General features: G+C 39.9%; 3 protein-coding genes across 7 annotated transcripts; all 3 read left to right on the top strand.

The window, feature by feature from the left end:
- Window positions 1-1,948: 1,948 nt before the first annotated feature.
- adora1b (adenosine A1 receptor b) lies at window positions 1,949-6,031 on the top strand. The gene is given in 2 exon segments (XM_034087723.2): window positions 1,949-3,151; window positions 4,702-6,031. Coding segments are annotated over 2 exon segments (1,119 nt in total). The 5' UTR covers window positions 1,949-2,803; the 3' UTR covers window positions 5,473-6,031.
- Window positions 6,032-16,611: 10,580 nt separating this feature from the next.
- mmp9 (matrix metallopeptidase 9) lies at window positions 16,612-21,404 on the top strand. Its single transcript, XM_034087643.2, has 13 exons — window positions 16,612-16,868; window positions 17,140-17,378; window positions 18,054-18,202; window positions 18,297-18,425; window positions 18,541-18,714; window positions 18,837-19,010; window positions 19,104-19,277; window positions 19,360-19,515; window positions 19,601-19,811; window positions 19,902-20,041; window positions 20,131-20,281; window positions 20,494-20,597; window positions 20,720-21,404. Exons 1-13 carry the CDS (start codon window positions 16,731-16,733, stop codon window positions 20,842-20,844), a joined length of 2,064 nt encoding a protein of 687 aa, XP_033943534.1. The 5' UTR covers window positions 16,612-16,730; the 3' UTR covers window positions 20,845-21,404.
- A 920-nt stretch (window positions 21,405-22,324) lies between these two features.
- znf335 (zinc finger protein 335) lies at window positions 22,325-46,543 on the top strand. 5 transcript variants are annotated; one of them, XM_034087148.1, is made up of 28 exons: window positions 22,325-22,441; window positions 23,786-23,979; window positions 24,108-24,384; window positions 24,490-24,567; window positions 27,922-28,989; window positions 29,111-29,293; window positions 29,415-29,579; window positions 29,678-29,933; window positions 30,027-30,204; window positions 30,294-30,406; window positions 30,505-30,523; window positions 30,620-30,736; window positions 31,239-31,315; window positions 31,463-31,623; window positions 33,237-33,460; window positions 33,580-33,679; window positions 33,778-33,866; window positions 33,948-34,204; window positions 36,597-36,708; window positions 36,804-37,001; window positions 37,314-37,456; window positions 37,602-37,741; window positions 37,873-37,970; window positions 38,225-38,311; window positions 38,418-38,501; window positions 38,583-38,663; window positions 45,343-45,448; window positions 45,844-46,543. In XM_034087148.1, the coding sequence occupies exons 2-28, from the start codon at window positions 23,788-23,790 to the stop codon at window positions 45,957-45,959; spliced, it is 4,719 nt and encodes a 1,572-aa protein (XP_033943039.1). In that variant the 5' UTR covers window positions 22,325-22,441; window positions 23,786-23,787; the 3' UTR covers window positions 45,960-46,543. The 5 variants fall into 5 exon arrangements, with proteins under 5 accessions (XP_033943039.1, XP_033943036.1, XP_033943038.1 ...); XM_034087145.1 differs by lacking the exon at window positions 22,325-22,441 and adding an exon at window positions 22,583-22,868; XM_034087147.1 differs by lacking the exon at window positions 22,325-22,441 and adding an exon at window positions 22,583-22,868 and having other exon boundaries at window positions 38,604-38,663.
- The last annotated feature ends 17,326 nt before the right edge of the window (window positions 46,544-63,869 follow it).

The following is a 63,869-nucleotide window of genomic DNA, read 5'->3' on the forward strand; positions in this document are numbered from 1 at the left end:
ACTTTCAGCTCGACACTTCATTCCAACTTTCAAATGATCACAAGACCTTCAGCTATTCAAACTTGACTTTTCTTTTTGATATCTTTGAACCTTTTTGAGATATTGAATTTAGTTTGGAGCTTGGTAGAGAGGCCTTTTCAGATGTTAACATTAGAGTGGATGGAGCAGCTGTTAAGTCTAGAGTGCTTTGATCTCAAAACAGAGTGGAGCAGTGCTTGAAATTCTCCCCCAAAAATGTTTTAAACTTGCCATAATTCCCAAACCCTACACTCCTCAGACATATTTTTTGATGAAAAACGTAGGAAAACCTCTCCTAGGCTAGAAAATAAAACAAAATGCCTCTTGAGGGCATGAAGAGAGAAAGAGTCCAGCTAGCTCCCAATTGATTCCCATGTTAAATTGTTCCGGATCTTTCTTCAGAGCAGAGAGAAGTACACTTTAGACAAACTGCTCCCATCTCCACATTTTACACACAAAACCCAAAAAACCCCACATATTTCAATTCATTGGGGTTCCCTGATGCTCACGGTCTGGTTATTTTTTTATAAAAGCCGTAGTTTTTGAACAGGTCGCAACATTGTCAGATATAATCCCCGATGCATTCTTATGGGACTCAGTGCTGCAGTTGGTTGTCATGGTGTTGCTGGGCAGATTGGAGCCAGACAGACAGACACACACACACACACACACACACACACACACACACACACACACACACACACACACACACACACACACACACACACACACACACACACACACACACACATGAGTGACATCATCAGAGCAGACCCATGGAAACCTTTGATCTCTGGGTTTACGCAGGTGTTTGTAAACATTCAATCACTACTACTTACATTTAATATCTTTATTTAACTCCTTCAGCCTAATTTCAGCTGCAGGAACCATTCACACACACTCTCTCTCTCACACACATACCCACACACTCTCAAACACACACTCTCAAACACACACACTCTCAAACACACACACACAAACACACACTCTCAGACACACACACACAAACACACGCTCTCAGACACACAAACACACACTCTCAGACACACACACACACACACACACACACACACACACACACACACACACACACACACACACATCCGATTCATTTGATATTGATTGTCTGCCAATAACGTAAATGTCAAGTTTTCTTTTTACAGTGTACTTATATCTGTACATTTCTATTCAGTTTGCTTCAAGAAGTGGCTTCAACAGACAGACATGCAGGCCAGATTGGGAAAGGCTGGACGCTATGGGAAACATTATGGACATGAACAAAGAAAAACAAAAAACACTTTCTTTGTTGCCTTTTTCTTACATAGTGTTACTGTTTTTGTTACCATTTAAATATTGAATTCTATGTATTACTTTTATTTTAAATCAAATGCACCTGTTTTAGATAATATATTTATTTTGATGTATAGGTTGATTTGCAGGTTGGTTGTTATTTGTATAATTATTGTATTGTTACTGTGTATTTTATTATATTAAGTAGTTATTTATTCAATTAAAACACTGTTATGAACACTATAAAATGTCTTTATTTTGGTAGATAACAGAATACATGACTCAATTAATCTTTGTAATATATTTATGTTCTCTAGTTTAAATAATCATGCTGGTCACCTGGAATCCCGGTAAGCTAGCATGGTATATTTAATACTATTATTAAACATTGCTGGATCGATGGATGCTGATGACCAGCCCAGCATACCAGCATACTATACTGGTGGTATGCTGTTTTTTTTTAGCTGGCCAGGATGGCTGGTGCACCAGCTAAATCAGCCATCCTGGCCAGCAAAGTGTCCAAAACCCCTCTAAACCAGCCAACCATTCCAGCCCAATATCTACTGGCTGGGTAGCGCGTTATCTGCGTTACTCTGTGGCAGCTGTGGCAGGTCCCTGCTGCCTCACCTCCTATCAAAACAATGGAAAACCGAGCAAGGCTATTAGCATTTTAAAGGGCGTGGGAGAGGAGTGCGTGGCATAAAAAAAGAAAATGAGGGTGAGTTCAAATCACCTCTGCAATACCTGACTTCCTTGGGACGGTCCCGCGCAAGGAGGTAGCATTTATTTATTTCTGCATGGAAAATTAAGCAGGCGCACCCGCCAAAGGATGTTTATGGACACCGAGTCAAACCAAGATGATGCATCTCATAGAAACAAAGACGGCACATCTGAATGGAACACAACAAAGGCGATAAACCACACAGCTATATTTGGCACCTGCATTATTATTATTATCTTACTGAATGCACAGCGAGGGGGAGAGATAGAGGCAGCACTCGCCTGCGCACGAGCTAAAACTGTGCGCGCTTCGAGCCAGAAGACAGCTGCTTATTTGCCTTGTTCAAACCTGCATTGTTACATTAAAAACGTGTGCTGATGAAGGTGAAGCGCTCTCTTGGATAAGTCGGAGTGCCTGGGGAGGATGCTGCAGGGTCTCAGCAGGAGCAGGTGCGTTCACCCAAGTGGAGGAGCAGACCACAGAGCAGGAGCGACGCACAGCCACCGGACATCACCTGCTCCATAGGAAAGCCCTTTGTTTTTGACGGACTGATGGTTAACGCGCTTTTTTATCTCAAAATAATTCGATTTCCCCCTCCAACTTCGACCTGGTAACCAGGAGATTGTGGGCACATTTAAACTGGTGGACGCACAGCTCATTTGGGATATATTGTTATGAGAAAATAATAACAGTCAAGGACCGCTGTGGGCTTCTCGTAAGACTGCTTCACTGAAATCAATCTTCTTCTTATCAAGGACAGAATCATCTGCAAGGATGCCCGGGGCACTTTTTTCAACGCAGTCCCTCTACATAGGAATGGAGGTGATGATTGCACTGGCGTCCGTAATCGGGAATGTGATGGTGGTTTGGGCGGTGAAAATTAATAAATCGTTGCGAGATACCACGTTTTGTTTCATCGTCTCCCTGGCTCTGGCGGATATTGCAGTGGGAGCCCTCGTCATCCCTTTGGCCATCACTATCAGCATCGGTCTCCAAACTCACTTTTACAGCTGCCTGCTCGTGGCGTGCACGGTGCTGGTCCTGACGCAAAGTTCAATCCTGGCCCTGCTGGCTATTGCAATTGACCGCTATCTCAGGGTCAAGATCCCCACCAGGTAATGAGTTTTAACAACCCACACAAAGGAGAGGCACATGTTATTCTCACTATCTGTGCCACGTGGATATAGCAGGGATGGTGATAAGAATGGTGTTTATGATGATATTGTATAAGTCACAGCCCCAGTGCTTTGCTGCTGGGAATCAATTTTCTCAAGGGTCTTACTTTCACTTCATGGTTTTCATCCATCCTGTCAATCCCTTTATATGCAAATAGATTTGATTCACAATTACTTACATGGCAGCTAATAAGGGCATATCTGATCAATATTTACAGCGTGAATTAGTCCCTGGAGATGATGATATGTGTGGACAAGTAGCACAGCGACAAGATTACATTCAGGGGTGGGGTTGTATACAGGAGAAATGTGCTTTCTGTGTTTATGGAGGGCAGAAAAAAGGCTGGGTTTGCTGTCAACTATTCAATATCCCTGTTTTGTATTTGATGCCACCAGTGATTTATATACTGCCAGACTGAAACAAAAGGGATGTGGTGTTGAAAGGCTGTAAAGTTAAACTTAGTATAAGAGGGGAATGTATTGTTGGAGAATATTGTCTGTGCCTCAAACTTTAATCCGCTGTCTAAGACTCCACTAAGTCTTCCAGGTTTATGATAGCATTTATCAAGGAATTTAAGTGTATTACTAAGTCCTTTAAAACCTTCCAGACTTGATTGTTTCTGCCACAACTACTTTCACACCAATGCGCCCTTGCGTTATTTAAATCAGATATTCTAGGACTTTCTACTGCCAAACCCATCCTACAACTATTTGTTATCAAGAGGGAGAATATTCCATCCCCTACACACTCTCTGCTGTTAGATTAGTATTTTATCCCTTCTGAGCAGGTTCAATGTGAATAATGATCTCTCTGTCGTTCTTCAGACACTTAACACATTCATCCCTGATCGACACTAATCCAACACATGCTCTGGGCTACATTGTGGGGTTTTGTTTTGATTCAGACTCCACTTCAGCAAAGGTCAGGTTATTCTAATGCTAATATTGTTACAACCACCAAGACAGACATTGTTAATATCAACCATTAGTAATTCCAAGGGGAGCAACATAAGCTGGCTGCCTCTGGACAAGTATCAGTACCTCTTTGTCATTGTTCAGAGGACAGCAATGATAAGATTTGACAGCCTCTTCACCCTTTACCTTCTTCTACCCCCTGATTCCTACCACAAACACTTCAAACAGTAAAAAGCCAAACCTGTGAAGCCTGTTGTAACATCAGCTTGTGTCCACCGTAATAATAAAGTAGAGAACTATGATTCAGTTTTGCCCTAAACAAAATAAGCATGAGAAGTAGCAGTACTGCAAAGGGCAAAGTCAACTGATAAGGGTTTGCACACACAGTCTTGTTCAAGTGGAAATGTGTGCTACATCCATGTGCTTGTGGTTTGAATGATAATTCCTCCTTTGGAATCACACCTTTTGTCAGCCCAAGGGAACTGACATAATGAGAAATTAAGTACAAAAGAAAGCATGAATGTCCTGACAGCGCAGTGAGAGAAAGTGCTGACGTGATACTGTGTTGTTAAAGGTACAAAGCGGGTGGTGACAACTCAGCGAGCGGGGGTGGCGGTGGTGATATGCTGGACGGTGGCTTTCATCGTGGGGCTCACGCCTATGTTAGGCTGGAACAACCTGAAGCACCTTCAGCAGAACGGCTCCATCAGCTCTGACCTCATCATCACCTGCCAGTTCGAAAACGTCATCAGCATGGACTACATGGTCTATTTCAACTTTTTCGGCTGGGTGCTGCCTCCGCTGCTGCTCATGCTGGGCATCTACGCAGAGATCTTCTACGTTATCCACAAGCAACTTAACAATAAGAAGTTCACCACCAGTCACAGCGACCCCAACAAGTACTATGACAAGGAGCTGAAGCTTGCTAAATCGCTGGCTCTGGTTCTTTTTCTCTTTGCTGTTAGCTGGCTCCCCCTCCACATCATCAACTGCATCACACTCTTCTGCCCTGAATGCGAGAAGCCCATAGTCCTCCTCTACATCGCCATCCTGCTCACCCACGGAAACTCTGCTGTCAACCCAATCATCTACGCCTTCCGTATTAAGAAGTTCCGCACAGCCTTCAGGAAAATCTGGCAACAGTACTTCTGCTGCAAAGATACACCAGCCCTGGAGATTCAGCCCAGCGACAGGAAAGAGATGCCCAATCCAGAGCCACAGCAAGCGACTCCACCTCAGAAGGGAATCCTAACATCTGATCCATCACAACAGGAGCAGCAGCAGGAACAGAGGAACGAACCTCCCCAGCAACCTAGAGAACACCCGCCCTTACTGGAGCAGAACACAGTCTAGCCTGAGGATCTAATCAGAAGCTGAAAAGTTTTGATCACTGCACAAGTGTTGGTTCTCTCCTCATTTGAATGTAGTCTAATGAGGAGCCTGAAGTGCTACAATGCTTTAGTGGCTGAAGTGACTTGGATCATAAATCCAAGGCACTGGAAGACCATTTATCTTTACTCAGGATGAGTGGATTTACTGACGGTTTGGTCAGAGCACAACAAAAAGCTATTTATTAACTTGCAATAATGGAAGTCTTTTGGACATTGACTGTCTATCTTAGTAACAGACTGAAGATTTTAAGCTTTAACTTTTGTTCATTAGGGTCAAGGAGTGGACATTACAAAATGTGCAATTTAAGTTATTGTGGTTGGTCAGAATTGGTTTACCAAATGTGTTAACCTGCTGTTAAAAGAAAGTTAATACGCTCAAAAGAGCAGATTCATCATATTGTGTGTATGTTGAAACTGGCAGTGGCTGAAGAATATGAATGTAAATATGAGACTCAGCAGCACAGCTTTGACTGCTCATCTCTTCTTCTGGGTCTTAATAGCACAACGGTGTGAGAGTGTGTGTGTGTTGTGTGTGTGTGTGTGTGTGTGTGTGGTGTGTGTGTGTGTGTGGTGGGTGTGTGTGTGTGTGTGTGTGTGTGTGTGGTGTGTGTGGTGTGTGTGTGTGTGTGTGTGTGTGTGTGTGTGTGTGTGTGTGTGTGTGTGTGTGTGTGTGTGTGTTGTGTGTGTGTGTGTGTGTGTGTGTGTGTGTGTGTGTGGTGTGTGTGTGTGTGTGTGTGTGTGTGTGTGTGTGTGTGTGTGTGTGTGTGTTGGCTGATTGAAGGGTTTTGTAATCCCTTAACTCTTCTCCACTGGAGCCCTCTGTGGTCCCAGCAGCACTGATCCATTACTAAAGAGATGGACAGGGATAAGAAACAAGCAGTTGGAGGGAATTTAACCTTTCAGAAGCGGCATGGAGGAGACTCGCAGCCGCAGGACGACGACCACTCATGGGGGAAAAGACAAGATGGACTTAAAGCTCTTGTTTATCCAGCTCCATACCAGCTGGTAGTGGAAGATGTGTTTTCCCTTTTTTCCCCGCTACATTGACTGATGATTATCACGACTTACCACTAAGAACAGTAGCTTCCATGGCCTTACTCAGTATTTCAATTAGTAAAGACTTGAAGATTGAAGATTGTGAGTATCTTAATTACACTGTATGTTTAACATTTTGCATAATGCCAAACTGGGGCATCTGTAGATTAGTCATATAACAATGTTCAATGCCACTGACATAAAAACATTGTATGAGAATGTAAGTAATTCTGTTTCGTCTCTTGTAAAGACTCAGAGCTCTGGCCAAGTCAGTTTACTGATGTTTTCTTAAGTGGGTGACAATCTTTTATGTAAGTTTAAGATATTCCCTACTGCAATTTGGACAAGCGTCTCTGGGGAATGAGCAAGCAGTGAACATTCTGAAGTTCAGATGGGCAAAGAAAACAGATAACTCAATGCAATACACGCCATCTGTATCTTGATTTTCCTACAAAGTGTAAAGGCCAGGTGGGTGGACTGTACAGAGCACACATTTTAAGGGAAGAAAGGATGAATAAATATGTAATATGATAATGTGCTTTACAGTTCATGCTTTTTACAATTATGTTTTTATTCAAATGGAATAGTGAAATATACATATGTGTGATATTTGTATTTCATGGCTTAATGAATGATTCCACAGTCCAGCCCTGTCTCTATGATATCAGGGTGTCAGTGATTTGGGTGTCGTAGATGAATGTAGAATTTCATTTACTCAACAAAAAAAACATTGTCAACATTGCCAATTTAGTCATTTCTAAATAACATTTTTAGCAGAAAAAGGGTTGCACAGTTCAGAAAAAGGTGCACTACTGCACTCATACAATAATTTTAAAGTGGCTACAATCAATGTGTGGGTGTTGTAACAACTTTCAAACTAGCAATGGATGACATGGCAATTTGTATGTGAGAGGGGTCATTACAAATGATGAACCCTCCCGAATCTAAAGTTCCTTTTAGCTCTGCTGGGGTTTATAGCGCCTTTCAGCTCAATTGGTTTGTTTTCCAGCCTGCAACCTAAGTGCTTTTTTGTCCCTCTCATCTTTGTCTGTGAGAGCAGCCTGCTTTTACTACAAAAGTAACAAGCTGGTAATACAATTTTAGATATATTCAGATAAGGCCAGACCTAAACAGACCATCTAAAAAGAGTGAATATTAGTGTTCTTCATGTGGCCACAAACACAACTCCAAATGAATGCTGCATATCAGCTAGTTGTCTAAATAAAAAGCTGTATTTGGCATATTATGTTAGAAGAAGGTAAGATATTAGTGGGTTTTTTTACAGCTTGTTTCCACTTTCAAAAGAAAAAGGAAATAGGTTTAACGTTAGGGGATAATAACCGTTGTCATTTTGTTCCTTCCTCACATAAAGTCAACCCTTCCTGCATGCTATCTCAGAAAACATTGAATTAAAAGCACCCACCCACCCACCCAGTGCATTTATTCAGGTTTAAAAAACAGTTTGTTAAAGAATGATAAGTTTGTTACATTGCTAGTACCTTGCTGCAGCTTGGCGGTGATGTCACAATTCTCATTACAGCTGCAATAATGCAGCGAGTGGCTCTTAGATAACAGTCGAGAGTTGTCGCAGCTCTGACAACCCATTTCTCCTCTCAGTATTGGAGTTCCTTTGATACCTGGCCCCCTAATCCTGAAGACTGCCCACTCTTGCTGTGTCTGCAACGTCTTCATCTCGCACTTTGCCAACTGATTCACTTCGGTCTTCTCTTTCAGAAAAAGCTTGTCTAAAATCCATAAAGCAGAAAATACAACACACATGTCATGTGCAAACTTTCATCAGATGAGCAGAAAGCTTATTAATCAATAGTCTGGTTCAATATTAGGACTGTTTTACATACAGTATAACACTAATCCAGCCTTGGAGGCTATTCGTATCATGTGTGCCTGGTTTCCTGGGCAAAGATGCTGAGTTTCAGGGAAGGATTGAATATCAAGTTGAAGGACATTTCAGATAAGAACTACAAATAAGAGGAGGGAAAAAAATACTGGAGCTTAGTATTTCCGATAGAACAGCAGAGGTGACCTTACCCTGCAGCGACCTACTGTCCTTGTGGGGGCTAACCGCAGATCCTTATAGGGAGGAAGAGGGGCTGCTCTTTCCTACTTTCCATATTCACATTCTGCAGTAAAACCAGGTTTAGGGTGTAGCAACCTTGTATTCTATGTTGTGACATATTTGCTATACTATTTTTCATTAGATTCAATACATTATGTGTTGCACATTTGCAGGGGGAATTCTACATTGTGGAATTGTGGTAAAGGTGCCTTTGGAAATGTTTGCATTCTAAAATTGGAATATTGGTATATCAAGAGGGCAGTGACCTTCAGTGTATCTGGTCTTATGGATAAATAATAGAATGGTTTGTTTCAACCATTTTTTATGTTAGTATTTAGCGCCTTATATTAGCTATGGATCTATCTGACATTGACCTTCCGATCCTGTACCTTCAGGGCAGGCTTAGGGGAGAATGCATCGCATGATATTTATGTCCCAGTAAAAGGCTTTTTCATAAAACATGGAGAAGCGGTTTGATTTACCTGGGCTCTGATCAGCCATCATGAATAAGCAAGTGTGTTGTGCCTCTGGTGCTGCTGCACAACAGGAAACAAGGCGTCTTGTCAGAACATTTTATTTACCATTGCAACATCTGTTTTTGGTAACAGCTGTAAAACACTTTGAGCTTTGAAGGGTGAAGGAAAGGATAGCACATGCATAAAGAAGCAGCACTACAGTGTGATGTCAGTAAACCACAGAACAAGATCCGCCATCATGCACTTGTATGTTGGTATTCTTCTGCACGTGTGATTTCACAGGAAAACCAATCAGTCACAAAAACAAGGCCACCAATTCTCTTGCTGAGGGAGCATCTGTGTCAGACTCATCTGTGTTATGATACAGAAATGTGGGAACATCAATTCCTAGTTGGCATCGCAGCTAATGAGAGGCTACATCCAAACTGATGTGACTAAAAATGGGAAGATGTTAAAGAAAAATGTGTGGATGCAAATTTGCAGCAGATGGAAAACTTGCATGAAGTAACAACTGAACACAGCATATTAAGATGTCATATGTTTAATATAAACAACTGCTATATTACACAGGTAGAGAATATGTTATGATCTTTAGCTGTGTATTTAACCTAAAGGTGCCGAGACAGAAAAAAATGTGCGATCAATTGTCTTTTACAGTCCTTCAGAATCGGTTTCATCCCACTCACTGAACCTCTGACAAACAGCTATGATAAGGGCTCACAGCATCTGTAAAAACCCTTCAATAAAACAGCATTAGGGTTCCACAAATAAAACAAACTGATTTCCCTCAAAAATGAATTATTCACCAAACAGTCTTACAAAATTAGGACAACATCAATTTTTGATCCTTTTGTCTATAATATATGTGCCTCAGGAGGTGGTTTGAGAACCAGCCTTGAAGCAAGGTTTTGAAATGTAGGGGGTTCAAATTGACTCCATTGTGAACCTACACTAAAAAGAGGAAGCAAAAAATACAAGGATTGAAAAATAAGATTTTATGGAGCAGATCACGCAACAATTTGTTTATGCTTTGTATAGTAGCATGATTCCCCTCTATTGGTTTAAGGTGTTCCCTGGCTGTGAAAGGTTGATGATTCATCTTTCCCTTCTCTGTTTCTAAAATGTGTTGTTTGTCATTGACAGTCCTTATGCCAGACTGCCACCTGCTGGTGAAGAGTCTTTTGGTTTGTTTGATTAAAACTGAGCAGTGGCAGTGCTCACAGTAGAGTTCTAAGGTCACATCTGGTTCCTTCATTAAGCTTCTCCACAGGTCCTGATGGTCCCTTTCAGTGTCATAGACCTTTATTTAAAATCTTCTGATGGCAGCTTCAAAGACGTGCTAAGCTGGTTAATATACTCAAGACACTAGAGTTAGCCCATTGAGCGGGGATAGGAGAGCCAAAACAAACCCCTCATTGCATCCTCTCTGCACATTGGATGCAATACACAATTCAGGCACATTGTGCTCAGAAATAATATCAACAAGATCAGACATTTCAATAATTGTTTCTCTAAACTTGCCTTGCCTTTCTATAATGAACTTAAAAATAATGATCTACAAGATAAGTACACTACTTTTACTTCGAGATTTTATTCAGGTTATGTAAGGTGCAAATGCTATGCTTGAGATAACAGTATACCAGATGAATAGCAGTCCACTTTAGGGACAGGCACAGTCATCAGCAAAAACATAACCACAAACTGTAATGTCAGGGTTCAAGTTGTCTTGCTGCATTTCAGGAAAATTACACAACAATCTGGGTTTTTGTCCTGGAGGGAAATGTTGCATTTATCTGAGGTCACGCAAGATTAAACTCTGGCAAACCCACATATGGTCACAGAGAGCTCAAACCCAGAAAACACACATCAAAAGGTGTGAATACTGCCCGCCTCAACAAGTCTGAAGCAAAGTGTGCAGATGCAGCTAAAGTCCTGAGCCTGACTCACTTCCCGCCTGCTATCAGCTGCTTGTCCTTTATCAACAAGGGAATTTCCAGTGCTTTTTCCCTTCTTTTTTTTCACACAGTGGTTTTAAAAACCTGTGGAATAGACTTCACCATATATGAATACAAAGTGCCCATCTACAACAGCACTTTTTTGTTTTGTTTCACAGGCCCTCAGTTCGTTGTGGTAGATTTGAAAACAACTCTTAAAAAAGTTATGGAGGCGTTGCTCCATGTGCAGTTAAACCAGCAATAATAATATTTGATGCAATCAGAGCTCCCATCGTGGTCATTGCTGTCACTCCCTGTGGCTGTGCTTTGGATGGCAGGAGATGGAACTCTCATAAAGGCCACTGCTTATGACTGGCAGTAATGAGCTTTTAATGGTGGTGGTGAAAGATGCTGTTCATAAAGTCAACACAACTCCGCCTGCCTGGACTTGCTCTACAGTTGCAGTCCACGCCTCGCCAGACGCAGTCTACCCTCATGCATGGCTCACAGCCAGCCCCGCCTGCTTCTTTATAGTGATATTATTTAAGTACAACTTAAAATTACACCTCCCTGGGGCGGCCTAGTGGTCTTATGGGGGTTAAAGCGCCAACCAAGAACCACATTGTCCCCGGATCTCTGTTGCATTTCATCCCCCATCTCACACTCTTCACTACTGCTACTATCAGACCGAGATAGAGAATGCCAAACATTTGTGTGTATGTGTACATCCCTCAATTACTTCTGTCATGTTCATTTCTCACACAGGTGAACCATGTACACAACTATGATGATATGTTTGGTTCCCATAAAGCCACAAGTTACTCAACAAAGAATGTGACAATCACGTATGTATCCATACAAAGTCATTGCAAAACACCAGTACAAATGCTTCCAGGACTCTCTGTCACACCCTGTTCACTCATCACTACTGAAGTGTCCCAATCCTGTACAGTGCCTAAGTGGAAGCAGAGAAAATGTGCATTTTTAGTCTTTGGTTACCACTAAAGATTCACTGCCAGAGCAATGGGAACTAAAACAGTGATAAGCATGACGTGCATTTTTAAACAGCTTTGATGAACTTGACTTGGCACTTGGCTTCGATCCCTGGCAGCGTTGTGGAACTTTATTTCCGCACATACAGATTGAGAAAAGTCGCTTTTGTATTAATGTGAGCCAGATGAAGTCTTGACACTGATATCAAGATATAAGCACAACTATAGTTTGCATTTATTGTTTGTTTATTTTATCACAGTATCTGCAAGTCATCTCGGAGTGACATACTATAACATATCCCATATGTTGTTTGGTACTTCCTGGGCTGAATGTGACGAGGATGACACATCAATACGAGTCAGACGTGTGACTCAAGTTATTTAGATCAAGTCTCAAGCAAGTTTCAAATAGTCCTTAGTTAAGCCCTTTCCCCTGACCTGGAGTTGTCTTTATTGAAATAAAAAAAAAAAAAAAATGCCTTTATAAAATTGCATTTATGATATATATTACCCATGGACCATCAAGTGGCATCTCCAGGTGCTTGACTGACATAGTAGTCGGTCAGTCACAACAATGCCATCCCAATTAACAATGCATATGCACTACATGTTGTGTAATGTCGACATAGCCAACATTCAACATTCTTATATTTGTAATATTTGAACTGAAAACCTAAAATTAACTCAGTCAACTCATGCGTGTAATCCTGTCTCAAGCCAAGAGTCTATAGCTTCCTTCCAAGTCCCTAATTTTCTGTCAAGTCAAGTTGAAAGACATCAAAACAGCGAATCGTGTCAACTTGATTTCAAGTCATAATGACCCGAGTCAATATATGAGGATTGTTATTATCTTATTACTATTTCTGTCCTGTTAGCATCTGAAAGTTCTTTACAGCATCTAGAAATGATGAAATTATGTATTTGGTAAGACTCTGAGTAGGAATCCATATTTTTTTTCTCACAATCTTTACGTCATATATTGATTGTTACACTGAAAAAGTGTTTGCACAGTAAGCAAGACATAATCCCTGAGGTGACTAATAGTCTCGATTTTGATAAAGAGTATTGTAAAGCAGAACTAACCCTCTGGGAGACATGAGTCAAAGCTCCTACAGTCCCGTTCATATGACTGTACACAACTTTTGGCATCTGTTTAAAGTTTCTTCATGGAATTATTTCTGTCCATATTATCATGCTGACTTATGATGACTCATTACAGACAAGATGTTATATGAGTGACACTTGAGGGCTTGGAGGGCACAACATGGTTCCGCCCTGGCTATTGCTTGTTTTGATCGGTTTTGTTTGTCGTGCTCTCTTTGTGAGCCAATTTCACCCACAAGCATGCATAGTATCTCAGCAAATTAGAAAGGGGTACAATATTCAGAGACAATACACTAGACATGCTGTTCATAAGTGTTTTAGTTTTCGCTGTTACATAATAAAGTGAGCAACATAGAACGATCAAGAATAAAACGAAAGAAACATAGAGGCAAACCCAAAATAAACTGTTGAGAGAGGTTAGTGGGTTATAAAAACAAAGCAATTCCCAGAATAAACTGCAAGACCCAGCAAACTTGCGGGGGTGGGTAAAGTACCTGGACGTGGTGATGGGGCAACACTCCCCCCCACATCAAACACTGTGACGGCCCTGTATGTTGCACAGTCTCTATGTCCCACCGCAAAGTCAACAAACCAGTCCCCTTAAAAAAAAAAGGCAGCTGAATGAGGAAGCTGGCCAAGGAACCACATCAACTGTGGCAGACAGGAAGTGATTTTTGTATTTATAACGGCCTGCTAGAAACATACCGTAAGACAGTTTGCTTTAACAAGGCAGAGTAGAAACTAAACAGACCAAGTCACAATTAAGAACACAATTAAGACAATGTTTCAGAACTAGCTACAGTGCTAAAGAAAATGTGGGCATAAAACAGTCTGAGTTTAGGAAAAACACTGTGCTTCAGTTTTCACCCTGAGCTAATACTGACCTTAAAGTGCTATATCTGGCACATGCAATATTGAGGATCTTGTCATTTTCTGCGGCTCTGTCTTTTAACAACTCCAGAAAAAATAGAGAGGTGACGACTTGTTGTTATTGGTTATGTTGTTGTATAATAAATCTAATCACAAAGATGCCGTCAATGTGAGCTGAGAGGGTCTTGTTGCTCTGCTGTGATATTATCCAGCTCTCTGATGACGCAGTTGGCTGATTTGTGGTGGTGTGTGCCAACAGGCTGTGCTGTGATTGAGGGCAATGTTGGGATGTATGCCATACAAAAATGTGTGTATTTTTCGTGGTTCTGAGCCAGACGGCTTTTGGAGGCAAAGTGGCAAAAGCAAATGAAATGTGGCATTTGTTTAAAATACATGGAGCCATTTTCATTAAGCCTTTGACGCCATGTAAAATCAGTGGCAGATGTTTTCTCGTGTTGCCTGGGGATTCACTGAGGAGCCACATATAAACAGAAATAACCATATGATTGTGTCTGAATGACCATAAAAACTGCATCAAATGAAAGAGGGCTTGTGTATTTAAAGCTGAATAGAGCTGCTTTAGTCTGAATGAGAAGTAATCCATGTGGCCAAAAATATATGTAAAAAAGTGTTATGTAACTACACTGCAGCTGCATTCTGTATTTTATGTGTTAACCAAATGTCTGTTATAAAAATAAATGCCTACTGAAATCAAAGGACATTTTCCAGTTAAAGCACAGTTAGTGAATAATGTGCATTTAAAGTGAGAATTTGAAAAGGGCAACAAGTATAATAAGAAGAAGGAAATTGAGAATGTTGTATCCCCCTCAACAAACAATGTGTTTTGATCTATTAAAATATTGAGAGATGCATATTATAAATACTGGGAACAGACACAATAGATTCAAACCCCAACTTTTTACACATCTATACAAAAGATATATGCTTTTTCATGTCTGCTGCTCTCTGTGGGAAAATCAAACCAAACAACAGGAGAGGATATGACTATATGTTTTAGATGGTCAGAAATACTCTTGAATTGGGGGGGTGCATGACGCAAGTGTTAAAATGTATGAAGCATTATCCACATCAGGAAACCATAGATTCAAATATGAGGAAGGATGCCCTCCTCATAAAACCACAACACATTACATCTCCTCTTATGAGGAAGTTGATAGGTAAGCAATTTCCTTGACCATAATAGGCAAGTAATTAGTGAATCTGTGTGGATGTGCACTTTTATTCTTTTCATCAAATGAATGAGGTCCCAAGTGCTGCATATATGTTTGTATTATTTAGAAACAACTATTCAACATGGGCTTAAACAGGGCTATTGTGGCACAACTCGTCAGTTTGGAAGAGTTGTTTATTTTCCTGCATCTGAAAATTCAGCAGAGCAACTGAGTAAACATGTATGTACAGGAAGAAAGGATGTCAGCACTGTGCCCACTGAAAAAAAGCCCCTCATCTGAAGCTTTGGCCATTCAAGAGGAAAACAAGTGAATCATGATATGCTGGAAGAGACATATCTTTACCCAAAACACACTCACATACCTCAAAATATCAACATTTACTTGCTACAGTATTTCACACAGTTGGTACTCTTGAGGTTACATATTAGCCAATGCAGAAGTTGCGCTCGAGTATAATGTAATAGTGCATGAGAAAAACAGAAATAAGATCCGCTTTGGAGAGAAAATACTGGAAGTACTTATGGCCAAATGACACATTGCTAATGAATTGTGTCATCTTGGGGATGAAGCCGGTAAAGATGTTTCATCAGCAATGATATACAGTGATGATGAAGCAGGTAAAATCTGGCCAACAACAACATTGCAATACTGCAAATAATCACACTTTGGGTTTGTTAACCTCCTAAATCGTCTGCATAGTAAACATTTTATTAAATGTTTAAGATCTCAAAAATGTAAACAATATATTATCTGTAAAATTGACTTTAGGCATTTAACATTTGATACAGTATCCAATTATAGATAAAGAGGAAACACCTCTATGAAAAGAGTGGAACAAACTTTTTTTATATCATTACTTTGATCAAGTGTCTGGCTGGGTCCCATGATGAGGGTGTTGTATTCATGTAAAAATACATTAACATGTCCAGAAGAGCATTTGGCATTGTTAAAGGATGGAAATGTCAACATGCGTTCATCATCTAAATGTTGTTGTTGTTTTCTCCTTAAGTTATTTCCTGATTTTCTTTATTTTAGCTGGAATACCAGAAATTGTATACAATTATTTGTTATATATTGTTGGTCATTTGTGTTGTTGTTTTTTAGACACTTTACTTTATAAATGTAATATCAATGCAATCATAAACAATTTCCATATTTGGTCTTATCCACCATTGTCATTGTTCACTCCTTCTAGCTTAAAAAAAACAACCACCTAATAGCTTCTAGGTTATACTAAATGTGGATATTTTGGAAATTCCCCATGCCTATTCAACATGCTGTCTGTCAAGATGTAAGTGGGAGGGTTGAGGTTAGTAGTAGGCGGGGGCGAGGTAAAGTGACTAAGGAGTTAAGTAGGATAAAAACCATGTCCACAACCAAGGGCACATAGCAGAGTCAACAAGCGCCACCAGTCAGAAGAAAGACGGAAGCCAACACAGGAGACACACTGCTGATCAACTTTTTAACTTGTTCACTGCAAGGCTCTTAGTGTTTACATTTTTTGGAACATTTTTGCAGCAATCTACAGCAGATCTCATCATGAGGTGCTGTGCTTTAGCTGTGTGTTTATTTTTGGGGATAAGCATACAGGAGGGATGGAGCCTTCCCCTCAAGTCCGTCTTTGTCACCTTCCCAGGAGACATCATCAACAACATGACTGATTCGGAGTTGGCAAAAGTGAGTAGCAGATGGTTCATTTTGTCATGATGGACTATTCTTCCCCAAACAGTGTGGGGAAGCAATTACCTGAACAGAGAACTCTAACACAATGTTAATGACAATAAATATATATTCTTCTGAATTCAAACTATACGAGTAAAAGTTATATAATATGTCACAAACACACTTTTTCTAAACTAAAGTTAACTTTCTTATAAGAAACCAATGTATCCTGTTCATTAAATTGTATGACCATCCCTCTATACTCATTTATTTGTTCTCCTGCCAGGGTTATCTGAAAAAGTTTGGCTACATGGACACGCTGACACGCAGTGGCTTCCAGTCCATGGTGTCCACTTCCAAGGCTTTGAAGAGGATGCAGAGGCAGATGGGGATGGAGGAGACTGGAGAGCTGGATAAATCCACCCTGGAAGCCATGAAGCGGCCACGCTGCGGGGTTCCTGATGTGGCCAACTACAAAACATTTGAAGGAGACCTCAAATGGGACCATCAAGAGGTCACCTATAGGTGAGTAGAGATAAATAATCTGTTAGTTGACTTTATAAACTAAAATCGTTATGAAGATGTAAAAAAACACACAATGAGAATACTTTGTTACAAATAAATGTCCTGTATTAAAAAACAATTATAAAATGAAAGTAAGTATTAGCATCAAATTATGTTTAAACTATTAAAAGTAAATGTGCTGATTATGCAGAATGGCCCATTTCAGTCAATATATATTGTATATTTGTATTGTAATTATGAATGCATGAATGGTCATCACTTTAATGTTGCAGCTGTAAAATCGTGGCTAGTTTGAATTAATTTAGAAACTTCTGGGTAGCTTAATCTATAGTAACTTCATCTTAATGTATAAGTTGTTTTTGTTTTTATATTAATGATCTGGAGCTGTAGACTAAGTCGCACCTAAAGTTGTCAAAATAAATGAAAAAAGTACTACATAGTGGAGTAGTATAAAATAGTATAAAATGAAAAGTATAGTATATAAAATAGTATAAAATGAAAAGTAAAGTACAAATACCTGAAATGTGTACAGTAAATGTACTAAGTTACATTCTACTAGTATTTACAAGGCACAACATACAAGAGTATCTTTGATGAGATACATCACCGAGTATCTTCACTTGCATTGTTTACCAGATGTCTGACAGCAGCTTGTAATTCTGCATTTCTCCACAGGATCCTTAGCTATACCCCGGACATGGCGACGTCTCTGGTTGACGACGCCTTTGCCAGAGCCTTCAAGGTGTGGAGTGATGTGACCCCTCTGACTTTTACCCGCCTCTTTGATGGGACAGCTGACATCATGATTTCATTTGGAAAAATCGGTATGTGTTTATGCGGCGGTCTTTTAATGGCATTTACTTTACTAAAGACAATTCTATAATCAAATACTGATGTAAAATGTATTATTCTACTCAGACCACGGAGACCCTTACCCATTTGATGGTAAGGATGGACTTCTGGCCCACGCTTACCCCCCTGGTGAGGGTGTGCAGGGTGACGCCCACTTTGACGATGATGAGTACTGGACCCTGGGAGAAGGACCAGGTAATCAGAAATACCAACAGATATTCCTCTACCCCAACATTTATTATGAAGATGTCTCCCCCCAGTGTTCAATGTATACATTGCTTACATGTATTACTGTTTTCTGTCACATAAGCTGTGAAGACTCTCTATGGGAATGCTGATGGTGCCATGTGCCACTTCCCTTTCACTTTCGAGGGCAAATCCTACACCACATGTACCTCTGATGGGCGTTCGGACGACCTGCCATGGTGCTCCACCACAGCCGACTACGGCAGAGACAAGAAATTTGGCTTCTGCCCAAGTGAACGTAAGATTGACAGTTTATTCTGCAATGGGAGTGATAGGGCAGAGGTCAACCAGATATAAGGAGTTTCTTTAGTGTCATGCTGATGCGCTTCATCCCACTTACTCTTATTTTCATCCCGACAGTCCTGTACACATTTGGAGGAAACGCAGACGGAGAAAAGTGTGTCTTCCCCTTTGTCTTTCTGGACAAAGAATATGACAGCTGTACCACAGAGGGCCGCGATGATGGCTATCGCTGGTGTGCCACCACAAGCAACTTTGACACTGACGTGAAATATGGGTTCTGTCCCAGTCGTGGTGAGTTACTAAAACCACAATCCATAAATGCTGTCGAGTACCAACACAATGTCTTGTTTTCTTACTCTTGCTGTTAATTCTTTGTTTGGACAGAGACCGCTGTAATTGGTGGAAATTCTGAGGGAGAGTCCTGCCACTTCCCCTTTGTGTTCCTGGGTAAAGAGTATGACTCCTGCACTAGTGAGGGACGAGGAGACGGCAAGTTGTGGTGCGGTACCACTGACAGCTATGATGACGACAAGAAATGGGGTTTCTGTCCTGACCAAGGTGAGTCACATGAATATAAGACAAACAAAGTAGATTAGATAAAATTGCCTTTTGCTAATATTCCTTACTGTATGTCCTCCAGGTTACAGTCTGTTCCTGGTGGCAGCCCATGAGTTTGGTCATGCCCTCGGCCTGGAACATTCCAACATCAGAGAGGCTCTCATGTACCCCATGTACAGCTTCGTGGAAGACTTCTCCCTACATGAGGATGACATTGAAGGCATTCAATATCTCTATGGTAAGGTCATTATGAACTGCGTAATCATGCAAAATCACATGCAAGTTTGCAATTTCTCACATTCAGCATCATTTCATTTTTTCAGGACGCAAAGATGGCCCTGATCCCACTCCACCTCAACCCAACACCCCCCCCACTACCGCCTACCCAGACCCTGATGACACTGATAAACCCACTGACCCCACCACCACCACCACTACCGCTACACCTGTGGATCCAACCAAAGATGCCTGCAAGATGACCAAATTCGACACCATCACTGTGATTAATGGAGAGCTACACTTCTTCAATGACGGGTAAGCTAACCAGCCTCTTCTTCTATGTAAAAGAATAAAAACAGGAAGTGTCAGTGTTGATGTTTTTTTATTGCATGTGTTGATCAACAGACTATACTGGAGGATGTCCAGCGGGAGAGATGGAGGGCTCAAGGGACCATTTTCTATTTCCGAGACGTGGCCCGCTCTGCCAGCAGTCATCGACTCTGCGTTTGAAAACACTCTGGCCAGGAAACTGTACTTCTTCTCAGGTGAAGCTTCATGCTGTTTATAAGAGACATTAATTGCAAAAGACAAAAGTGCAAGACAATTTTTTGTTATTATCATCTTCTTTCTATAGGGACACGATTCTGGGTGTACACAGGGAAGAGTGTTCTGGGTCCCCGCAGCATTGAGAAGCTTGGCCTCCCGAACACTGTTCAGAAGGTGGAGGGAGCACTGCAGAGGGGCAAAGGCAAAGTGCTGCTCTTCAGTGGGGAGAACTACTGGAGGTGAGTTTAAAGTGTGCCTGACATCAGGATGGGAAGCATGTCTGTCACTTTTGGCTCAAATGAAACCATCTGCTCGTTTTGACAATTATAAGTGTTGGAGCAAAGTAAAAGGCCAGAATACGCTTTTTTAATAACATAACAAAAGTCTGAGAGTTAAACCAGCTGATTGTTTTTGACTTGTTTAATGACATTCTCTGCTATGATCAACACAGGCTTGATGTGAAAGCCCAGAAAATCGACAAAGGGTACCCCAGATACACAGATGCCGTCTTTGGTGGCGTCCCCAATGATGCTCATGATGTGTTCCAGTACAACGGTAAGTTCAAATAGTAATGACTGAGCTCAACAAAAATCATTATCATATAACAGTCGATTGTTGCATGTTAAAAATCATCATGTTGTGTTCTAGTCATTCAAATCCCAATATTTCTGCTACAGGACACATGTACTTTTGCCGGGACCGCTTCTACTGGCGTATGAACTCCCGCAGGCAGGTGGATCGCGTTGGCTACGTGAAATATGACCTTCTCCAGTGCACAGATGCTTCACACACTCGCTACTGAGGAGATGAAGGAAACAGGGATGAGCTGGAAATCGTCTTTATTGTGGTAGCACCTACTTCTCTTGCCTGTGCAGGTGTCAGGGAGAATGTGATGCAGTATAGCGTCTGTTCTATGATGTGTGTACTTTCGGGTATGTAAATAATTGGCCACCTTGGCTAATTCTAAAACATACAGCAATGGCCCAAAAAAGAGAAAAAAAATTTGTTTGGCACTGCCTTATTATCTTACTCAGATAATCTGTGAACTGGTTGGTTGACTCATAACAACTAAATTAATGTTGAAGGTTATCTGGATTCCAGATGTACTTAATAATTTCTTTATGTCTGACAGTTTCAGACCATAAACAGTATTAGAATATTTTTGGTATTTATAGCAATATCTAATATGATGTTTGTGTCCTAACGCTTGTTTGTATTGTATAAATATATGTGAGCATTTTTGAAAATGGCTTCAAAGCCAATTACTTGCACTGGAAGACAATGTATGTCTCCTTCACTGAAATTATTTATGAGACTGATATGTTTTGTACTTTCAAAGCAATAAACATTCTGTGAGAATAACACACTTGTCTGTCTTAATCATTCACCAAACCATGATTTACTGACAATGCTTTCTCATGCTCAGACGCTATATTATTCTACAATTGGAATCCACAGTCCCACAACAGCAAAAACACAAAATGTGTTGAGCCACGACCTGATATGTAATTGTATTACTTTATGCTGTATTATCTGTAGCAGTCTCCTGATAGGTGTTTTTGTAGAAATCAACACTAACAACCCGTGACATTAAGAAACACATTTAGGCATCATAAGGAAATTAGGATAATGACTCCACTCTCAATAGTCAATTCATTCAACATGTTATCAGGCCATATGGCAGTACTATAAAGTTTAACAAATAAAATAACATAAAAGGTAGGGAATTTATTTTTATTTAAAAAAATATCCTGTAGCATATTAACAATTTCAGCACATTTCTTATTGGATATACTCATTGTTTATACATTGGATATACTCATACTAGTTTGAGTATATCCAATGTATAAACAATAATAAATGTGCTGAAATTGTTAATATGCTACAGGATATTTTGTATGGACCTCGATAGCTTAATGCATGAGGAATCTAAAAGGAATAAAATGACAGTCAGCAGAACTGTATGTTTTCATTTTGTAATGGTATAGCCAGAGGGAATATTAAACATCTTAGGTCCATCAGTTTGTAGCTTAACAGCGGCCCTACGTGTTTGCATCTATGGTTTGCATATTACTCCGCATTCATATGCGCAATTGTCCTTCCTCAAAAAACAATAGTCCACTAAGGGAATATAAACATCACATCTACCAAATATTTCAGACATAAAATAATCAATCAATCAATACACCTGTTTTTTAAAACAGACAAATAAATTAACCTTTCGTCAAACAACAAGATCATTTTCAACAAAAATAATAAATAAGATCCGGTTGCACGGACAGGAAGCTAGGCGAGTCTCATGGCGCCCGACTAGAATGAAGCAACAATTATCGGTTACTATTTTCTGTCCTAGTAAGCGCATCTACACTAAAGGATACGCTTCTACTCGAACATAAACGGTAAGAATAAAGCGTGATTATTCTGGAGCCGGAGGAGGAAAATATTTTCATTTTCTTCAGGGAGAGTATTAGGGCGGTCTGCCGCGGCTGAGGCCCTCGAGGTCCCCAGTACAGCCTTCAGATGCCTGAGTGTAAAACGGGGCTGCCTGCTGGAAAATGGCGACACGGAGCAGGCAGGGTGAAGGGCAGCTGGGCCCGATTAAAATGGCTAACACACGCTCTTTAAGACGCTGTTACACTCATTTAGGGTGACACCGACTACGCCGACTTGTTTAGACCAGTGACATAATCTACAAACAACAGCGTTATTATATTAAAACACTCACACTCTCATTGGGTGACAATGATATCTGTTTTACAGCTTCATCGAGCAAGAAAACGAGCTGACAACGATGCTAAAGGCTAATGCTAGCTGCTCTTGTTAATCGTGAGCTAACAAACGTTCAGTCCTGTTGACGTTAGGTTTCTAAATAACTTGTCAGCTGATGTCACCGAACAAGTCACAACAGACCAGACCACATTTGAACTGTACACACTCAAAATAGAGACCTTTAATCACTCCACAGAGAGTGAAAACACTTGATACAGCCATAATGTTGACAGACGTGTAAGCATTAGCCTAGGTGAATGCTAACGGTCCTTGTTTTCCTAACAGTTTGTTACACTATTCACAAAGTAATAAAACAACTCAATAAGCCTTATTTTTAGCACCCTAACACTTTCTATACATTTCGCATTGTATCCCACCATCACCACTAAACCATTAGATGTAGTGAAAATATAGTTTGAGAAAAATTACAAGTGTACACTTATGTGTTCTTAATACAAAAATGTTTGTTATGTACACCCCCTGGATAGAAAACATGCCCAGTTAGCTATTTTAAACTGTTTCCCTCTGCATTCCGTTTGGTACAAAGTCATTTAAATTCCTACAAACCCATCATTGGTTTCACATTCAATATAAAAGTCTTCATAAGGATACACTAAATGCAAACACTACATTCAAAGTGACTGCAAAACCATACCTCAAAAACTCTGGTTCACTTGAAGTTGTTCATCTGAAAGACTCAATGACAGCTATAAAAAAACATACAAAATACCTTGAGAAAGACACATTTGTGTTTTTCTTTAGTTACCAGTTAAGAGAGTATGAAATAAAAAAAAGTTCTCCGTCTAAAATAAAAATCTTCCATAAGAGCTTTCTTATAAAGATTAGTCATGAAACAAATCAGGAGTTATGTTATGTCATAATTTATTAACACAGTGAAGTAGCAACACACCCCAAGGCATTAAAGGCTACATAAACTTAAAAGTTGATATTGAGTTTATGTTTTATTTTTGAAGTCATGGATTCAGAGGAGAATGAGGTGGAGAGCAGCAGCGATGCGGGTCCTTCGGGGATGGAGGAGCCGTCTGAAAGCGGCATGGGAGTGGAGTCATCAGAGGCCATGTCTGCAGACAGCAGTGATGCTGCTGCCTCTCATGCACAGGCCCCTGAGTCCGACTGCCATGTTGGACAGAGCTCAGAGGGACTTATGGTAAGCTTTTTAATTAAAATATGATTATGTGTGGTAGAAACCCACAGTCCAACAAAACCAGATACCAGTTAGGCTTTGTGTTATAAATGTCTTTACATTGGTATCACGTTTTTTCTCTCCTTGTCAAGGTGTTCGCCCCAGAAACCAGCTCCAGTACAGACGCCAGAGTTTCATCAGTCCATCTCCCAGACTCCTCCTCAGTGGCTCAGTCCACCAGCGTGTCCAGCGTCTCCACAGTGACTCAGTCGGTGATGGTGTCTGATTCAGCCCAAGTGCTGGTCCACTCCAGTGCTACATCTGAAGGATCCATGATGGTTTCTGACTCCACTGCTTCTACCTCGTCAGATCTCGGGTCTGCCATTGACAAGATCATAGAGTCCACCATCGGCCCTGACATCATGAATGGTATTTCCTCTGACACTCTGCTTTCTGATTTACCATTGCCTGAGCAGCTTTAAGGTTGTATTCAGTATAATAATGTAGCAGATATCTGATGCTGTTTTCTGTCAGGTTGCATAGCTGTGACCAGTGCAGAAGATGGAGGTGCAGAAACAACCCGATATTTGATATTACAAGGACCAGATGACGGTATGTGTGATGTTGTTACTGCTTACTCATCAGCCCATTAAAAACACTTTTAAAGTTCATGAAACAATTAGCACCATCTTTACATATACAAATCAGTCATCATCAACCTTTAGAGCAGATTGCAGATTTGTTTCTCTCTATACCACCTTTTTATTAACCAAAATGTATAATTGTCCTCTAACAAGTGACTATTTATTTTAAAATCCCCTTAAAGGAATACTTCACACTCAAAATGTTTTTCCTCAACAGTGAACATCAACCATTTCTCTACACTTTGCTTAAAGGTGCTGTTTAAAAAAACATGTATGTTTATGTTGGCAAATATCTCCTGCAAGGCAAGAACATTTAAGTATTGGGTTAAACATATATATATATATATTTGTTATGATTTGTGTCCTCAAGGTAGTGTAATATGTTGCTGCAAACTTCCATCCCTTTTGTATTCATCCCATTTCAAGCCTTTACGTGTCTCGCACACTGAAGCATGTATCAGGTGACCCGTGAAGTCCCTTAAAGGGAAATGGAAACACTTTTCAAACTGCTTTCCATGCGACAATATTACCATTAGGAAATTTATTTATCTAGTCTATTTCCAATGTAAACGATCGAGATACGCGAATTTACTTTTTGAAATACGTGCCTAATGACCATGGGCGCTTCCATTGCTCCGGGACTTTTCCAGTGACGTCACTGACTGGGTACGGCTTCCTGGGCCAAAGCTCAATAACAAACAACATGGCGTGCAATGCACCAGTAGTTTACATTACAAGAAAACGGTCGTCGTCAGGAGTTTATTGTATTTCCCCAGGCTGCACAAATGGATTTTATACAAAGAAGGAAGAAGTACATTTCCATAGGCTGCCACTAAAGGATGAGAAGCTGCTCAAAGTCCAGTCTGGATGCCTGGTTCAATACAAAACATTGGATTTGAAGCCAGGATCTGTTCCCACAATATTCGATTTCTCAACGTATGCAGTCGGGAACACCGACCGTCCCAGCACGTCGGCCGCGCAAGACAATGACAGTGTCAACAAACGTGAAGTTCGAGCCACCAAACGAGTTGCTTCAGCTGCCGAGAGAGGTACATATTGCAGCACTACCAGATTACTAGCTCACACATGTATTTACTGACACAGTGTGACCTTATTAATTAACGCAATCGCGTCCAAACTAAATGGTAGCTATTATTATGACGCACAATAGAGAATTGGGGGTGTTCTATAGCTCAACTAATTAAACTGGCATACACACGCTCATCTGTCGAAAACAGCCCTAAAAAGGCTAGTATTGCTATTGATGGATGGTATTGCAGGACCCAGAGCACACGGAGCACAGAGCGGACAGCAGATAACGGAATTGCAGTTTTATTGCTTATAGATTATCAGAACATTTCAAAGGGGACACAGCCCCATTGGATATTAACCTATGGATTAACTACATCATCGTTTTTATCGTTGTAATGCCATTGAAGACCAGTTTAGACCAGACAATGAGGAAGGTAAGCCGTTAGCCTGGCGTATGTTAGTACCTAGCGCCACTTGTTTTGATGTACGTTTTTGTGGATAACCTCGCGAGTTTGTATCTTTCAGTGTTGAGGTGGGCACCGTTAGATTCTGTGTCTCCTTGCGATCATAAACGATGTGTTGGATGTGCGGCTAGGATAAGTAATAAGGGAGCTAGGAGTGATTTTCGGTGCAGTAATAGGTTAGCATTTTCGCTCGGGGCTAATTCAGAGGCTCACTGTTAGCATTGTGTTTTTTTAATTTTTTTATTCCGGATCGTATGCCACTCTATTCGACCGAATCGGTTCATAAGCATAGGCCATGGGATGCCTGGTAACTGTAGATGCTTCCACATCAATGTCATCTCCCGACGAATAGTCAAATTCATTGTTCAAAACGTTGATCTCATTGCAAAATTCCTCCATCGCTGCCATATCTGCTACGTTGTGTTGACTTCCGGTGGAGCGAAAACACAGCCAGTGACGTCACCATTTGGGACTCCCCTAATGGCGGCGGCCTGGTCCCACCCGGCCGGCGGATAATTAATTTTCTTTTGGCGAGTAATATCATATACAATAAATATTACGATCAATATCCATTGTAAAATGAATAAACTACTGTATTATAACTGTAATTGGTGTTTCCTTTCCCCTTTAAAGGTCCCATGACATGGCCATTTCTACTGATCATAATTCCATTGTTGAGGTCTACTAGAATATATTTACATTGTTCAATGTTCCAAAATCACATTGGTTTCTCAAACAGCATGTATGTGTATTCACTCTCTGTCCTAAACGGCTTGTTGGAGCTCCTGCCCCCCCCCCCCTCCCTATGAGCCCACTGTGCTCTGATGAGTCCACCTCCGTTACAGCGGAACATCAGTGTTTATGTGTTACAATGGCGTTAGCAGCCAAAAAATGACACCAGTAATGACAAACGGATGAGAATGCTGCGTGGGTGCCGTGTTGGTGGGACGTTGGCTCGCTGCTCCGCCCTTTGAGGATCGAGGAGTGGACAGTGTGAGCTGTATTACTGGTGTCGTTTCCTGGTTGCTGTGTGGGGTCTGCGAGACAGCAAGACACCGAGAAACACACCTGAACTCAGCCTGAGTTTCGCGGTGTCATGCTGAGTTCAGGCTGAGTAATGTGGAGCCGCAGCTGAGAAAAGGTGTGTGTGTGTGTGTGTGTGTGTGTGTGTGTGTGTGTGTGTGTGTGTGTGTGTGTGTGTGTGTGTGTGTGTGTGTGTGTGTGTGTGTGTGTGTGTGTGTGTGTGTGTGTGTGTGTGTGTGTGTGTGTGTGTGTGTGTGTGTGTGTGTGTGTGTGTGTGTGTGTGTGTGTGTGTGTGTGTGTGTGTGTGTGTGTGTGTGTGTGTGTGTGTGTGTGTGTGTGTGTGTGTGTGTGTGTGTGTGTGTGTGTGTGTGTGTGTGTGTGTGTGTGTGTGTGTGTGTGGCTCCACGGATTAGTCCATTTGGACCTGGGTATGGTCACGTCACTATACTCAGGAAGAAAAAAATGAAACAGTTTTACTCGCTACAGGGTGTACTTTGAAAGTTTGTGACTCTGCAGACCGTTTACATGCAGAAAAAGCTACATAACACACAAGGGGATGGGTAATAACCAGAAAAGCATGACATGGGACCTTTAAGGTTCAGGGCTTAAGCCTTAAAGCCTTAGCAGGGTCATTGTGATCGAACACAGATACAAATTGTAACTCTGTGGATGAAGTATACCTTTAAATGAATGACACACATATGAGTATCCTTTTTTAAAGTGTGTACAATCCATGCATATGTTCGCAATAGGAGCTCCTATGGTAGCCCAAATGTCATCTTCGTTCCTCTCTGATCGTATAGCCATAGAAGCTCTTGCTGAAGGACCCACCTCCACCTGTCTGGACCAGGGAGACCTGCGGCGCCACCATGACCCTGATCAGCCGGGCCCCTCGGGTTACCCAGAGGACAGCAGCAGTCAGCCCGACCAGCCCCAGCACTCCCACCCTTCCCAGTACATGGACTGCAGTACAGACGGTCCAGACCAGACAGGGGAGTCTTCATCTTCCTATGTGGAGTGTTCAGGCGAGGAGCCCGACCAGACCCGCTCCCAGTCTGGTTTCCCTGACTACAGCGGGGATAACAGTGACCAGGATCTGCCTGGATATGTGGAGTGCAGTGGGGCGGACTCGAACCCAACCAGCCGGGGTCACTATGTTGTAGACTGCAGTGCTGGGTACATGGAGTGTTCGGTGGACGATGGGGCGCGACCGCATCATTCACGCAGTTACATTGACAGTAGTGCAGACCACCGGACTCAGACATTAAGACAATATGTGGCCCAGTATGTAGGGGAGTGTGTCTCAGCTGCAGACTCTGAGCAACCGGGATGCTCTCAGTATCAAGCAAGGGACGATGATGAAGATGACGAGAATAACCAGGATCCAGACCAGCCGCAGCACTCTCAACAGCAGCCTCAGCACTCCTGTTACATGGCAAGCAGCAACGGCCCAGAGGCCTCCATCTATGAGGATGACAGCTCCTCTTCGGACCACCCTCTGGCAGACACAGCAGGCTCAGTGGGGCTTCCTGAGTCATTGGAGTGCAGCGAGAGCCAGTCTGGGATGTACATCAGCAGCAGTGGGACTTACACCTCTAATACAGAGCCTGAGTCAGCCCAACAGTGCTCACCTAGCCAAGAGGAGCCCCAAGGCTCCCAGGGGCCTCAGGAGGAAGCAGGGCCGGCCAGGGAGATGGAGACATCTACAGTGCCAGAAGTCTCAGGACACAGAACACCTAACCTGGCTGAGTTGGAGGAGATGATGGAAGTAGTGATTGTTCAGCAGTTCAAGTGTAAGATGTGTCCGTACAAGAGTGTCTCCAAAGACACACTCATCAACCACATGAGAGACAAACACTTCAAACCTGTAGGTAAGGAAGTGTTGATCAATATTTATCTCAATGAAATATCACTTTTGATTGTTTAAGTTTTCTTTGTTCCCAGATAATAATAATAATAATACAAAAGTTTGTTATAATGTGTGTTTTCCAGGGGAAATGCCAAAAAAGCGTAAACGTGGGAGGCCTCCTAAAAGTGAGACGTTTGCCCGTCGTCAGGCAGAGAGGGTGGAAGCTGAAGAGAAGAAGGCAGCAAAAGCTGAGGCTGCTCAGCCCAAACAAGCAGAAGAAGAGGAGGATGATATTGTGGATTCGGGCGCTATTGATGATGCTGAAGGTCAGTGAGAAGGAGTATCATTTAACCCCCAAAGCAGACAAACATGCAGACTTTTCAGACTTAGAATCAGTCAAAAGGATAACATTTAAATGTGCATATCCCTCTCTCTTCTTTTTGTCAGAGGATAGTGATTACACCCCTGCAGAAGAGGACAGCAAAGGAAGACCACCTGCCGTTTTGAAGAAGTCCACTTCTCCAATCTCTTCCTCCTCTCATGGTCGTCCTCGGCGTAAAGTTGGCCGTCCAAGGAAGTACAGCCTTATAGAAGAAGGCTACAGCAACAAAGGTTTGTCTTCAGGTTTACAAGGTAAAGCAAGAAACAGCCTCTAACTGCAGCGCAGAGCATACACATTCTTCATTCCTCTTTTTTATTGGTTGTTACAGAAGCAGAAAGTATTGCTAAGAAGCCAAGGGTGAGTGTGGATGGTAGTGCACCTGAAGAGGCAAGTTCGTCCGGACTCAACAACAGTCATGCTATGGTGACCGATGGAGACACAGCTGAGGCAGCAATTAGCCAATCAGACTCTGAGAACAAAGACCCTTCATCCAACACACAGCCAGAAGAATTGTTTCAGAGGAAACGTGGTCGACCCTCCAAGCGTTTTCTTCGCAAGAAGTATAAGAAGTATATAAACCGAAAGTAAGTATCAAACTTTTAAATAAAGCTGTGTTGCACATCGTAATACATAATATGACAACAAGCTCATTGTTTCTTTCCTTCATTATCTTCCAGTCGGTACTATAAATCCTTGAAACCGCTCCTCAGACCTCATAACTGCTGGATTTGTGGCTCACGCTTCCTCACTCAAGAGGATTTGCGCTTCCACGTGGACTCTCATGAAGGCAATGACCCGGAGCTCTTCAAGTGCCTGCAGTGCAACTATCGCTGCAAGCGCTGGTCTTCACTTAAGGTCAGTTGCAATGACACAACATTCTGGTAAACCTCAGTTTTCGTGCAGGTTTGAACGTTTCCTTATAAGTCTTGTGGTCTGTTTTGCAGGAACACATGTTCAATCATGAGGGCATCAAGCCGTTCAAGTGTGACGAGTGTGATTACTCAAGTGTCTACAAGAAAGATGTCACTCGCCACTCAACAGTCCACAACAAAGACAAGTAAGTAACTAAGATAATGTACAGCACACAAACAAAACAAATTCCCTGAAATATATTTTTAAATGATTGTAATACTTTTCTCTGTTTTCATCCTATAGAAAGAAAAAGACAGAGTTGGTGAGACATTTCAGGTTTTCTACATTTGAAGAATTGTTTATTGGTTGTGAGCATGCATGTAATCATTTTGTGATTTTTTTTTTCTTGTTGTTGCAGGTACCAAAAGTGTCAGAGTTCCTCTGCCCTGTGTGTCACAGGGTTTACCCCATGCAAAAGAGACTGACCCAGCACATGAAGACCCACAGCTCAGAGAAACCACACATGTGTGATAAGGTAAGATATATAGATTTTACAATTTAAGAACACTTAAGAACGTTTCTTTAAAATTAATGAATGGCAAGGAATATTCAATTGGTTGCCAAACAACTCTAAGAGATGTTTAACTCGGATTGAGAAGAGACAGCTACAGGAGAGATGTTATCACCTGTTCTAAATGACAACACTTATCATGGTTTTCCATTCATTCTCTATTGTGCATTGTTGCACTTACATTCTGCTGTACAAATGGCTGGACACTGCAACAATTCACGATTTAAGATCAAATTATTCTTCAAATGGTCAATTAATAATGATTTTGAGATATGATTGGTACTTCTGTAAGAAGCTTGTTTTACCGCACATCCTTCTCTGATTACATGAGTTACCTGTTCAATAGGAGAATTGTTTTGTGCATAACTTTGTTAATCTTTACAGTAAGGTGAATGCACTAACAATTTGATGGACTTTATTTATCTACTCCAAATCTCCTGTTAAAGATGCTGTTCTGTCTTTACAGTGTGGAAAATCCTTCAAGAAACGTTACACATTCAAAATGCACCTACTGACCCACATCCAGAGTCTAGGAGACAGCAAGTCAGTATTTTCTCCATCTCTTTTGTTATGTCATGTTTCAATCTGTTCAAATTGAATACGCCTTAACGAGTCAACATGATTCATTTGTTGTTTGATTATAGAAAGGATGATATCACAATTACCTTTTTATCGATGTGCGTATGCCAGGTTCAAGTGTGAATATTGCGATTACACCTGTGACAACAAGAAGCTGCTGCTCAATCATCAGCTGTCCCACACCAACGACCGGCCCTTTAAGTGCGACTACTGTAAATACTCCACTTCGAAAGAGGAGTTCCTGGTCTCCCATCTGGCCATCAAACACACAGGTCAGTGTGACGGAACATTTATTTAAAGGTCACCTATTATGCAAAATCCACTATTTCATATCTTTTATACATAAACATGTGTCCGCTCTGCGTAAAAAGATTCTGAAAGTTTCAGGAAAAAAGATTCTCTCTCTTTTTGTCCTGATCCGTTTATATAAAAACCTGTCTGAAAATGAGCGGATCAGATTTTGGCCACTTTATGATGTCATAACAATGTTTTGGCCAATAACCAACCAAGGTAACCTTACCACCTTACCACCTTATCACCTGAATCTCCTCCTAGAGCATTCAAAAAAATATCTCTCAGAGGGGCGTGGGGAGTGGCCCCTTATTTTCATCTAGTAAAAGACCGAGAATCAGCACTTTTGAAACAGGGCTGAAACAGAGGGGTTGATGGGATGCTACAATTCAGGATCTGTTTGGTATTTGGAGCAAAAGACTTCAGAGACAGGTTTTGTATATATCTGAAACCTATAATATATTGACGAAAAACAGTATAATAGGGGACCTTTTAAGCTTAAAAAAAATTGATGTCTACCTATTATATGCAATAATACACTACAGTGTTTCCCATACATTGATTTAGTTGTGGCGGGCTGCCACAATTAAATATCGGACGCCTCAAATTTTTATTTTTTTATTTTGGTGGTCTAATGCAGTGGTTCCCAACCTTTTTTCCCAAGAGCCCCCCTAATGACTCCTGTTGGAAGTTGCGCCCCCCCCCCACACACACACACAAGGTGTGGGGGATGGGGGGGCGCAACAGCGGTAATTAAAGTTTAAAAGTCTCAAAAATGCTACAACTACTGTCACAAACTAGATGAATGTGAAGTATTTTGTTAAAGGAGGATGAAAGCGTAATTAAGGAGCACTATTGGAGTGACTTTGATGGTTATTGGACTCAGGATGAATTCATTTGGATTCCTGCTGTATGAAGAAATTAAAGGACGGCGCGGAAGTGGAAACAATTCACAAAGGGATTAAACTGTTTAAAACACATGCTCAAAGTAAGCCGGATTTTGCCGATGTGTTTATGTGGATTCAAAAGTCGTAAATAATCTACAAAATGGAGGAGACCGATCTGATCGGAGCAACTGTGACAAATAATCCAACTGAAACTGGCATGGACAATGACTATGTTTTAAAAATGCGCTTATCCAGACAAGCCTGGTTTGGACACTTTACGGGCAGAAGAAACATTTCTATAGAAAGAATTATACATTTCTGTCTTTTTATGCCTTTAATAGCTACTAACTTGAATTGTTACTCAAATTAATTAATCAATTATTTTTTATATTTTATTGTAATGTAGAGACAAGGCTTTTAGTGACAATCATGTATTGCTTTTTTTTTTTTTTAAAAGTCTAAATATGATATTTGGCCCAAGGGGGCACGCCCCCCAGGTTTGGAACCACTGGTCTAATGGATAGTGAGGTGGGCTGATGATTTTTTTATTTGAGGGGGGGTGGATGCGTGGGCCACCCGAATAGGTTAAGGGGCCTTTGGCTTTTCTTGCCGGGGGGGTGCTGTGCCCCCACAAATAGAATCAAATTCTGTGGGAAACACTGCACTATACTTCTTAACACTGTGTTATTTATTTGTGTCATCTACAGGAGAGAAGCCTTTCTCCTGTCATCTGTGCCACTTCATGACAAAGCACAGGAAGAACTTGCGTCTACATGTGCAGTGTCGCCACCCTGAGACGTTTGACGATTGGTCTCTGGCCCACCCTGAGGAGCCGGTCAGGAGGCGACGCAGACCCTTCTTCACCCTGCAGCAGATAGAGGAGCTCAAACTACAACAGCACGACGACACACAGGATTTGCAGAACACTATTGTGAGTCTGTTTGAGATGCAATTTGGATATATACATTTTTAGCATGTGTTAATAACTTATTATAGTTATAGTTCATGGCATTTGGAGATGATAACAGTTTTTGTAATCCCTGTTTAAAGGTTGCTGTGGATTCTGCCACACTACAAGCCATGCAGGGTTTGGAAAATGCCTCTGTGTCCCAGGACGCTATGGGCAACACCACTATCATCTATGAACAAGGTCAGGCCTCTTGTCATTGAAGAGGATTCTTTGAGTTTTTCTGGGCGACGTAACCACCTTGAGGACAAATGCTGACCCTTTCTCTATGTGCTCTTCAGCTGAATCCAGTGATCAATCCGCCCAGAATGCCCTTGACCTGCTGCTGAATATGAGCAATGCCCGGGAACTGGTGAGCAACGCCTTACAGGTTGGTTCTATAACTCATAAATAATTCACTTTACAGGCAATATTTATGTGAAAAGTTTTCTTGACTGGTTATGCTCCTCAGGTGGCAGTGCTGAAGTCAGAAGGCAAACCTTTGGAAAAGGGCACGTGGAGTGCAGTGACCTCAGCTCCGGGACAGGCACAAAAGGTTGTGACCTTCCACGTTTCGGAGAACGGTGAGACGGTGCTGCAAGAGGCCTACGAGACGGCCACCTCTGAGACAGGAGAGCTCGCCCAGATCGCCATCGAAGCCTACGAGAGCGGGGGGGACTTCAGTGTGGTGGAACAGGCGGCCGAAGAGATCCACAGCCCTGGATATAGGTAACAGAACTCACTGCATGATTTCCTGTCATTAGTTAGGACCATAGACTGTATATATAAATGGACGTAGTGTCCGTGACGTCACCCATAGGATTCTGCAGAGTTGCCGTGAAGCCCTTAGTAGGCGGAGTCGGCCACTAACGGCTCGACTGTGACGTCAGAGTCTAATCCCGCCTGCTCCAAATAAGGGCAAAGAGGCGAAGCCGAGGCGGGACCTGCTGCCTCCGAACTGGAAGTAAACAGAGCTAGCTCAGGCTAAGAAGCTAAGCTAACATGAAATACATGCATACCAGGGTTTCCGCTAGGATTTTTCTCGCCGGTCAAATGTCCGGGCAGAATTTATTTTACCGGACTAATTTGAAACTTACCGGTCATATTTCAATAATAATAATAGTTGTGTAGCAGAGTTTCCGTTAGCAGGTAATTACCGGACTATGAGCAGATATGCTTCAGTTTAAAACTCAGTTCACGGGCTCATTTGTATATTGCTTCAGTTTATAATCGTAACAGATCGAAAAATTCAGATTCATTTTTCAATAAATGATTCCACAAACAACAAACAACATAATTATTACATTCAAACAAACTACTTGTAGTAGATAACGTACATTATTCAGAAGTTTACATTAACTTTGAATAATAACACGGGAGAAACGGATCCTCTCCCTCCCTCTCTCTCTCCTGACAGCACGTCAGTTTCTCATGCAGCTCGCTAAACAGAGGGCGGGGCTTCAGGTGATCCTGCAGAGCTGCGTGTCTCGGTCAGACTCAGCAGCTGATCTGATCTCTCTCTCGCTCCGGTTACACTACACTCGCGTTTATGTCCATATCGATCAGATCCAGCTCTCCTGATCGGCCTTTATAGAGAGCACCGATCAAACTATTAAGAGTGAATATCGGCCGATAATGACCGGCGGCCGATCGATCGGAGCCTCCCTAATTATTACCAGACATTTTGACCGTCAGGTTTTGAATTTACCGGTTTTTTATAAATTTTACCAGCTAAAAACCGGTAATTACCGGCTAACGGAAACCCTGATGCATACCAAGTTACTGCTAACAGTGTAGTTCCCCTATATAAACGTTACATTCATAATCAAATGAGACAATCTGCAAGAGAATTAGCTATATTTTGTTATTCTTAATGCTTGTCATTCACACGTTGAGAAAAGACGGACTCCACCGCCCGGACCTAACGGAGCCGCAGTGGGCTAGCTCAGGGACGCCGGCTGGAGCTAGCCCCCTGCGGCTCCGTTAGCTCCGGCGGCCACCACTGGGATAATTGGGTCCCCTATTAACATTTGCTCCCATTTAGCATTATGGGCGTCATAGCCATAGACTATAAAAGTCTTACCCAAGGCTGAATCATAAACTAAAATGTATATGTATGTATAAAGGGTTACGTCCTTAGCTGGCTAATAAGTAGCAAGCTAAGCTACCAAGCACACAAACACCTGCGAACAGGGTTAATATGTATAATATTATCATTTTAGACTTCTTGGAAGTTCTGTTAGTACATTCAAGCGCACAGCACAACATTTGAATTGTCTGGTATTTGTAACAATATTCCCTAAAAGGCACAATCACCACGAACACGGCTAAAGGGTCAAGTACAGTAACTACAACTAACTAACGTTGTAGCCTCTATGGTTGTAGCCTAGCAGAGTGGACAAGTTGCTGTTAGCTGACAGTGAGGCATGTACTATCAAAGTGACCACGCCCTAATTTAGGCAAAAGCTTTAAGGCTTAATATTAATTAAACAGATGAGTTGAGAAAAAATGCACCCCCCAATCCATATTCATGAAGGGGGGATCTAATTATACAGAGAATATGGTTTTTTGAACCACGATGTAAACATGTTTATTTCTGCTGTAAAGTTGGGCATTTTAACATGGGGGTCTATGGAAATTGCTCCCTTCTGCAGACTGCTCCTACTGGCCACTAGATGAACTGCAGTTTGAGACACTTCCGTATTAGCGTCCCGGCTCTTCCCCAGAGTTTGCCGCTTGGTTAGGACCTATATGGGGAGCCTGGAAGACACAGTCACACAACTACTATCAACTACTAATGATAATTAGGTTTACTTTATCTACAGATCAAACATCTTTTTATTGCGTTTCGACAATGCATAACCAGTGTTTGTCAATTAGAAATGGAAAGCAAAATATATCCATACAAATTAGGCAGTGATTTGTTCTGATTGTATGTACAAAGAGATTTTTTTGTTGTTGAAAAAACACAAACAAACAATAACAACGACTAAAGTAATCCCCTACATTACATGCCAGTGAGCCTCATACACACGGTTTATTTTATCTTAATGTATCTTATTGATGACCCTTGTGATCTCTCAACACTTGATAACACATTTTTAAAATGTTATGTTTTCAGTAACGAGGAGGGCAGTCCTTGTCAGGCTGAAGTCTCCGGATCAGAGAGCATGAAGGGTGAAAAGTACTACCTTACATCTGCACTACCTGATGGTGTTCTGCAACAGGTGGAGGTAAATGCAACAGATACATTGTTTTTTGCACGTGCATATCAGTATAACACTGACTGTGTATCACTCCTCTGTGACTGTGTATTTTCTTCTGACAGCTGAGCAGCGAAGCTCCAGCCTCTCCGTCTGCCATGGGCTCTCCCGGTTTGAGCACAAAGAGGTTTTCCTGCCGAATATGCATGGAGTCGTTCCACGGACGCTCTGACATGGAGAACCACAAGAGGGCGCACATAGACCCCAACACCTTCAAGTGTCCTGACTGTGATTATAACTCCACCTCCTGGCTCGAGGTCAAGGTGCGTCTACAACTCTGTACTCAACTTATCTCATCAAAAACACAGTTATTTTGATTGAAAATGAACAGGCAAAAATCACTAAATAAAGTCATGCCATAAATAAAAACCAAGGTTGTTGAAACGGTGCAGTTATGACACTATAAATATTTAATAGCTCAACAAATAAAGTTTCATCATGAAAAACAACATGGCAATTTCCAGGGCATTTTTTTATGTATCTGAAGGTGTCTCATTTTTTATAAAGCATTTCCGTGTTGAACTTCCTTTCCAACCTTGACTCTTTCTGAATGCGGTTAACATCCTATTTTTTAGACTCACATGGAGCTTCATTCCTACCTACGCCCTCACAAGTGTCCAAGCTGTAGTTTTGCCTCCAAGAACAAGAAAGACCTGCGCCGACACATGATGACACACACCAATGAGAAACCGTTCTCCTGTAACCTTTGTGGACAAAGGTTCGGTGCTTAACTAATTTAAATTGTCACAAATCTTGTATCTGCTTAGCATTAGGAACTCTTATGCAACATATCTGTATGCATAATGTTATAGTTTTCTGAAATACAGCAACTAATGATGATGTATTTTTTGCACAATATCTAGGTTTAACCGTAATGGCCATTTGAAGTTTCATATGGAGCGTCTCCACAGTCAGGATCATCTCGCTCGCAAGGCGCGTACCGCTTCATCTCAGCAAACTATCATAGTGAACAGTGATGAGGAGGCCCTGGCAACACTACAATGTAATGAAAACCAAATAAATCAGAGATTAATAAATCATTTTGGTTGCTATTTTACGAACTAAACAAAGTCCACATTTTGTGTAAAATAATCTCAAACTTAAACTGTGTGTGTTTTTCCGTCTGTCTAACAGCCCTACAGGCTCATCAAACAGTGATCACTCCAGAGCGGTTGCAGGCTTTGGGACATGATCACATCATTGTAGCGCAGGAACAGGGGCTATCAGACCAGGTACCAGCAGCCACACTATACTGGACATACTTTAATATAGGCGTGTCACAATGTCATATTTGAATCAAAAGATATTCAAGACAAGAGAGTCTGTGAACACAACTGAAGTTGGAAATAACTTCATTAGTGCTCGATTAATTCAACAATATTGTTATGTGTAATCGTACGTCACCCCTGCTTATAACGTTATATGATTAACAAATAGTTTCATTCGCATAAAATATGTATACAACTAAAACATGTATATTATTCAGGAGGAGGGGACATACATCCAGCAGATAACCACCATAGATGGACAAACAGTGCAGCACCTGATGACAGGAGAGAACCAGGTGACTGAGGTAAGAGCCTTGTATAGCTTCTTCAATGACAATTATTGAAAATCTGAAATATTAACATGCAGTGCCCTATATCATGTAGTTTTATCCCAACTGTTTTCTGGTTTAGGTTCAGTATATCATCTCACAAGATGGAGTGCCGCACCTAATCCCTCAGGAGTATGTGGTCGTATCTGATGGCAACCACATACAGGTCAGTGTATATTGCTGAAAAAAGTCACCTTAACTGATGGATACATGGAGTGTTTAAAAGTGTTTAAAAAAAAAAAAAAAGTTTTGTTCTTCTGCTCCTCAGATGCAAGATGGACAGATCATTCAGTATGAGCACGACGGAACCTTTCTGCAGGAACAACAGGTAAGGCAGATATTTCCGTCTACAGTTAGAGAGTGGAGCAAGTAACTTAAAGGTCACCTATTATGCAAAATCCACTTTTTCATGTCTCTTATACATAAACATGTGTCCCCTCTGTGTAAAGAGATTCTGAAAGTTTCAGGAAAAAAATATTCACTCTCTTTTTGTCCTGATCCATTTATATAAAAACCTGTCTGAAAATATGCTGATCAGAGTTTGGACACTTTATGATGTCATAACGATTTTTTGGCTTGTGTAACCATTAGCCAATAACCAAGCAAGGTAACCCCCCCCCCCCCCCCCCTTATCACCTGAATCTCCTCCTAGAGCATTCAAAAAATATCTCTCAGAGGGCCGTGGGGAGTGGCTCCTTATTTTCATCTAAAGTAACAGACACAGAATCAGCATTTTTTAAACAGGGCTGAAACAGAGGGGATTATGGGATGCTAAAATTCATGATCTGTTTGGTATTTCGACACACTTCAGAGACATGTTTTGTATATATCTGAGACCTATTATATATGAATGAAAAACAGTATAATAGGTATGGGCATAGATATGTCTCATAATTATTTGTGTGAACATAAAAATAATTTGTGTGTAAATATGTGATTTGTAAATGTAAAACAACATCCACAAATGCATTTAAAAGATTTGCAAACTCACAAATACATTTGCAAGTGTAAAACGGATCTGCAAATACGCTAAATATGTTCACAAATTAAAAAAAGATCTGTGAATATCTCTTTAACATTTACAACTTTCGATCAGGCATTTCTGAATCCATTTTGTATTTGTGGACCAAAAATGCGCTCGCGGATCTCAACTCTCTGTTCACGGATCTCAAATCTCTGTTCGCGGATCGTCTTTTTACACACACGGAATTTTGAGACATATTTTCCGCCGGTCTCGGCTAAAATCTACTCGTATCACTCGGTTATTTTCGGAAACCACGTGATGGCCTGCTGATGACTACATTTCCGCATGATTTCAAAGTAAGAGCATGATGGTTTGTTTAATGCTCTGTTTTTGTATTATAATGAACAGCGGAACGTTAGATGCATTCTTCATCACCATCACCCTCATCATCATGTTATAGTGATACAGTTAGTTTGTGTTATTGGTTCAATACAGCATATCTCGAGCACTTTCGTTGATGTTGAAGTGCAGGCGATATGCCACTTTCGGGTCCCGGGGGAGCAGCTGGCAGCGAAGCAGCTCAGATAAAACTCTTTCTTCATTGTTTGTTGTGTATTCAGTCAAGCGGGTCAAAGTTACAAAGCACTTCACATCTTATTAATCGCCCTAATTTTACTTTACCAGTGCAGTAATAAAGTAATCTGTAGAAAAGCACCGTATTTAGGTCAGCCTTCATAGTAAGGCTACATTACATGTTATAATATTCATCGTGTCCTTTCTACTGATATATTCCTGTCTATTGCTTTCATTTGTATTTAATGTTATTGTGTTTATACTTGTTTCCACACATTTCACAATTTGGGATGAATGAAGTATCTATCTATATATGATATCCATCTATCTATCTATATGTCTGTCTATCTGTCTATCTATCTGTCTGCCTATACCTACCTACGTACCTACCTACCAACTAGTTGTTTTGGTTGGAAAGGTTTACCAGCACCTGCAGAGTACAGGACTTTACATTGTAAATATTATATCAATCCATTGGTTTCTAGCATATATCATTTGCAAGTGTTTAAAACAAATGTGGGATACTGATTTCATAAAAAGAAAGACATTCATGATTGTCATATTTTATTATGTAGGATACAGGACTGGAATTATTCTTACTTTTTACTCCACTTCATTTATGCAACAACTTTATTTAATTGTATGATTAGATTGTTTTGCTTGTATCATCCTTTGCAAATACATAGTCACAATGCTGGGAACAGGGCTGTTTCTCTGAGAAACGTAGATAATCACTTATGAGAATATAATGCATTGGTGTATATTAAACTAGCCAACAGTATACAAAGCACTACAAAAGTTTTGTCAATATTAACCATAAACATTTACATTAGTGAAATGACACATCAATCAATGTTTATTTTTATTTTATTTTTCACATCACATACACATTAATGCAGCTATATAATCAAAAGTGTTAACACATACAGAGAACCTTTGAAAGCATAATGAGTACTTCAAATGTAAGTCCATTTGGCTAGTACTTACATACCTTTACTTAAGTAAGACTATAAAGGCAAGACTTTTACTTCAGTCAAGTATCTGAATACTGTGTCTGCTGGTAGTCCATGGATCCATTGCTCTTAATTTCCAGTCGTAAAGAGAACCAACTGTAATGTGTTCAAGTAGATGTCCTTTCCAAATGAATCTGATGGTAACATTGGGTCAATATTAGCATTAAGGTGTTCCATCTGTTGATCACTCAGAGGACTCCGGGTGACAGGAACAACTATTCCCAGTGTTCCTCACGCAGATGACCACTGGCCTCCCAGTCAATGTAGGGGATCTATAATCTCTGTCACAAAAAACAAAACCGTTTTTAAAAATATGTATACTTTTCTTCCGCTGTTATGTACCGTTATAATTGTATACAAAAGAAGAATAAAGAAGTATCACTACATTCCTATGCATTAATATAATTCAGGGTTCGTACGGTCATTGAAAACCTGGAAAAGTCATGGAAATTCAAAATGCAAATTCCAGGCCCTGGAAAAGTTATGGAAAATGATGTTTTTCCCAAAGTTTTGGAAAAGTCATGGAAATGTAACTAAAATTGCGTCAAATATAATTTACATTTTATCTAATCGCCAAAATAATCTGCGGTCGCGAGCTGTTATGTGCCATCATGACGCGCATGGTGTTATTTTTTAATATATGAAGCGCGAGCTGTGTGCTCGAGTCTTCGAGTCTTCCTGCCTGTCGGTTGAACTCTGCTGCTCCGGTATGAGGGTCAGCTAGATTAGCTACGGTGCGTTCGTTAACTGTGTGGAGTCACTGTGGCACAGACTGAGCCGCTGGTGAACAGCTGTTAGAACGGCCGTTCAGGTGTTCAGAGCAGAGCAGCAGAGCGGCAGAGCGTGATGTGAACTGAAAAGTTTTCTGTCACATATCATTAAGGAATCGTTGAGCTAGCTAGCTAGCATACATTGTCACTATCTGCTAACGTTAGCTTTAGCCTTCGTTTTTCATAGGCTATAAACGGAGGTGGTATAAGTATAGATATTGTGCTAGAGTAAAAGTAGAAGTACTCAGATCTTGTACTTGAGTTAAAGTAGAAGTACTCAGATCTTGTACTTGAGTAAAAGTAGAAGTACTCAAGTCTTGTACTTGAGTAAAAGTAGAAGTACTCAGGTCTTGTACTCGAGTAGAAGTACTCAGATCTTGTACTTTAGTAGAAGTGGAAGTACTCAGATCTTGTACTTAATAAAAGTATAGTACTCAGATGTTGTACTTGAGTATAAGTAGAAGTACTCAGGTCTTGTACTTGAGTACAAGTAGAAGTACTCTGATCTTGTAGTACAAGTAGAAGTACTCAGATCTTGTACTTGAGTACAAGTAGAAGTACTCAGGTCTTGTACTTGAGTACAAGTAGAAGTACTCTGATCTTGTACTCGAGTAGAAGTACTCAGATCTTGTACTTGAGTAAAAGTAGAAGTACTCAGGTCTTGTACTTGAGTACAAGTAGAAGTACTCTGATCTTGTAGTACAAGTAGAAGTACTCAGATCTTGTACTTGAGTAAAAGTAGAAGTACCAGAGTGTAGGAATACTCTGTTACAGTAAAAGTCCTGCATTCAAAATGTTACTCAAGTAAAAGTACAAAAGTATTATCATCAAAATATAGTGAAAGTAGCGACAGTAAAAGTAGTCGTTGTGCAGATTGGTCCATTTCAGAATAATATATATGATGTGTTTTATAATGATTGCAAATGTATTATCTTTTCAATATACACACGGCATCTATTGCACGTCTGTCTGTCCTGGGAGAGGGATCCCTCCTCTGTGGCTCTCCCTGAGGTTTCTCCCATTTTTCCCTTTAAACTGGGTTTTCTTTGGAAGTTTTTCCTTGTACGATGTGAGGGTCTAAGGACAGAGGGTGTCGTATTGTCATACTGATATTCTGTACACACTGTGAAGACCACTGAGACAAATGTAACATTTGTGATATTGGGCTATATAAATAAACATTGATTGATTGATTGATTGATTGATTGATTGATTGATTGATTGATTGATTGATTGATTGATTGACTGATCATGAAAGTGTTCTCAAAGCTGGTGAAGGTGCAGCTAGTCTGAATGGCTTTGTATACTGCAGGGTAGCTGGTGGATTTACTCCAGGTGGAACTAAAGTCTGATTCAACACTTGATTTTATTTCACATCATTCATCCACATCTGTAGAGTAACTAAAGGTATTAAATACATGTAGTGGAGGAAAAGTATACCACGTACCTCTGAACTGTAGTGGAGTAGAAGTACACCATGTACCTCTGAACTGTAGTGGAGTAGAAGTATACCATGTACCTCTGAACTGTAGAGGAGTAGAAGTACACCATGTACCTCTGAACTGTAGTGGAGTAGAAGTACACCATGTACCTCTGAACTGTAGTGGAGTAGAAGTACACCATGTACCTCTGAACTGTAGTGGAGTAGAAGTATACCATGTACCTCTGAACTGTAGAGGAGTAGAAGTACACCATGTACCTCTGAACTGTAGAGGAGTAGAAGTACACCATGTGCCTCTGAACTGTAGAGGAGTAGAAGTACACCATGTGCCTCTGAACTGTAGAGGAGTAGAAGTACACCATGTACCTCTGAATTGTAGTGGAGTAGAAGTACAAAGTAGCAAAACATTGAAATACTTAAATAAAGTACAAATATCTCAAAATTGTACCCACGTATAGTACTTGTTGAGTTTATGAACTTAGTTACTTTACACCAGTGGCTATAAAGATAGAAAGACTAAGCCTTGCAGAGGCATGACAATACATTTTCAAAATGCTCAACAGTGCTGCCAGAATTATAAACTTTTATATATTTCTATTAGATGTGACTCTTTGGCGTTTCTGTTATTATTGACACTGCTGCTTTCAGGGGGTCAGGGGTCGGGTCCTTGCCACCTTTTTCATACCTGATGACTTTGCCTCCCTGACTACAGTTGCTTCAGCGTGTAGAAGCTAGTAAGCCTACTATTTGATTTGTTTTAGATAGGCACAACATGTTTCATATGCAGATGTTACTTTCCTGTTCCATGTTCAAATAAACCATTTTCAGTGGGAATTTTTTTTTGGTCATGGAAAATGAGGTAAAGGTCATTGAGAAGTCATGGAAAAGTCATTGAAAATCATTGGTGAAAAAGTGTATGAACCCTGATAATTACTTATATTGACTGCGTGGGCCTGGCAGTGGGAGATTAATTTCAGGCAAAAGTGTGCACAATCAACGGTAGGGCATGTATTTTAATTGTTTTAATAATGTATATGGTTATAAAATATAACATTGAAACACTGACGCAAAGAACAAGTATGTGGAATGTGTTATTAAGTAAGTTTGCTTGACTACAGTCCAGTTCTGTATCCTACATAATAAAATATGACAATCGTTAATTTCTTTGTCAATTACTTTTATCAAATGAATATCCCACATTTGTTTTAAGCACTTTAAATGTTAGAAACAAATATTATAGGATTGATATAATATGTACAATATGTAAGTCCTGTACTCTGCAGGTAAAGGACACGATGAATATTATAACATGTAATGTAGCCTTACTATGAAGGCTGACCTAAATATGGTGCTTTTCTACGGATTACTTTATTACTGCACTGGTAAAGTAAAATTAGGCCGATTAATAAGATGTGAAGTGCTTTGTAACTTTGACCCGCCGCTTGACTGAATACACAACAAACAATGAAGAAAGAGTTTTATCTGGGCTGCTTCGCTGCCAGCTGCTCCCCCCCGGGACCCGAAAGTGGCGTATTGCCTGCACTTCAACATCAACGAAAGTGCTCGAGATATGCTGTATTGAACCAATAACACAAACTAACTGTATCACTATAACATGATGATGAGGGTGATGGTGATGAAGAATGCATCTAACGTTCCGCTGTTCATTATAATACAAAAACAGAGCATTAAACAAACCATCATGCTCTTACTTTGAAATCATGCGGAAATGTAGTCATCAGCGGGCCATCACGTGGTTTCCGAAAATAACCGAGTGACACGAGTAGATTTTAGCCGAGACCGGCGGAAAATATGTCTCAAAATTCCGTGTGTGTAAAAAGACGATCCGCGAACAGAGATTTGAGATCCGTGAACAGAGAGTTGAGATCCGCGAGCGCGTTTTTGGTCCACAAATACAAAATGGATTCAGAAATGCCTGATCGAAAGTTGTAAATGTTAAAGAGATATTCACAGATCTTTTTTTAATTTGTGAACATATTTAGCGTATTTGCAGATCCGTTTTACACTTGCAAATGTATTTGTGAGTTTGCAAATCTTTTAAATGCATTTGTGGATGTTGTTTTACATTTACAAATCACATATTTACACACAAATTATTTTTATGTTCATACAAATAATTATGAGACATATCTATGCCCATAAATAGGGGACCTTTAAAATTCTCATCTTTGACAGGTTTATGTTTTTGACCTAAACTCATTGCTCCATGTTTTTTTTGTGTTCAGATTGCTGTCAGTCATGACGGTCAGATCCAGTATATACCCGTGAGCTCGGGGGAACAGATTGTGAATCCTGAAGATATGGAGGCCGGTACCCACTCTGCTGTCACAGGTCGGCTCTCTTTGGGAACAGATAACACTTCACATGCTTTGAATCCTACACTTGCCTGTTGAGTTGTGTGTATTTGCCAAATTCAAAGGCCATGCCACTGAATTTGGATGTAGCATCTTTCAAAGCATACCACTTTTAAGGTATATTCAGCTGTTGACATTCAAATCTATCAGGTAAAAATGTGCTTGCAGAGATATTATTTTCCATTTCTATTCAACTCATCATTTATTTGTTGTCAAAATAGTTTTTTTATAACCTACAAAAGCAGTTGAGAACAGTCATCATTTAAAAATGCTTCGTAGTGTTCCAGTGTGTTCACCTTTTATGACAAAAACACAGTTATTCCAGCACCCTCATAACAAATGAAACTAAATTGACGGTGTTTGTTGTTGCAGCTGTAGCAGATGCAGCCATGACGCAGACAGTCTACACTGAAGCTACACCCGAACAGCTGGAGCAGCTCCAGCAGCAAGGCATCCAATACGATGTCATTACATTCACAGACGAATAGATGGCTTTTCAAACCTACAAACCACTATGCACGGACAAGTATAGTGACCTCAACAAATTCATGCATTCAGCTGGCTGTAAACTAAGCTTATCTCCTCCACAGTATCCTCTGCTTGGGGGCAGTTGCACTGTTTAATAAGATTTTTGTAAATGCTAATTATTGCACCCATTGCTTCTAACCTAATCATAGGGGCTGTGCATTTATAAGTTGATTTAGCAAGGTTGTTCTATATTGTAATTAATACAAATCATTTGTGTTTACGTCCATCAACTGCCTCCATTTGCAAGACAATGTTATCAAAAGAATTGAAACGGCTTATATCATGTTTTAGAAAATATCCAGAGCAACCATGTATAAACATTATAGTTTTTGAATGGACTGAAATGAAAAGGGAGTGTTTATTTTTGATCTGTTATAATGATGTTAATTGTTAGAATGCCTCAACATTGTGTTTACTAAGTATACATATGTACATATCTGTTGCATTGTTCTTCTTTTCCATGATGGAGGATATGTTTCGTTTTGGTGAATATAAAGTGTTTAATAGGCTGAAAGCTGACACCAAATAAATCACTTTGTGTATACTAGTGTCCACTCTTTCATATGTCCATAAATGCCCAGGTTCAACACAGATTAATTAGATTTTTCACGGTCAGCTTTAAAATATTACATCATAATGCAATGCACACTAAAAAGCAAAGCAAGTACCGAAGATCAGTCGGAAATTAGTTGATGCAACTCCATATTCATAGTGAGACTGTCATTTGTGGTGTTATATTGAATTAACATCCAAGCAACAAAAAAGTACAGGGGAGAATGCAATGACAGGACATTTTTTAAATGATTTTCAAAATGAATGAAGGCAAAGGCCAGTTAGGCCCCAAGCCTGTTTTTCAGGTTTCAGGCTCGAAAATGACATTCCCAGAACAAAGGACCATATCTTCCCTTCTAAAAGGGTTACATTAATAATCTTGTTTCTCAAAGTAATGATAAACCTGTGAGTTGGATGTAGAAAAGTCAGTCAATATAGATGTTTTTTATTTTAAAGAAAATCCAGATTGAACATGGTAAAAAAAACTGTAAATCATAGTGTCCGTCCAAAAAATATGTTGTACTTATAGTGAAAACTAACCTTGGATGATGGGTTAGTAGACTAAAAGCTTTAGGAATCCAAAGTACAACATATAAGTACCCTGTATCAAGATTGATGCAAAACAAGTGATATTTGACCTTGGATGTGCACCTAGGATACGTAATAAGGGAGCTAGGAGTGATTATCGATGCAGTAATAAGTTAGCATTTTTCGCTCAGGGGTCATTTAGATGCTTCTTATGAGACTTGTGTTTTGTTTTGGTAAAAATGGTTTGTATCGTCAGTTAGCTGAGATTATTCCCGTTAATCTGGTATAACACATTAATAGGTTCTTAAATATTAAGATCCCCTGAGACACAGTGTCGTGAGAAAAATAAAAAATAAAGTACCCGCCGGCGGGAACCTTGGGGTTTAACAGGCAAGGAAAGGCAAAGCAAGGCACGTTTATTTATATAGCACCTTTCAACACAAGGTGCTTTAAAAAAATGAAAGACATTCAGACAGGCATTTAAAAACAGTAAAAGATAATAAAAGAAACATTAAATGAAAAAATACATGAATAAAAAGTACATGAACTACAAGTACTGTGGGTATTGTCCACAGTGACCATTGCATGTATAACAAATATGTGTATTTGTAAAGCGCTTTGAGCATCTGGAAAAGCGCTATAATAAATGTAAGGAATTATTATTATGAATAAAAAGTTACAGTGCAGTTTATGATATGAATAGTTCACACAGAAGTTCCACTTTACTGATGAACACAACGGCTCAGTTTCAATTAAAAGCAGTGACAAAAAGATAAGTCTTCAGCCTGGATTTAAAAGTAGTAAGAGTTGCAGCGGACCTGCAGGTTTCTCGGAGTTTGTTTTGGGTATTTGGAGCATAATAACTGAACGCTGCTTTACCATGTTTAGTTCTGACTCTGAGGACAGAAAGCTGACCTGAGAGATCTGGATGGTTCATAATTTAGCAGAAGATCAGAAATGTATTTTGGGCCCAAACCATTCAGTGCTTTATAAACCAGCAGCAGTATTTTTGAAATATATTCTTTGACACACAGGAAGCCAGTGTAAAGACTTCAGAACAGGAGTGATGTGATCCACTTTCTTAGTGTTAGTGAGGACTCGAGCAGCGGCGTTCTGAATCATTTACAGCTTTCTAATAGATTTTTTAGTGAGACCTGGAAAGACACCATTACAGTAGTCCAGTCTACTGAAGATAAAAGCATGGACAAGATTAAAAAATGCTATAGCATGTTGAACATTTAGACAAATGTGTATATTATGGCACATTGAAATGTCAAATGTGAAAAAGAGTCGCAGTATAGTATGTCGAATAAACATCATGGAATAGTATGTAGAAATGTTCAGAAAGAACGTCATAGTATGTCGAATAAACATCATAGCCGAAATGTTCTGAAAATAAGTCATAGAATGTTGAAGACTGTCGAATAAACATCATAGTATTGTATGTCGACATTTTCTGAAAAAACTTCAAAGTATGTCGAAAACATCACAGAAAGTGTCATAATATAGCATGTCAAATTATTTAGAAAAAAAGACAGAGTATGTAAAAAAACTAAAGTAATGCTGTCAAAATTATCTCGTTAACGGTGGTAATTATTTTTTTGAACTAATTGCGTTAAAATATTTAACGCATTAACGCATGTGCAGAATAGAGAACCGCAGTGACGCGTCGTAAAACCCGGAAGTAAGTTAGCATTTTTAGCACTTCCGGTTCCTTCGTCAAAAAGCAATGCATTTTATCCATAGGGTTTTGGAAAATAGCTCGAAATAAGGTATGTGGTTGACACAAATTTAAGAGATAAATCACGTTTTGTTCTACGACATTAAATACATCAGCAGTGACCCCACTGGTGATTTTTGAAGAGTTTACGTGTCTGAAAAACGATGGTTGTTACCGAGTGGCTGAATAGAGAGGCGAAGTCACGCCCATCTACTTCCGGCCAATGGGACCCCGGAAGCGAAACATTTACATTGAATTCAATGGAGAGAGAAAACGTATCTTTTGATCCCGTTTGAATTGTGCCACGAACTACACATATGATGTTTGTCAATCTTAAACAATCATTTCCATGTCAAAAAAGTCACATTTTGTCGTAAAACTGTTGAAATATAAGATTATGAAAAATACGCGACTACAAAGACTACAAATCCCAAATCCCATTCTGGCTCGCGTAAGTGATGTCACAGGCGATAATTCTCCAAGTGGTTGCGACTCGTAATTAAAGCGAAGAAGAAGATCTCATAACTGATTTATTCTCTCCAATAAATAAGAGATTGCTAAAAATAAATTCACTTTTACAAGATGCCTGTGTGCTTTGTACCAGGTTGTAATCACATAAGTGATCATACCACTTGCTCGTTCTATCGATTCCCGTCTGATGAAAGGACCAGGAGTCGCTGGATCAGACATATCAGGTAATATACATGTTGTGCATGGAACATAGTCAAGTTAGCTACCTAGCTAGTAGCGACGAGTAGCGAGCACGTTAGTTAGCATTACATTACTTAGCCTTGTCATTTTTAGTAGCCTTACCATGAAGTTATTATTTTATTACATGAAGTAAGAGTAAGAGTAGTCATGATGGTAAGTATTTCGTGAAACATTTGAAGAGTAGCCTACTGCGCCATCCACCGGGTGCTATGGAAGCAGTCAGGGAGTCGAAGGCAGGCAGGGAGCTTTGCATGACATTCTTCTGGACGTGTTTCATTGTGATGACAGTAAGGGTGAGTCAATCTGTTTGTTGGAAAGACAGTAGTTGAGTGATTACTGAGAGAAAATTATTAGAAGAGATAATTATTCAAAGTGTTACTGTTGTGTTACTTTAAAGTGTTGTTACTGACCTTTTTCTCTTGTATTTCCTTTCCCTCCCCTGTAACTGCTGAGACCCTGAGGAACATGCACACTGACCTGCTCTGGCAACCTGATTTCCACTGTACGTAATAGTATTTGGTTATGGTATATTATTTATATATATCAAAGACACAATGCACCCCCCAGAGACACACATGTATTGAGTGTGATATTGTGCATAGGTCATGTGAAATCATCTTTACACACTAGAAAACTGTAGGAGCGGCAACTTGTTTTGAAATTGAATTTTTAATATCCGATAATGAAGTTGATCTGTTTTCTTTATTCTTCTCTCTTCCCAGCTTCATCCATCACCGTGCTCTGTTCCTGCAGGTCCTGCTTGCTAATCATTATGCTCATATGTTTTTACACAATTACAAATAAAGTCAATGTATTGTATGACATGAAGTTGTGCTTCATTCGGAGTCAATAATACATTAATTCTGCCTTCAACTGCACAATGACTGTGGACTGCACCGACATCCATGTAGCTTCCCCCCAGTAAGATGAACCAAGCAAAGAGGGTCACCATCATGCCCAAGGACATCCAGCTGGCCCGCCGCATCCGCGGAGAGAGGGCTTAAACTGACCTGAGACCAGCACACCCAAACACAACGGCTCTTTTAAGAGCCACCTACAGTTTCAAAGAGTTGCAATCCTACGTTATTATAATGATTAAACTGGTTCATGTATCACTTAGTTTACTGAACCGTGATGAATGAAAGAAATGAGTGAGGTAGTGAGTAGTAATACAAATGCCACTTCAATCTCATTAGTATGCAGAAAAAGTGACAGGTCGCCCCGCCCCTTTTCGACCGGAAGTCCCGCCTTATTTGACCGGAAGTCCCGCCTTTTTATTTTTGATTTTGAAACCGGAAGTCCCGCCTCGTTCGACCGGAAGTCCCGCCTCGTTCGACCGGATGTCCCGCCCCCGCTTCCGGCGGATGTCCCGCCCCCGCTTCCGGTTTTCAAAATAAAAATAAAAAATAAATAAAAATTAAAAAAATGAGAAAAATAAAATGCCGTTGTTTTCAATCAATTAATATGCCTAGGATATATGTCCCGCCTCCTTACCACTTCCTGTGTGGTTAATCCTGTATACAGTATCGAATGTAACTTACAAATACTTGCAAATAACATGAAATTAATCAAAAGTAAGGCATCTTAAAAACATATATTTAAACCTCTCTGTTTTTGCAAACAGGACATGACAGGACATGAGGGGAGAGAACATATGGTGGAGGAGGGGGAACACACACACACACACACACACACACACACACACTTTCCCCGCCCCTCACCCTCTCCCTCTGTCTAAATAAAAAGCCATCGTCTTTAGTCACTCTTAAATATTTTTCAAGTCGAGAGAAAATGGCCAAGAGACGTCTTGATATGAATTTAATCAGCGAGACACCGGTGACAACTTACAGCCATCCGTTGGGTGCTCCAATCAAGAAACGAATGCAGTTTGTATGCCGGGTTCAGACGCCTACAGCCGAAGAACTTCACGAAGAATGGTTATATATTCAACTATATGGCTATTACAAATAACATGAAATTAATCAAAAGTAAAAGCATCTAAAAAACACATATTTAAACCTCTCTGTTTTTGCAAACAGGACATGACAGGACATGAGGGGAGAAAACATATGGTGACACACTTTCCCCGCCCCTCACCCTCTCCCTCTGTCTAAATAAAAAGCCAGCGTCACTCTTAAATATTTTTCAAGTCGAGAGAAAATGGCCAAGAGACGTCTTGATATGAATTTAATCAGCGAGACACCGGTGACAACTTACAGCCATCCGTTGGGTGCTCCAAATCAAAGTAAAGCATATAAAAAACAGATATTTTAAAAAGTCAGCCTTTTTTGCTAAAGGATAAGGGAGGGGGAAAACCCCAAACCCCCTATGGAGAAGTCATAAACCCCCTATGGAGACAAGCATGTTGTAAACAGAGGGGAGGTAGGTAATATACTTAAATATATATAGAAAGTCAGAGAATATTTATCAGAGGATAACGCATATACATTTGTACAAGTCGACACGGGTGCATTTTGTTAAGAAAACAGAGTTTTCGTACTCAGACCGCTGCAACAATTTCAAGCAGATCTCTGCGATATGCAGTCGCTGTCCGAATATAATGATGGCTTTAATTATTTGTTAACAGTCATAAATGTATTTAGAAAAACCTGTGCTCAAACATTAAAAAGAAAAAGAAGGGTAAGGTTACCAAAGCTTTTTGATACAGTTTTAACACACAGCGAGATCCCTAGAAAGTTACAAACAGCTGAGGGGAAAGAATTCTTTAATAAAGTTTAATAAAGTTTTTCAAAACTTGTTGAAGAAAAACGGTATACAACATTATATATAACCGCCATTGACATAAAGGCATGTATGGTAGAAAGATTAACCGTACGCTGAAAACTAAAATGTGGAGGTATTTTACAGCTAAAAACACTCCTAGACCTATGATAGTGTTTTTTATGTATGACAACTCTACAACTGGTAGAAAGTTAAGTACTTTTTCTGAGCAGATTTTCTTTAAGACTGTGACTCTTAACTAACCAACCCCCGAGAGACAGACATACCCATCCCCTTTTCAACGTATTTTGTTTTTGTCTTTCTCACTTTTTTTTTTTCCATTATATTTTTGGAAAAAACTACATAGTGATTGCTAGCAAAAATACAACATGCAACTAATACATTATACAATATTACGACTTTTTGCGATATTTTCAACACAATATACTTGTACCCTTTTTTTTTGTAGGACTTCAAGATATTTTGCATGTCATACATAAACACGGTGTCATCTTTCTTGAAACTGACGTGCTGTCCGTTTTACAAACAAGTTATGTTTATGCTTCTTCATCCTCTGAATGTTCCTCCCCCGTCCCTCTTCACAATAACAATCAAGGTGGATCTATGAAATGAAACACCTCTTCCCAAAGCGTGACTACCCTATTGAGGGCATGCGTCTAGGGCAGTAGGGTCTAAATCGATGGGCCAGATATACTAACATGCAGAACGTACGGTATGTTTGAAAAAGACTAACCATTTATCCAGTTCAAGCTGTCTTTAAGATGTGACATCGCGCTCTGACTATTTCCCATAAAATCGTGACAAACTATTACTTGTTCTTACATTTGACCTCTTGCTGCTTGGTTGAAAATGATAGATGAAAAAGAACTTTTTTAAAAAGAGTCAAACCACAAATGTTTTAAGATTGTTACAAAATGTAAAAAATAAAAAAGGTCTGGAGACAAAATTAATTCAGGTGACTCTGGCTTTATTAGGACAACAGACATATAATACAAATGGGTTAGGGGTTAAATATAACCATCGTGGACTTAATAGTCTAACAAAATACTTTTATCTGAATACATTTGTTCTTTTTAAGAGCACTTTTTGAAATTATTTATTTATTATTTCAGTGGAACAATCCAGTGTTTGTTAACATTAACGCTTTCTTCTCTTTTTCTTGTGTTACTAAGATACTTTTAAACACACTTTGGTGTATGCAACACTTGTTCAGATAAAACAAGGTTTTTTCTTTTCTGATAAACTTACATATTTTAGTTATTTTATGTTACCAAGATACTTTGAGATACACCCTGATGTACACAACACTTAACAAAGGGTATAATATGAAGTAGTTGGTAAGGAAGGGGTTTTTCTTTAAGGGTGCAAAACTTTTAGAACAGGGTAAAATATTCATTAATTTGTATTGAATTGAGTTTTCTTTTTTTGATTTTCAACATACTATATGACTTTTACATATTTCTGACGTACTATACTTTTTTTTTTGACTTTTTTCTGTAGAATCTTGACAAAACTATTACTTGTTCTTAAATGATGACCTATTGCTGGAGATGAGATGAAAAAGCTACAACGCTTAAAGAACTTTTTTCTAAAAAACTCTCAATTCTACACTGACTCCCCCCACTCAACGCAATAAGTCCCACCCCACTCAGCAAATCATCTAAAACGAAGGACCCCATCAAGACGACCGTTGAAAACTAGCCATGGATCTGAGAAAAACCAAGTCTGATGTAGCCTACCCTTATTATCACCAGGATAATGGATATGGGCTTAATGACTGGATGGTACAAAGTAGGGGAGAGGATGTTCCCGAAGAAGAGCTCTCCTCTATATGTAATAGTATTGTAAACGAAACATTTAAAGTGGTCCCGGAATCTTCATTTTTCAGAAACATTCTGTAACATTACCGAAGAAATTACACTTACTCTTTTTCTTGTGTTACCAAGATACTTTTAGATACAGTTTGGTGTCTGAAAACTGAAACTGGGTGAATATAAAGTACTTTATAAGGAATTCGGATTCTTTTAAAGGCAGATTTTGGCTTTTTTCTCTTGCCAAGATACTTTTAGACACACTTTGAGGGATGCAAAACCTTAAAACTAGAAAATGAAGTACAGTCTGATTAGATTTTTTCTTAAAGACTGTTTCTCTAAAAGGTAAGTTTGTGATTTTAACAATTTTCCCTGACACTTGGCAGATTTGTGTTATTCCACTGCTATTTCAGTGGAAAAATACAGTTTTGTTGACATCAAGGCTTTTTTCTCTTTTCTTGTGTTACTAAGATACTTTTAGACACACTTTGATGTATGCAACACTTGTTCAGTTAAACAATGGGTTTTTTTTCTGATAAACTTACATATTTTAGTTATTTTATGTTACCAAGATACTTTGAGATACACCCTGATGTACGCAACACTTAACAAAAGGGTATAATATGAAGTACTTGGTAAGGAAGGGGTTTTTCTTTAAGGGTGTAAAACTTTAGAACAGGGTAAAATATTCATTAAATTGTATTGAATTGAGTTTTCTTTTTTGATTTTCAACATACTATTTGTACACAATGACTTTTCCATATTTCTGATAAACTATACTTTTTCCGTAAAATCATGACAAACTATTACTTATTCTTAAATGTCACCTATTGCTGGAGATGAGATGAAAAAGCTACAACGCTTAAAGAACTTTTTTTCTAAAAACTCTCAATTCTATAATTGACTCCCCCATTCAATGCAATGAGCCCCACCCTCCACTCAGCAAATCTTCTAAAACGAAGGACCTCACTAAGACGATCGTTGTAAACTAGCCATGGAGCAGAGAAAAGCCAAGACTCCCCCCGCGAGTTGCAGTCAGGAACAGAGTCCACCAACGACACCACCATGTGGGAAACCCGAATCTTGCAGTACTACTGCTGCTGATGCTACTCCTCGGGTCAAGAAGTCTCGGTTTAGGGACACAGTGAAATCGGAATTGTTTTATATTCTGGAGATGGTGATGTATCGGTACAGAAAAGAAATCTGCAAAGAATGCCGACGCAGTAACCCCGACCAGAGGCAACACGATTGTCGGAATGACATGCCCGATTTCTTCTTCAGAAACAATTACAAAGCGTTAATGAAAAGACTTTGGCTCGCCGACTTCGTTGCAGTGATTGACCAGAGTCTTATTGAAAAAGGCATTTGCGAGGATAAACTGAGGATAGGACGCGCTTCGGAAGCCTTTCTGCACAAGCTTGTAAAATGCAGATGCCTCAAGGAGAGACTTGAAATATCCATACAGAGTTGGATGGAGAAGAAGAAGAAGAAGAAGACTAACAAACAGCAGTCGGATGGAGAAGAAGCCAGGGACTTGTTCAATGCAGTGACTTTTTTCTTTAAGTAAAATAAAAATGGGAAACTACTATGCAAAACGCTCTGTATATATTGATCATAATGTAGTCCTTACCCGTTTAATAAGTGTGATGATGGGGACGATTGAAAACAGAATGAGTAGTGACCCCCGTGTAAGCAGAATGGCTGAAGTTTGTAAACTAGAAGACATTTTGGATATCGTTCGTTCTGGCAGTACTATTCCGGGTCATTGGGAAATGATTGTAAACGAAACATTTAAAGTGGTCCTGGAATCTTCATTTTCCAAAACATTCTGTAACATTATCTCAGAAATGAAACAAACATCAACAGTGTATCATGTGCTCTCATTGTATGCTCTGTTTGTAGATGTAATGCATCTTTGCGTCGAAAACAGCATAGACGTGAATATTTTGACTGAAGTGAAAAAACTCCATCACGATATCTCCAGTAATATGGGGAATTCTAAGCTGGAGACTGTCCTGGGGATGCTACAATCAGTATAACTATTGATTTTGCGTGTGAAAAAAATAAAAAAAGTGGTTTTTTACATCTAAAAACTGTTGTCATCATTTTAGCAAGGGGAGCGTGTCTGATACATGTGTATTACAGTCCTTCTTGTTGTGTTTTTCAGTGTTTTCTGTGTGTCTGTACACACAAAGCACGCGTCATTATCTACTTTTCAGCTTTTATATACAAAGTGTATCTTCAGTAACTTTACCAGAGAATTTAAGCATAAATCTGTCAAATGTTCAAAACAGCCTTGTTTCACTGAAATACCCTCAAAATGACAAACTGCCATTATTACGAAATCTCCTCAAACAGAGTACTTTCTACAGATGAAGCCTTCCCACTCAACGCAATATGTCCCACCCACTCAGCAAATCATATAAAACTAAGGACGACCCTTAAAAACTAGCCATGGATCTGAGAAAAACCAAGTCTGATGTAGCCTGCCCTTATTATCACCAGGATAATGGATATGGGCTTAATGACTGGATGTTACAAAGTAGGGGAGAGGATGTCCCCGAAGAAGAGCTCTCATCTATATCATATCCATGTAAGGTTTTTAGGACAAAAGAGGACCATGATAACATGACATATGAAGAATATCTTTCTTTAAAAGATGGTATTATAGATAACCTTTATAGAAACAGTATATCTCATACCACTCGCCAAGATCGCAAACGACAATTAGCAGAAAAGAATAGAAAAAGTAAAGAAAAATGAAGAAAAAGAAAAAGCAACATGAAAAGGAGAAGAAAAATTAAAAGCAAACGCAGAATGCGAATGAAAAGAAAAGGGACCATAGGACGGAAAACTAAAAAGACAAAAAGAAGGAAGGTGAAAAGAAAAAGAAACAAAGTGAAGAAATTTAAACTAGAGGATGGTGTTGTAGAGCCATTACCGGATCATAATAATCTTATAGAACATCTCCCGCTAACCGACTGCTGCGAATGTGTTGAACAATACAAATGTATTCAGATAAAAGTATTTTGTTAGACTATTAAGTCCACGATGGTTATATTTAACCCCTAACCCATTTGTATTATATGTCTGTTGTCCTAATAAAGCCAGAGTCACCTGAATTAATTTTGTCTCCAGACCTTTTTTATTTTTTACATTTTGTAACAATCTTAAAACATTTGTGGTTTGACTCTTTTTAAAAAAGTTCTTTTTCATCTATCATTTTCAACCAAGCAGCAAGAGGTCAAATGTAAGAACAAGTAATAGTTTGTCACGATTTTATGGGAAATAGTCAGAGCGCGATGTCACATCTTAAAGACAGCTTGAACTGGATAAATGGTTAGTCTTTTTCAAACATACCGTACGTTCTGCATGTTAGTATATCTGGCCCATCGATTTAGACCCTACTGCCCTAGACGCATGCCCTCAATAGGGTAGTCACGCTTTGGGAAGAGGTGTTTCATTTCATAGATCCACCTTGATTGTTATTGTGAAGAGGGACGGGGGAGGAACATTCAGAGGATGAAGAAGCATAAACATAACTTGTTTGTAAAACGGACAGCACGTCAGTTTCAAGAAAGATGACACCGTGTTTATGTATGACATGCAAAATATCTTGAAGTCCTACAAAAAAAAAAGGGTACAAGTATATTGTGTTGAAAATATCGCAAAAAGTCGTAATATTGTATAATGTATTAGTTGCATGTTGTATTTTTGCTAGCAATCACTATGTAGTTTTTTCCAAAAATATAATGGAAAAAAAAAAAGCTGAGAAAGACAAAAACAAAATACGTTGAAAAGGGGATGGGTATGTCTGTCTCTCGGGGGTTGGTTAGTTAAGAGTCACAGTCTTAAAGAAAATCTGCTCAGAAAAAGTACTTAACTTTCTACCAGTTGTAGAGTTGTCATACATAAAAAACACTATCATAGGTCTAGGAGTGTTTTTAGCTGTAAAATACCTCCACATTTTAGTTTTCAGCGTACGGTTAATCTTTCTACCATACATGCCTTTATGTCAATGGCGGTTATATATAATGTTGTATACCGTTTTTCTTCAACAAGTTTTGAAAAACTTTATTAAACTTTATTAAAGAATTCTTTCCCCTCAGCTGTTTGTAACTTTCTAGGGATCTCGCTGTGTGTTAAAACTGTATCAAAAAGCTTTGGTAACCTTACCCTTCTTTTTCTTTTTAATGTTTGAGCACAGGTTTTTCTAAATACATTTATGACTGTTAACAAATAATTAAAGCCATCATTATATTCGGACAGCGACTGCATATCGCAGAGATCTGCTTGAAATTGTTGCAGCGGTCTGAGTACGAAAACTCTGTTTTCTTAACAAAATGCACCCGTGTCGACTTGTACAAATGTATATGCGTTATCCTCTGATAAATATTCTCTGACTTTCTATATATATTTAAGTATATTACCTACCTCCCCTCTGTTTACAACATGCTTGTCTCCATAGGGGGTTTATGACTTCTCCATAGGGGGTTTGGGGTTTTCCCCCTCCCTTATCCTTTAGCAAAAAAGGCTGACTTTTTAAAATATCTGTTTTTTATATGCTTTACTTTGATTTGGAGCACCCAACGGATGGCTGTAAGTTGTCACCGGTGTCTCGCTGATTAAATTCATATCAAGACGTCTCTTGGCCATTTTCTCTCGACTTGAAAAATATTTAAGAGTGACGCTGGCTTTTTATTTAGACAGAGGGAGAGGGTGAGGGGCGGGGAAAGTGTGTCACCATATGTTTTCTCCCCTCATGTCCTGTCATGTCCTGTTTGCAAAAACAGAGAGGTTTAAATATGTGTTTTTTAGATGCTTTTACTTTTGATTAATTTCATGTTATTTGTAATAGCCATATAGTTGAATATATAACCATTCTTCGTGAAGTTCTTCGGCTGTAGGCGTCTGAACCCGGCATACAAACTGCATTCGTTTCTTGATTGGAGCACCCAACGGATGGCTGTAAGTTGTCACCGGTGTCTCGCTGATTAAATTCATATCAAGACGTCTCTTGGCCATTTTCTCTCGACTTGAAAAATATTTAAGAGTGACTAAAGACGATGGCTTTTTATTTAGACAGAGGGAGAGGGTGAGGGGCGGGGAAAGTGTGTGTGTGTGTGTGTGTGTGTGTGTGTGTGTGTGTGTGTGTGTGTGTTCCCCCTCCTCCACCATATGTTCTCTCCCCTCATGTCCTGTCATGTCCTGTTTGCAAAAACAGAGAGGTTTAAATATATGTTTTTAAGATGCCTTACTTTTGATTAATTTCATGTTATTTGCAAGTATTTGTAAGTTACATTCGATACTGTATACAGGATTAACCACACAGGAAGTGGTAAGGAGGCGGGACATATATCCTAGGCATATTAATTGATTGAAAACAACGGCATTTTATTTTTCTCATTTTTTTTATTTTAATTTTTTAATTTTTTTTATTTTGAAAACCGGAAGCGGGACATCCGCCGGAAGCGGGGGCGGGACATCCGGTCGAACGAGGCGGGACTTCCGGTTTCAAAATAAAAATAAAAAGGCAGGACTTCCGGTCAAATAAGGCGGGACTTCCGGTCGAAAAGGGGCGGGGCGACCTGTCACTTTTTCTGCATACTAATGAGATTGAAGTGGCATTTGTATTACTACTGTAGTGGTTTACTGAAGTTAGAAAGACATTAATATATGAGTAACAGGTCAGTGTAAACACAAGCTTCTGTCAATTATGGATCATTCAAACTATATACAAATAATATGTAATAAAGTTCTAAAATAAGTATTCGGTATATTCCTTGATAGCTTTTGGAGAAGGTTGTTTTTAAGTTTACTAAAATCTATCGTTTCAACTGTTTCACTTTATAAAAAGGAACAGGTGAGTAGAGCATCATGGAGTTTCTTATTCTGTCAGTAAATTATCCAAATGAAATGTTTTTCATTATTTTAGTCAACCCTAAACAAATTGATTGTACCTTTTAATAATGACCTTACATGGTCGCCAAAGTTAAATTAACTTCAGAAAATCAAATCTGTTCTGAGAAAAAATTAATAAATGTTTAAAGATAGGAACTTGCCATCCCACTGAAAAACAGTCCGTAGAGATTTAAAGGCGTAGTTGTAGTTCAGTCCAACATTTCATTTGGATTCATTTCGCCAACAGGCAACTATTTTCATAAAGAATATATATATTTTTCAAAGTCAACTTTATTGTCAATCTTACTCAGTTTGTGTTTATAGACAGAGATCAAAAAGATGTTTCCAACAATCCCAAATACGAAAAATTAAATTATACAATTTACAGATATGTATACAAATATATATATCCTATATACACCATCATGTATAATGATGGTGTATGATGTAGAAGGAAGTTTGGTAGATAACAAGTAAATATAGAGTTACATACAGATCCATGTTACAGCAAAAGATGGAATAACTAAGAAGCACGCAGTATAATAATAATTACATGCAACAATGAAATAACTGCTCAGCGTCTCCACCACAATCCCAATCTGCTGTCTCCTGTTTTCCTCCCCTCTGCATAACACCCCATCACACATACGAAACACAACGCAGAGTCTGAGGGTGTTAAGAGTATGTTTATTTAAATGTCCTCCTCTCTACTGGCCAACACAGGGAGCATATGCTGGGTGTAGAATTGTTCCAGGAGGAGGAGATTTCCATGCCATGCAGGGTCTTTGGGGATGAGGATGATGATCGCCTCCTTCGTGGTCCACACAACAAAGTAGCAGAGACTCCGGTCTGTGATGTGCAGCTGCCCTTGGACCTGGTGCCAGTGTGGGTGATTCTCCTTGAGAATATATGACCCACCCTCCTCACGGAGACAGAAGGATGGTAACTGGACTGCCTCCGCGATGGTCATGTTCATGTCACCAAAACCCTTGAATCTACACACAGCAAATAAACTCAAATGACACAACGAGATGTAAAAGGAGATCACACATACAGTATAGTCGATATAAAACTGGCCGCTTCAATCTGAAGAGCAACTAAAACAAAACACGGGAGTGTACCTTGTTCTTGTGAACACTAATGTTATCCACAGCATACACAGAGACCACGAAGTTCTTAAGGAGAAAACTAGTTACTAAAACAAAAACACGTTAGTGTACCTTGTTAGCTAATGTTAGCTAGCTGACATTAACGTTACACATTGCACTCATATCACTCACCGAAACCTTGTACTGGCATAATAGATTGCCCGATCGGGCAACCAGCAGGTGAGGCTTCATTGCCCGAGCTAAATGCTGGATGGCCCGGGGCCATCGGGCCATCCTTAATGTCGAGCATATTTACTTATGAAGAAAATATTTACTTTTGAAGAAAAAATATTGAATATTTACTTTGAAGAAAATGTTATTGGGCACATACCTATGACTTTGATTCTCTTTTTTCGGGGGGGGGCTGCAGCTCAGTCTTTCTCTTCTTTCCAGGTTGTTCACCTTGCTTTGGTGGACTAAGAAACATTGTAATACACTCTGACTTTAAATTATTTGATCATTATGTATTCAGCATCAGAATCCGTAACAAACTGAAATTCCCGCGAAAATGTGGTTGCATTCGATTCATTGTCCGGGTAGTATTCAGTTGCGCCACTTATGTGACAGACAAGAATAGTCAACTCTAATGTCTAACACTTAATGTGGAGAAAGAGATGTCCTGTATGGGTTGATTGTGCGTTGATCTGTTGGTAATGCCTCAGGGTTCCGGTGGGCATGTAAACACATGCATAATGCTGCGCTATACTTTGTGGCCTCACCCAGTTGCATAGCGACACTTATTGTGTAGGTGTCTTTTAATAAGCAGGTAGTCATATCATTAGCTAGAACTAGCTGGATCTGATCGATATGGACATAAACACGAGTGAAGTCTAATCTGACGGGAGAGAGAGATCACCTGCTGCTGCTGCTGCTGCTGCTGACGAGTCGACACGCAGCTCTGCATAATCACATGCAGCGGTGAGCGGACAAAACACACACTTCAGGTTAGAATATCACACGTAGCTATTTTAATTACTTCTCAAACTACCTAAACTAGTTATAGATGTGTTTAGTTTTACTGTCGTGTCACTCATTACTGGATCCGCGAGCTGCATGATACTGGCATAATAGATTGCCCGATCGGGCAACCAGCAGGTGAGGCTTCATTGCCCGAGCTAAATGCTGGATGGCCCGGGGCCATCGGGCCATCCTTAATGTCGAGCCCTGAGCTGACATTAACGTTACACATTGCACTCATATTACTCACCGAAACCTTGTAAAGCCGGTCCCGCTGCTCTTACAGAACCGACTAACTCCCCTTTCGTGTATGTATAGCTCTCAACGTGTCCAGACTTGTAGTGATGTTCACCTCGTTTTATACTTGTATTCTCATTCTGAAAGAAACAGGTGACATTTGCTAACGTGACGGCCGTCTTTGTGATGGTGACGCGTATTGTGCGAGAACAGAGACCTGTAGTTCACTCAGCGGTTTCACACAAAAAAATGTGTAACTTCACAGTTTTAAGACACATTTTTATTTTTTTGACTTGCAAAATATTCTTTTAAATTGACAAACATCATATGTGTCATTCGTGGCACAATTCAAATGGGATCAAAAGATAACCTTTCTCTCTCCATTGACTTCAATGTATAATTTTACGCTTCCGGGGTCCCATGGAGGCTCCCGGAAAGGGAGGGACTTCGCCTCTCTATAGGACTACAGAAATTGTCGAGGCCGTCATTACCATAGACATATAAAGAGTAGACGCCGCATCGACCGCTGCTGCCAGAGCCATTTAATAGAAGAGTTACGACATCTCCGTTCACTCCAATGGACCACTTTTTTACAGCAATGGCGGATCGTGGAGCCTCTCAATCGTTCCCCGGAAGTTAGCGCCAAGGCTGGCAGAGCTGTGGAGTTGCAGCATAATAGACCGTTCGTGACAGACTTTTAAAGTTAAGAAGAAGTTTAAAGATTGATATTGCGGATATTATCAGTACATCTGATTCAAATGAACATGTGTATTAAAGGATGTCAGTGGATTATCCCTAAATTAGTAGATTTAGGGAACGTTTACAGATAACAGATTAAGCTAGCATACCGAAGCAAGTTAGCAACACACGTTGAACAGCCTTTTAATTGTAAATTCCGTTCTCTTAATGTCATTTCGTCCAACATGTTGAATTAGAGAAGAGGGGCTTCTAAACGGGATTGTATGCGGGGGTGGAGGGAGTTAAATATTAGATAAATATAACGTTGGTGCGTGTAAGAGTGAGTGTTTTTAGCAGAGCCATATTGTGTCCTTGTGATTCTGTTGATTATTACCTGTCTGTATAATGATTGCAGCTCAGCTGATTTTGGATTGATGGCAAAGGGAGAGGGACTTAAGTGAGAGTGAAAACACAAGGTAAGTTTAATACTACTGTTTTATATAAGTAAACACCTTATCTCCCCAAGGCATTTCCCATCCAATAGGTGTGCTGTGTGTGTATAACCCTTTCTCTTGTCTGTTACTCCCTCTTTCAGCACAAGAACCAGAGGGGGATTCAATGGAGCCTGAATACCTGCACTGAGACCCTCACCCTGCACCCTGAGTCTCAACTCTCAGTGTTTTTCAAGCCTTTCCCTGTTTTTTTGTATTAAACAAAACATTAAGCTCTCCCAATGGTGTGATTTTCGTTTTGTGAAAAAGTGCAAATGCAGTGTTTGTATATAATTACATCACATATTTTGTTGCTGTTGGTCGTGAAATTGCTCCTGCTGACTTGAGCCAGCCATTTTTTCCTCCGCTCTGTGTCAGTGGGGAAGCCGTACAT

This window comes from Pseudochaenichthys georgianus, chromosome 7 (genome assembly GCF_902827115.2).
Source record: "Pseudochaenichthys georgianus chromosome 7, fPseGeo1.2, whole genome shotgun sequence".
NCBI lineage: Eukaryota > Metazoa > Chordata > Actinopteri > Perciformes > Channichthyidae > Pseudochaenichthys > Pseudochaenichthys georgianus.

Coding starts and splice junctions, on each gene's coding strand:
- mmp9 (XM_034087643.2), top strand. CDS start 16,731: ATGAGGTGCTGTGCTTTAGCTGTGTGTTTATTTTTGGGGATAAGCATA. Junction 19,812..19,901: donor CTACACTTCTTCAATGACGG/GTAAGCTAACCA, acceptor GTTGATCAACAG/ACTATACTGGAGGATGTCCA. Junction 20,042..20,130: donor GAAACTGTACTTCTTCTCAG/GTGAAGCTTCAT, acceptor TTCTTTCTATAG/GGACACGATTCTGGGTGTAC.
- znf335 (XM_034087145.1), top strand. CDS start 22,847: ATGCTAGCTGCTCTTGTTAATC. Junction 37,457..37,601: donor TGTAACCTTTGTGGACAAAG/GTTCGGTGCTTA, acceptor CACAATATCTAG/GTTTAACCGTAATGGCCATT. Junction 37,742..37,872: donor GGCCCTGGCAACACTACAAT/GTAATGAAAACC, acceptor TCTGTCTAACAG/CCCTACAGGCTCATCAAACA.